General features: G+C 35.7%; 1 long non-coding RNA gene and 1 pseudogene across 1 annotated transcript; one reads left to right on the top strand and one right to left on the bottom strand.

Annotated features, from left to right (window-relative positions):
• The first annotated feature begins 48187 nt into the window (after positions 1–48187).
• Positions 48188–49265, top strand: LOC116121575. Its single transcript, XR_004126743.1, has 3 exons — positions 48188–48314; positions 48810–48897; positions 49163–49265. It is a non-coding gene; the product is annotated as an uncharacterized LOC116121575 (long non-coding RNA).
• A 6633-nt stretch (positions 49266–55898) lies between these two features.
• Positions 55899–57393, bottom strand: LOC116121576 (annotated as a pseudogene).
• Between the last annotated feature and the right edge of the window lie 14696 nt (positions 57394–72089).

The following is a 72089-nucleotide window of genomic DNA, read 5'->3' as shown; positions in this document are numbered from 1 at the left end:
AAATCACCAAGATGAGAGGATCTGGTCATACAACAAAAACCTCATAAAGAATTAGAATAAATGACAAAAAATGAAAACTAACTAGAAAATTAAAAAATAAATAAATAAAATGGCTAGAATCACGAAAACGCCAAAAACCATATTAAAACATTCGAATTTGGCCTCAAGAGGGCGGGGCTAGAATTTTTCTAGTGTTGCTCAAATTTGTTTTTCTTCGAAACGGGTACTCGCAGCACTTCTAACTTAACTAAAATTTTCCTTATGAATAGTATTACTATTCATCCATAATAGTATTACTGTTCACAGTTTTTTTTTTTTTTCTTGTCTACAAAATAAAAAAATAAAATAAATAACAAAAATGCAATATAAAATCACAAAAACACAAAACAAAAATCAACTAGAATCGCTCCCCGGCAACGGCGCCAAAATCTTGTGCTGTCGTAGGCACCCAAGATTAAAAACCTTCCTAACCTAACTACTGAACTGTAAAGAGGGTAAGCAAGGTCGATCCCACGAAGAGTGTCAGCCAAATTTTCGATTATGTGAAAAGGCTAGGGGGTTTTAAGTAAAAACAGAAAACAATTCTCAGGAAAAACAAAACAATTCAAATAAAAAATCAGTTAAATAACAAACTGGTCTCCACAACATCCACCATCGAATCTTACAACTGATCATTGATGCAAAAGTAAATCAATTCATAACTGAATATCACCTGTTGGAACTATTTTCCTATCTCTCCTTAATTGTAATTAATTAAAACAAGCGATCTTAAATCTTACCACTAAACAACCTTAGACAAGCGCTCAAGATTAATCTAGTGGCAGCCTTAAGAATTGAGAAATCGATGAAGCGAAACAACACAAACTCAAGCGGTTGTATTTAATTTAGTTGAGTGTTCTCCTAAGATTACAATTCCTGAAGCAGCAAATTATTAACCCTAATTGCTTCACAAGTTAGAGAGTCAAACAATTACGGATTTGATATCAAACTTAGCAGTAGATTGCAACAAATAATCCACTAGTAGGCCTCTTAGTAATTAAATGCATCAATCATGAAGATATGCACAGAATAACTGTAACAACTGCTGTAAACTAGTACAATGCATGCATAATATAATAGAAAATGGGCCCAAAACTTCTTTTTTTATATGTACTAAGTCTTTTATACACAAAGAGCATTATTTAAAAAATGCCATTTAAAAAGACAAAAACGGGGAAACAGTGTAGCATTGCTCCTCGCTTGCGACGCCCCTCCGACTGCATCATCACCTAGATCCTGCATCCACAAAGGAAAATAACGGGGTGACACAAATTAATGCTCAGTAAGTAAACCCTCTATCTATCTATCCCCGTAAGTATTTCTCTTAATTCTTTCCTCACACTTTCTTTCTATTGTTTTCTACTAAACGTCATGGCCTCATCTTACCGGAGGTACGGCCGGATGGTGTTCACACAGCGCCTCACACTCTCCATGACTGTTGGGTGGAGTTCACACAACACCAACCCGCTCTTAATGACTACCGAGTGGGGATCACAAAGCACCATCGGTTTTCCATAACTATCGGATGGAGATCACAGACACCTACCCGTTTCTCATGACTTTCGGGCGACGATCCAAAGCATCAACCCGTTTCTATAACTATCGTGACAATCACAAGCATCAACCCTTTCTAATAACTATCGGGTGACGATCACAAAGCATCAACCCTTTCTAATAACTAGCGGGTGACATCACAAGCATCAACCCTTTCTAATACTATCGAGTGACGATCACAAAGCATCAACCCTTCTAATAACCTTCTCATTCACTTTACTCTAACACTTCTCATTCTCTCTATCCTTAGAGTAGTAGCATTCACAAGTTCTCTACTCATAGAGCAAGTGCATCACAAAGTTTTCTACACTTTCCTAAGTCACTTCTCAATGCACAGTAATGCATATGGATGGTTCATCTCCACTAATGCACTTATGAAATGCCAACATGCAATGTTGCAAGAATTAAGGTTCACTACTCATACTCAAACCCCTATTAGGCATTTCATCAAACAACTCAAGTGCATATAAAACTCTACTATAACAATATTCTATGTCTTTCTCTAACCATCCAAAATGGGAGAAAACTCCCTCGATAGCCATAATTCCTGCCAAAGAATAACATTTCCAAAAGGATTTCTCAATATCCTTCAATTCCATCTCAAACTACCTTTCCAACCCACATCTCATTTCTCATATTGAAATGTATGAACAATCACAAAGCAATAATAATCTCCATTTGAGACTCAATAACATAGCATATACATGTATACAACATACATACATAATTGCTATTAAAACCCTAATCAAGAAATTCTCAAATCTCCACTTGGGTTTGGATTTACTTACCTTGATATGGAGAGATCTCACTAGCACACTTCCTTTCTCTTGGTTTGCTTGATTTTTCTTTACCCTTAGGATGCCTTAGATTGCTTTCCTACCCCAAATCACTCCAAAAGCCCTCTTAAAAACCTTGAACAAGTGAAAGAGAAATTGAGAGGAAGTAAGAAGGGAGAGTGGTGATGGAGAAGAAGAATGAAGGGTTTGCAATGACTTAATTCCTTTTAACACACTTTATGCACAAGCCTTCCCATTTTGCCCTTACTCTTCCTTAGGAACTCCATCTATATCCTTTGATTCCTTACAAACACACCCCCACATTAACATATTCTCCATGAAAAATCCTTTCAATTTACTCCCCACTTTTCCCACTAATTAGGGGTAGAATGGTCAAATTTCCCCTAGGGAAGAAAATATCTAAAACTTAACAAACAATTTAGTTGGCACGTCGCCGCGGCGAGGAAGCTTCTGTCGCCGCGGTGAAACTGTCCAGTAGCTTCCCCGTGGCTTCAACACCTCTTCGCCGCGGCGAAGATTCTTCTTCGCCCTGGCAAAGCCTAGAACACAAAACTTCCTTTATTTTAACCAATTTCGAGGCAACTGTTCAACATAACACTCAATCAAAGGTCAACCAAACAATAATACTAATAAACCAATTCCTTTAAGAGCAAAGGAAGAAACATTAGCTACGTACCTCAAATGGGGCGTTACAATAACATTCAATACTCAAACACAAAAATTGAACACTAAAATAAAATAGATTAGATCTCACAGTTGGTTGATTCCGAGGTCTCCGTTTCCTTCGACCAGGTTACAAAAAATCAGCCACTCATGGCCATAAATAAAAACTCCAAAAAGAAAGAAAATTCCAGAGAAGAGAAGAGAGAGGCATGGTGTGTGTCCTCAATCTGATCTCTCTCTCCTTTTAAACATATCCAATTCAAGTATTTGAATTCCACTAAATCTCTTAAAAAATATTCTACTATCCTAAAATAACATTTATCCTAATCTAATTAATTGGAAATAAAATAATGTCTTAATACAAAATAGGAAAATGGTGTGTCCAGCTGTAATTTTCGTGCAATAGGTCATCCTAAATCAAAATAGAATAATAATGAGTATATTTAGGCAGCAAATAAGTATAAAAGACTAGACATTAAGAGGGGTAAATATGACATTTTGCATTCTCACCAATAACCCAAACCCCATCCATTATTAAATCTTTGTAAATCTAAATATAAAATGTAAAAAAGAGATACACATACTTAGACGAACTGTCAGGAGGAGGAGGAGGGGGATCTTTAGCCGAGAAGATGTTAATGGTGAAGCAAGAAGAAAGTGTTAATGGCAGAGGAACAAGAAGATATAGAGGAATGAGGAAGAAGAAGATGTAGAGGAAGGAGGAAGAAGAAGAAGATGTAGACGAAGCTAAGAAGAAACAGCAACCAGGGTAGAGATGCGTTAATGGCGGGAGGAAGAATAAGGTTTTTGGGTTTGTTTGCAAGAATTTCGGGTTTTTGGGAATATAGTATAATTTTTAAAAGATTACATAATACTTCATTAATCCTAATTAAGCACCAATCAAGTTTAATTACCCTTAATCAATAATATGGCTATTTAGTTAACACTTTAAAACTTGATAGCCTTTTAATTAAATTCAAACTTTAGATGTCCTTTTAATAAACTCCCCCACCTTTTGGGGGTGAACCATGACGGATTTGAAGAGAAGTCTTTGGATAAAGTCATGGCCATTGGAGAGAGGAGTTGTGATTCATGTTGTGTGGGATTGTTTACGAGAAGAAGAAGAAACATAGGTTACCTGGGCAATGGAGATGGGGTACAATTGGTAAAACGAGAAGAAGATGAGGGAGGGTTTTGTGCTAACTGAGGGCCCTGACTACTTTCCAAACCCTGAATAATTTAGCGATAGACAATTCGTCACTTCCCAAGTTTGAGTGAAGATTCAAACCATCAATTTGAGGGAAGATGAATTTCGCACTTTAAAGATGAAACCGCAAGAACAGTTGGCACTTTGAAGAAATTTGAGTGAAGATTGCGAAAATCTTAATTGAGAGAAGAATATTTGAATTTTGAAGAAGACCACTTAATTGAGAGAAAGAAGACGAGTGATATCTTGGGGACAAAAATTTTGGGTTAGCTGGTATTTTGGGGACGAAAATTTTGGGAAATTTTGGGTTGGCGGCAAATGGGCCTTTTTTTCCCGGTTAATAATCGAGTATATGGTAACATTTCTAACGTGTTATTGTATTTTAGTTATGAAATGTAGCTCACTATCTCTATTCTTTTATTAACTTAGGTTTCTCAGTATTATATATATATATAATAGAAAATTCTGTCCCATTTGGGTTTATCCCTCGAATCCAACCCAACTCAGACCCAAATATTAGTAAACTAATAGCAAGTCCAATTATTAATTAGGTTTATCATGAAGGGGGCAGTCGCCCACTCACCAAGACCCCCGAATGCGTCTGCGTAGGGGACTTCAAGCCCATGAAAAGTATGAACCATATCCAACAATTGATAGATAATGAGTTATAAAAATATGAAGTGTTACTTATCAAAATTATATTCATAACATTTTCACAAGAAATGCTACCATAGATACGTACTAGTAACATATTTCCAAAAAGTGTTACTGTAGGTCAATTTTTTTTTTTTTTTTCTTTTTGTTTTGGGTTAAGCAAAGAGTGAAATGAAGAGAAAAGAGGAAAACAACGGCCCGTTAGAGCATGTTAGGATCCTCAAAGGTACCTGCCATGCCTTCCATTTTCAGTCGATCCTCATTCGCCACCTGCACTTAATTTTCAATTTTTTATCTAGGTTTCAATCAATTTTAGAGCAGGAGGTTGAGATTCACCAGCAAGCAAGTTTGGGTTTGGTTTTAAATGAAATAGAAAAGGAATTTGGTGTTTTTATATTTACCTAGAACTAATAATATTTCCTCCCTATTTAGTTTCCAAATTTCATCCCAAAAATTGCATTTTTCATAATCGAGAACAAAATCATATTTCGTCCCTAATAAGTTTCCAAATTTTGTACAATTAGAGACAACAAATTTCGTCCAAAAGAAAACAAGTTTTTAGCTACAAAATAATAAATTTCATCCCAAAATGATTTTCCTCCATATTATTTCATCTTTCCCTCCAAATGGCATTGTTGGCATGGGGTGCAAATTGAGTGCTAAGGTTTTTTTACCAAATTTACAATTTCATCCCCTAAAATGACAATTTTGGGATGAAAGTGAATTTGTCCCTGAATTAAACATTTGTTGTATTCCATATTTTGTCCCTAAAAATATATTTTTCACAATCTAGGACAAAATCATATTTCGTCCCTAATAAGTTTTCCAAATTTTGTACAATTAGAGACAAAAAAATTTTGTCCCAGAAGAAAAAGGTTTTTAGCTACAAAATTGTTTGTCCAAAAATAATAAATTTCATCCCTAAAAATGTATTTTTACAATCAAGGACAAAATCATATTTCTTCCCTACTAAGTTTCCTAATTTTGTACAATTAGAGACAAAGAAATTTGTCCTAGAAAAAGAAGGTTTTTAGCTACAAAATTTTTAGTCCAAAAATGATAAATTTCATCCTAGAATGATTTCCCTCCATATTATTTCATCCTTCCCTCCAAATGGCATTGTTGACGTAGGGTGGAAATTGAGTGTTAAGCATTTTGTGAGGAAATTACAATTTCATCCCTTAAAATGACCATTCTGGGACAAAACTGAATTCGTCCCTAAATTAAAAAAATTTTGTAGTCCTTTAACAATAAGTATTCATCCCTAAATTAAAATTTTTTTGTAGTTCTTTAACAATAAGTATTACACTCTCTTCTAATACTTGTTTTTTTTTTTTTTTAGGTGTGACCACTTAGGTTCATTGTAACCTAACCGTGGGCCCAATATCATAAACCGATATGTCTCATCATAACTATTTATTATCGAAACTCCCATCGATCATGGTAGGCATCTAGTAATGCTCCATAACCCCTAAGCTACAATGAAGTTAAACTCTAATGAACCTTTTTCCAATCAAACGTTTTGCGTAGTAAAATCCCTCTATTGTCTAATTCCGATTAAGTATAGGTTCATGGTATGTCAAAACCCTTAACTTAATCTCTAATCGAATCGTCAATCAATCAATAAAAAGTGTCATCAAGAAACTCTTTTCATATGACAGTTGTCATACTCTAGCCTGTAAAACCCCCCTCCAGTCAAGTATCCTCTGAATATCCCTCAATGAGAATCCCGAGGATACATGTCTGGAGAACGAGTTGTATTTAGAAAAAATCTGTGTAAGGATAATAATAATAATATCCAAAACATGCATATAAAATATCACGCAGGATCTAAACTTATAATTTACAAACTTTAAGAAATTACACAATCAAAACATATTTATAGGGTGGAAGCTTCCAAATGTATTTCACAAATATTTATCATTTAATTATTTACATCAAGATAAAAACATCGAGATGATAATAAATCATCTCCCCTCACGTGTAGTCCCGCTGTCTCTAGCATCCCTCGCTTCTAGTCTACCTGCAAAGCAATCAACAATGAAAGGGTGAGCGCTAATCGCTCAGTAAGGAATGATCCGTTTCATTCTAAATGTACTATTTGATCTTTATTTAAACATATCTGTTAACACATCACTTATCTTTTACATCTAGGGATACTTCCCCTTTTATTACTAATTCATATGCTTTTCATCATTTTATCCCATGGCTATATAAACATCAATGTGTACACACACATCACATATCATGACATAACATCTAAAATCATCTAACATGAGTATAAATCATCTCATGATGTAAATAACATCATAACTCATGTAATGCAACTAAATGCATATGAAACATTTAACGTCTAGCCGATCGGACCTTTCTTAGCATCTTAAGCACTTCATATCATCTAGCCTCAAATTTCATCTAGAGCTCATATCATCGGGAGGCGTGCTTACGCGTTATTTAGCATCTAAAGCATATATTCATCTTTCCTCAACCGGTATACGAGGATATGCTTACGCGTTTTCCATCATGTCTATATGCATCTCTATCATGTCTATTTGCATCTCTAACATCTTATGGCATGTAAATACATATTTTGGTGAGCTTAATACTTTTAATTCATCTATGGATTATCAATCCATTTACATTACCTCTTGCTCACATACATCATCTTAAAACATGTATTACATTGCATCTTCATGCCATTTCATAACATTAATCATGTATTAACATCATGACCATGTATATCTTTCAAATATCATCTAACTAATGGGTAAACATTAGTACATGGCATACTTACAATAATACATTAATAATCAATTCATAATCATAAGAATTGATTATGTTAAATCTTAAACTTTAATAACCAGTTTATGCTTCAGGCCATTTTCCATCCTTTTCTCAAACGAATTGGCTCTTGGCATAAACATAAAAGTTATAGGTCTGTGTCTTAGCTTTCTAATGCTTCAAGAATCATCTCATTTCGATTTTTATAACTCAAGTTATGGTCGAAATACTGAAGCAGGGTTAACAAAACCCCTAAGCCCACTAAATCCGAATTTTCATATTAACTATGCCACATCAATTCCTATTGACATTAACCAATAGGTTAACTTATGGATCAAATAAACCTCCCCTTAATAGTCTTTAACATCTTAAAGGAAGTGTAAAATCTCATTCCCATAATCATCCATTATTGCTATAACATTGTAAGCTAATGCAAACAACACATCAACACTTCTAATAGCAACCATTCAACACCATGTGGCCTCCAATACTACAATTTTTGCCACAATCAGTATCCACACTTCATTTTCTTCAATCAAACATAACAACTCATAAAACATAAATAGCAATAACTTCATGTATAATGAATTCAAGGCAATAAGTAGAATAAATGAGTTCAACTACACTTGCCATCAACTAATTCTATGCCTTAAAGCTTTAATTTAAGGTTTCATAAAAATCTACAAACCCTAGCATAAACCCTAAAGTCATGGGAGGTTCTTCCTTACCTTTTTAAAGACTTCCTCCAACAAATCCTTTGCCTTTGACTTCTTTTACACCTTAATCCTACATATATAACATTATACCTCAACATCTACTTCAAATCTTCAAATCACATCAAAACTAAAGTTTTTAATCCTTACCTTAAACCCTTCAAATTGAAGATCCAAGGCTCCTATCTTGTTCTCCTTGAAAAATTATGCAAAACTCCTTGAAAACCTAGAGAAAGAAAGCTTGTTTCATGGAAGATTTGAGAGAAAATGGAAGAAATGTTGAAGAAAGGCTCTCTCCTTTGGCTTGAACGAATTTCATCTCATTTATAGGAAAATATTTCATTTATTTTCCAAAATTATGCAATTGGCCCAATTATTTTAATTGTATAACTCATAAGTCCTTAATTCTTCATATAAGGGCATTTTGGTCATTTCACAATAGACATAATTATTACTTAATTAATGCCATTAAATGCAATGAAGCCTACTCATCCTTGACTTTTTCAATGCTTATCCATATTCAAAATAACCATTTTGTCCCTAAGCCTCTCTATGGATAATTGATTCATACCGTTCTAAATGAATTGACTATTTTGCCCTTAGTTAGATTTTATGCTTTTTAACATAAAATTAACATCTAAAGGACTATTTTGAGTTAGGAACATACCTTTGATATCTTGGGTATTACATAGCCAGAGATATCTTTTTTCCAATGTTTATTGACATTGGTTTGGGAACTCGAGACCAAACTATTTTGAGTCAACAGATCCATCTTGACCATCACTTGTCCTCGCACATGAACAACATATGACCAAACTGGCTTCTCTTGTGTTTATACACCATATGGACCATATGCATCATATGTCGAATCCAATTGTGACGTCTTAGGTCTAAGGATAAATAGTACACTAGTATGATCCTATGATTTATCATTAACCACATTCTAAATGTCCATGTGATTCATCGTAATTGGTCATATTCGATAAATAGTTCACTAACTGTTTGTTCATGCTAATGCCCTAATGACATAACTCTTATAATCACCCAAACTAATACCATCACATGATATTCAATGGAGAGATTCAGCATGCCTACTATGCAATGTTATTGCCCAATTAACATTACTTATGTAGGGAATGCTTCGATGATTTGATCTTCTAAATATCCGTATCATCCAGACATTTCACATGCATTATAAATAATATAAATGAAGTAGTAAACATGCATGTGAAATCAGAACTCTTTCTTCCATTCTTAAAAGAATATTTACAAGATATAATGTTGTGAAACTGACAAGATGATTGGTTCCTACGGCATACACTAACACTTTGCTCCTCTCAAATTGATTTAACCCCTCTTGCATTGCTTGAATCCAACATCATCAATAAGAGCTTCATCCACTTTCTTAAGTTCAACTTGAGACAAGAATGCTATGTATTGGCATGTATTCCTTATTGAAGCCCTTGTTCTCACTCCTGGAGTGGGATCTCCGATGATTTGTGTGTTTTTCACTTCATTTCTCACTCTTTGAAAAGAAATCTCCCTTCTTGTTTTTTGAGGTTCCATGAAGGTGCTACTTCATTTGCAACCTCTTCTTGACATTTTTCTTCTTTGTTCGGATTTGATAGAGATGCTTCATCACTAATCTCCGGTTCTTTCATCATCTCATCAATCTCCTCCTTATTATTATTTCCTACATTCTTAGAAGAAGATTCATCAAATAACACATGTGTAGATTCTTCAACTAAGAGAGTTCTTTTGTTAAAGTTTCTATATGCTTTTGAATTTGAAGAATAACCAAGGAAAATTGCTTCATTCGATTTGGCATCAAATTTTCCAAGGTTGTCCTTACCATTATTAAGCACAAAGCATTTACAACCAAAAGGATGAAAATATGCAACAATTGTAAGGGTCTAGAGGTTGAAACAACATTCTTGGATTTAAAACAAACATGAGTTTGTTTGCCTTTAGCACATGCGTCACATGTATGATCCTTTTTTAAAACAAGCTTAGGCAAACCATGCACTGAATCCTTTTAAGAAATCTTTGTAATGACATCTATGCTTGCATGACCTAGTGTTCTATGCCAAAGCCAACTATCTTCATCTTCTGTAGACACAAGGCGAAGATCTTTGGATGCAATGCTACACAAATCAACAATATAAACACTTGAATGTCTATAACCGATGAATGCAATACTATTTGTGCAAGAATTAACAACTTCACGACAAATGGATTGAAAAATAACTTTAAAGCCTTAGTCACTCAATTGACTAATGCTTAACAAGTTATGCTTTAATCCATCAACAAGCAATACATCATGAATAGTTCGAGACTTGTTGTCCATAGAACCAATGCCAATGATCTTTCCTTTTGAGAGGTGAACAAACTCTTGTCTCCTGTCATATATCTTAAGCATCCGCTATCAAGGAACCATTTGTTTGCTCCAAAGTTCACTGCTTCAAGACATACCTACACAATGAAAACATTCATGCTATTTTGGTACCCAAATGGTCTTGGGTCCATGAGAGTTAGTTCCAATTATTCCCTTAGGAATCCAAACCCTTTCTATCATTAAAGGTTTGCCTTTCCTAATAGGACATTTGTGTGTGCTATGACCAACATACTTGCAAAAACCACATTTTTTAGAGAATGCATTAATGGATGGTTCATGCGATTTGTCAAAAGTTTTTCATTTGAAAACATGTTATAACCTAAACCTTTTTTGTTAAAAGCACATCTTTGTGAAGCAAGCATTTCATCAAGTCTTTTGCTTCCTAAAGTGAATTTGCTCAAAATTTCTTTTGCGTTGTCAAGCTCATTTTTCAATTCAAGATTTTCTTTTCGCTAAACATCACAAATAATCTTACAATCATCATATTCTCTTTCTAAAACAATCTTATCACAAGAAACACAATCAATTTTACTTTTAGGCTCTTCAATATTATCCAAAAGTTGCTCATATTCAACTTTCATTTTGCATGCTTGGTTTTTCAACTTTCTATTCTTTAAAGACAATTTTTCTTCCATTAATGATTCAAATGCACATTGCAATTCATCAAAAGAATAGTGTTGAGAGTCTTTTACCTCAGATTCAGAGTCTTCTTTCGAATCATCTTCTTTGGTCATGAAAAAAAGGTTGGCTTGCTCTTCATTTGACTCATCCTCATCGCTTGAGTCATCACTTCTACTCCAAGTGGCGGTAAGAACCTTTTTCTAGTAGAAGTTGTCTTTCTTGTCCTTCTTCCATTTGGCTTAAGGACAATCTTGATGGATGTGACTGGACTTTTTACATCCATGGCAAATTATCTCAGATTTGCCCTTATCATCTTTATTTCTTGGTTTGAACCATTGGAATGGTTTTCCCTTGAATTTTTGTTCTTTCCAAGAAACTTTGTGAACCTCTTTGCTAAGAAGTTGATTTCATCTTCTTCCATAGGAGAATCATCACCTTCTTCTTTTTCATCCACGGTCTTGAAGGCAATCTCCCTCTTTGGCTTAGTCTCTTCCTCTTTTGGCTTTCTCTTCATCTCAAATGTCAATAAGCTACAAATGAGCTTATCCATTTTCATTTGGGTGAGATCTTTTGATTCTTCAATCACAGTCACCTTCATTGTCCAAATTTTTGGCAATGAATGAAGAATCTTCTTCACAAACTCAAGAGTTGCAAAACTCTTTCCAAGACCTTTGAGATCATTTATCAAGTTGGAGAATCTCTTGTACATGTCAGTGATGCTTTCTTCGATTTTCATCTCAAACAACTCATAGTTGTGGAATAGAATCTCAATCTTTGATTCCTTCACTTGACTTGTTCCTTCATGAGCGGTTTGAAGAATTTCCCATGCATCTTTGGCCGTTTCACATGCCGAAACTCTTCCAAACATTGTAGAATCAAGCGAGCAAAACAAAATGTTAAGTGCCTTGTCATTTAAGCTTAATTTCCTTTCATCTTCAGCCGTATAATGTTCTTCCTCTTTGGCAAGGCCCCTAGACTCATTCATAAGAACAACGTTCCCTTGCTCAACAACTTTCCACAAGTTGTAGTCCATGGATCTAATGTGGAGTCTCATTCTAATTCTTCATTGTGAGTAGTTTATACCACAAAACAATAGGGGTCTAGTGGTACAATGACCCTTACCAAACAATGGTGTAGACGACCTAGCCATGTAGATCGATTAACTATTGAAACCATTAGGCTTTCAACACAAGAGCCCAAGCTTTGATACCAATTGTTAGACCCTAAGTTATGGATGAAAGTTAGGCTAAGTATGCCTAAATATTGCGAGAGAAAAAGAAGTGGGGGGGGGGGGGGGGGGGGGGGGGGGGGGGGGGGGGGGGGGGGGTGTTAGAGTAGGTGCCCTAAATCCAATTGTGTAAATTGACTCTTTGTAATCATGTTTTATTATCAATAAAAGAAATTTATCTATACCATATGATCTAATTATATTCATATAAGAAAATGGTATATGTCTTCGGATAGTAGAACTGTGATGAGGGCATCGAGTATTTGAAATCTCGATAGTGAAAACCCTATATGGTGGCCATTCTAGAAACGTCCATGGCCCCAGTATTTTCCTGACTTAGGGCACAGATAAAACGGCAAGGCTACCATAGTGTTGGACGACCCTGTCAAAAAGTAGTGACAAATCTCACTTACCAAGGTTGTTTGGTGACAATCTGGTGCAGCACATAGGTGTTTGCTATAGGCAAGTTCACCAGACGGACCCACCAAAGGATTCCATATGGATGGTAACCCCAGTGTCTATAGAATAAATCCTCTAACATATGGTGGTGTATGTGATCCTTAGACTTGAGATCACTGACGCGCCTTGTGCACCGATTGACGTAATTTGACACTAGCCCAACGTAGTTCTATTCAGAGTTATCAATATAACAGTGATTGGCTACATCGAGAAGTGTATCAAGACTATAGTCGATCAACAGAGGATCATCACTCCTGGGTACAGGAGAAATTTCCTCACTGAATAATTTGATATATGGCAACGTCATTAAATCTGTGGCCACAGTGGGATTGAGTTATAGCTCAACCCAATCTATTTTGGTCGTTGGTCCAATAACCGAATTTTGAGATATCAAGGATATCCGAGGTTGAAACTACTTCTATGCCTCGGCCTTGATGAGATAATAGATGATGAAAGGATTGGATTGCACGGTAACCATATCATTGATAAGTAGCGGTTTCGCTGAATCTGAATCTAGCTGGTGGCCATTATGCCTGGCTAGAGGCCAATCTTGGTCTGTGTCTAGTGGGATGATTGATTGATTGTCAATCGCAATATGATTCACTATCGATATGATGAGAAGCCTTCGGGTCACACACATAGAAGACAGATTAAGAATAAAATTCATGAAAAGGGTATGTTTGTCATTTATGATGAAAGGACATGCAAGGGTAATCTATTCCAATATCCAATTGGAATAGATGGCTATTCCAATTTGGAATAGGGTTTTAGTGTGCACTATTTAAGTGCAACTAAAATTAAAATGAGAGAATTCATTCAATTAGAAAAACCTTAGCCACCCCTCTCTCCCTCTCCCAAAAACGTGTAGCCTTTTGTGAGCGAAATAATTTTTCTCCCAAAGAAAAATTCTGCATATTTTTGTTCTTAAAGTTGGTGATTTTACTAGCCAATAAAATCTACCAACGGCATTCGTCTTTTCTTGTGTGGATACCGTTTGTGTACTCCTAACTTGGAGTTGAAGCGAATCTAAATCCCTTGAAGGAGCCTCCAAACGCTGGTATGGTTTCCATTACATCTTGATAATTATTTTCATGTGTAAAATAATGTAAAACAAATATAAGGATCATGGGTTAGGTTTTGGATCTAAAATTTTAAATTCCATTGCGTGAATAGATCCATAAACCTACAAGGGGTATGTGAATTAATAAAAATATTTGTGGAATAAAACTTATCAATGAAAGTTAAAGCAAATTATGAGTTTATCAAGATAATGTTCAATGACTAAACTCAACAACTGTAGAATGATAAAGATATTACTATAAACAATATGCTTTGAAGAGAGCAATAAATGCATTCAACTTGTAAACAATAAGTATGAATAATGAGTGCAATAGCAAGTGCAATAAATGATGTTCAACGAACAACAATGTAATGTAATAAAGAGTTGAGAGAGAGAGAGAGAGAGAGAGAGAAATGCTCAGCAATTTATAGTGGTTTGGAGCTATATCCACAAGCCTTCTACATCCACTTCTTAAAAGCAACCTCCTTGAAGTTTCACTAGAATCGGATTTCACCCATGCAATAGTTTTCACAAGGATTTTTGCCTCACACACATAGATTTACAGGATTGCACCTAGTTTTACAAGATTTCACCACCAAGGAAAGTTTAAAGTTGTTTGTGACTGATTGCCCCTACCAAGTAGGCTTATACACACAATAAGAACAAATGATCTCTCAAAGGTTTACAAGATGAGTACAAGTAAGAGTATGGATTTGGATCTTAAGCTCTAGGGATTATATTAGGATGTTTTTCTTATCTCTTCTCTTCTAAATAACCTAGGATCTTTGAACTTTTATAACCCAAAAAGAATTAGCCTTTGCAACATTTAATGCAGTGCCGATAAAGTCTGTAGAATTCATAAGAACCTTCATTCCATAATCGTGAATGGTCAATCCTGACACAACGGTCATATTTTTCAGATCTAGGTTAACTGGAATGGTCATTCCACCACACCATATGATCATGCAAGACCACTACACGGTCATTCCACTCGCGGAATGATCACATCCAGATGTTCTTCCAAATCTTCTTAAATTTCTAGAGGAGTGAACGACCTCTTGGTATGATGTTGTGCAAAACTTCTTCAGATGCGAATGATCATTTCACCACAAGGAATAGTCGTTCCAATTTCAAACTTTGAGTTTTGAATTTGACCTTTGAGATTAAGTCAAGAGCACAAAGTGTTCTAAATTTGAATTATCTTGACTTTAGAACTTGGGCGCACAGTCGTGTAAGATGGTCGTGCAAGTGCAATCTGGTCGTGCGAGTGCCACTTCAAATTGACAGAGTGTCTAACAACCAAGAGGAATGATGCCATGGGATATTGCATGGTAGCTTTCTCGTAAGGAACAGTCGTACCTTGATCACACATGGTTGTACCTAAGCAGAAATTTGCTTATGCACTATTGAACCACCTGTTAGACTTGTTTTGGTTTGGTTATGACTTGAGTCATACCTTAGCATGTTATGGTTAGTGCTCAATCATCTTTGTGGATAGTTTTGGCACATTAAAACATATGAGAGGTCAACGATATACAAAGTAATAAAATATTTCATTCTTATATGTGTCTTATGATAGGTTATTCGCAAGTGTACGAAATCACGCAGGTAATAAAGCTCGAGTAAACGAGTGTCGAATCCTAAGAGAACTACCGACCAAGTACCAAACTAGTCTATTTTGTTGCTATTTGATAAAACCGAAATTTAAGAATGAATTTAATGAAAAAGAAAACAAACTAAAAACTAAACAAAAGCAGAATTTTATTAATACTTTGGTAAACAGATCAATATGACTAAACCTAGGGCACAGATTTCACACCAATTTAATCCTATGCATTGACAATTATTGCTAACCTTATTAAGCTTATTCTAAAGGCCAAACTCCCTGATATTCCACTAACTTTCTCTCGAACAATTAGCGACTTAACCCTTAAGCAACAACCCAAAATATCTCTAAGTTGGATTTAGGAGCTAAGAGATCATTAAGTTCTATGGAATTTACCATAGCCTCATAGATCGCGGTAACCTATCTCTAGTGTTTGCTCAATCTATGGTTTTATTACCTTAGAAAAATCAGGTTTCATCTCTCGATCTCAACCCAACCCATGATATCATTCAACTCTCGGATCCTTAAGAATTGAAAGCATTACACACAATAATAAAACTCAGAATTAACAACAATAAAGTCAACACATATTCATAAATTGGGCTACACCTTTAGCCGTAGAAAAAGAAATTTAGTTCATAATTTCAGTAATAAAAACAACCATTGTATTCAATAACATGGGTTTAAGAAAGAAAAATAGAAAAACTTCTCTAATTGGCGAATGAGAACTGCAAGAATTCCGATCTCCAAAAATAGTAGCCGTCATTTCTCCTTCTCTAATCTCCTAAAAACTACTTAAGGACCCTTATTTATAGTGCTAGGGTTTGGAGGTTACTTAGGAAAGAATTAAATGCCTTAACCCATTGAGATTCGGACTAGGAGAATGCAATAACCCAAACAGGCCCGTGACCCATCGCTGTGGCGATAAGAAACGGTAGTTGTGGTGATCGTTCTTTCTGTCCCACAAATCCGTGATATTCTGAATTTGTAAAGTCATCAACATGAACATTTTAGCTCTCTGAATAAGCTTTCCAATGCCACAAGAATCGTCAAATTTTGATTTCTACAGCTCAAGTTATGATCGAAACATCGAAGCATGCTCATCTTGAAGGATTTCCATATTTTACGTTGTATCTTCAACGCGTCACAACTTTCTCGTTTCAACTCCTATTCTTGCACCGTTTGTTTTTACTTGTCACGAATTCCATCAAAATCATTCTTTTTCCTTCAAATATCGGTTTGAACATAAAAATACCCAAAATACACCCGTGATCCCGTAAAAGGTATTTATGAAATAATTAATTCAAATTCCACAAATTAAACACATTTTTCCACAAATAATCCAATTAAATCACTAAAAAAATATATACTTTCAAGCTCTTATCATCTTAGTTCTCATAGTTCCCCATAAAGTAGAATGAATTACCTCAAGTAAATTTGATGATTTTCACTGTTTTGAAAAACTTTTGTTTTTAAATATTCCTTTGATATATGACCCACATATTTTAAAGTCATCTAGATTTACTTGTGGTAATAACCTTTTATGTGACATGACCTTAAATGTTAAATAAAAATTATGCAATGAATCAGACAGAAAAGAAGACTAAAAACAAGTTACTTTATTATTAATGTTAGTATGAAAACTCATAACAACTAGAGTTACCCAATTGACCTTGATTGAATTAAGTAGGATGTGTGTGTGATTATAAATAATCAGCAAATAAATAATTGAAGTCGATTAAATAAGAACACAAAAGACAATTTTTAAAGTGGTTCAACAAGTTCAATCAAGCCTACATCCACTATTATTTTATTGATGTGTTTATGTCTTTCTTTTTCCTTACAATTACACTATTCTCTCTCTAAATTTGTTAATCCCTTTCCCATGATTTTGAGGGGGTTTATTGTTAGAGTAGGTGCCCTAGAGCCAATCAATTATTGTAGAATTGACTTTTTGTAATAATGTTCATTGATCAATAAAATGCATTTTTATTCTATATCGTGTAAATCATATTTGTATGTATTGATATATGTCCTTAGAATGGTAGAACAGTGACGAGGGTATCAAGTGTTTCAAATCTTGATAGTGAGAACCTTATGAGCACATATGGTGGCCATTCTAAAATGTCCGTAGCCCTAGTATTATTTTTACCAAGGGCACAGATAATATAGTAAGGCCATCATAGTGTTGAACGACTATGTCGAAAGGCAGTGACAAATCTCACTTGTCAAGGTTGTTGGGTGACAACCTGGTGCAACACATGGGTACTTGTTGTAGGCAAGTTCACTAGATTGACCCACCAGAGGATTCCATATAGATGGTAACCCCAGTGTCTATGGAATAAATCCTCTAACGAATGGTGGTGCATGTGATCCTTAGACTTGAGATCACGGGAGCGCCTTGTGCACCAATTGGTGTAGCTTGACACTAGCCTAACGCAGTTCTATTCAGAGTTGTCAATATGGTGGTGATTGGTTGCATCGAGAAGTGTGTCAATACTATGGTGGATCAATAGAGGATTCATCACTCCTAGGGACAAGAGAAGTTATCTCACTGCGCAATTCAGTATATGACAATGACACTAAAACTGTGGCCATAGTGGGATTGAGTTGTTGCTCAATCAATTTATTATTCCGGTCATTGGTCCAGTAACTGAATACATACATATCAAGAGTAACTAAGGTTGACACAATTTATGTACCTCAGTCTTGATGAGATACCAAATGGTGAAAGGATTTGATTGCACGGTAACCATATCGTTGACAGGTAGCTACTTTGCTGAATCCGAATCATTAGGTGGCCATGATGCCTTGTTAGGGGCCAATCTTGGTCTATGTGTAGTGAGACGATTAATTGGTGTCAATCGTGATACTACACACTGCCGGTATAATGAGGAGCCTACGGGTTACACACATAGAAATAATTTAAGAATCAGTTTGTGCAAAGGGCGTTTTCATCTTTTAGGGCGAAAATGTATTTTGGTAATTTCATAGTGCAATTAAATTTGCTGAGGTTGTTGCCTATATTTAATTTGATGTTAAAATTAAATAAGTGAGATTATATTTAAATATATGTACACATATATTTAAATGAATTATTATTATTATTATTAAATGTTAATATATTTTAATAAATATATTAATTGATTTTAATTAAAATAATAATAATTAAAATAAAATATCATGATTGGGAGTGTTTGGACATAAGGGTTGTTTGGGTTAGGGCCCAAGCCTATTCTTCATTGGAATAGGGTTTCACATGCACTATGTAACTTCATGTGTTTTGTGATTTAAAAAGTGATTTTCATTTTTGTGATTATTCAATCATTGAAAGGAGGCAACCCTTTCTCCCATTTTCTCTTCACTCTCACACCACCCTTGGTTTAATGAATCAAAGTTTTCTTTGATTCAATTTTGGTTTTTGAAACTAAAGAGGATCTAGCAAATTCCTCTTTAGCTCTTTAGGTTAACTTCGTGTGGATTACTGCTGGTTTGATTCTATTTTGAATCGGTAGTGAACCCAGTCAGAGACAAGTTTGAAGGAGCTTCCAAACGTCCGTATGAACTCTAATCTTTATTTTGATTGTTCATATTACTTCCGATTTTTTATTTAACATATTGTCTGTAATATATGTACCCTGATCTTAGCTTAAAAAAGGAATCGATCGTTGTTTTGATTTTGTTTTCCAATGCCATGGGTTAGATTGTTTCCTTACAGTGGTATCAAAGCCTAGGGTACCAGATTTTACAGTTTAATCAATATTTGATAACATGTTGCTTTGTTAAATCTGTATGAATTTTTCCTTGAGAGCATGTTTTAAGAAATCAATGTACTTGATTAATTTAATTTGTTGATGATCTGTAAGATTGGTATATTGAGATCTGGATTTTTGTTGAGATCTGATGATTAGATTAATTGCAAAATCCGTTTGGCGTTTTGTTTGTTGCTGGTTGAACTAATCTATTACATATCAGTGCACACTCGCCGTGGTGATATAACCCATCACCGTGGCGATCGTTGTCTCGTATACTCTTTGATTGGAAATCGATGCTCCTTGTGGCGATAAAATCCATCGCCACGACAATCGTTCTTTAGTGCCATCGCTAATTGAATGTCAGTGCTCGCCGCAGCAATATAACCCATCGACATGACAGTCGTGGTGTAAAGAAGGCGCTGACGAAAATGAGAGCTCGTCGCAGCGATATAACACATTGCCACGACAATCGTCCATGGTACGCGTGCGTGACGATAACCAGTGCACGCCGTGGTGATAAAACCCATCGCCGTGGCAAGAGTACTTTCGAGTACACAGGGGCCAAAGTGAAAAGTTTCAAAAGTTTTGGACCAAATGTAGATCTACAAATTGTCTGAGGGTAATTGATAATTCACCCACCCAATTCCAAAATTGACTATTTTTTAATGTATGCAATGTACTTGTTTGAATATTGCATGGTGCTCGGTACATGAGCCTTAAGACCTATGGTGAATATTTTAAAATATTTTTTGGGTATGTATGGTTGTAATTTTAAAATAGGGCGTGCGTGTCCTACCTTTATTCCATTTCTCGATGTACATTCTCTTCTCATCTCATTCCCCTCGAATATAAATCGAGGTTTCTAAATTTATTGATGTAAAATTAGTTTGAGATTAATTTCATTATAAATTTAGTATGATGTTTTTGTAATGTACTTGAAGATGGAACAAGGACAAGGCAATCATACTTGAAGAATCAAGATATTTATTACAAGACCCCTAGGTGACTCGTTGATTCCTCTAGGCTCTAGGAAATCGGTTTTAGTTTGGCCATGTACCGGCACGTTTATATTTTGTTTAGAATGCGTGCTAAGGTTGAATGTTCAATAACATGCCAATAAATGTCATTCTAACAAAAATAATAATCTGGTGAGACATAAAATAAAAACCCTCAAATAAAGTATATTAAGTCATATGTATGCCTTCCATCACCATGGGTTTAATCAAACCACTGTTCATCGAAACCTTGTTCGCCAAAGCAAATGGTACACTTCTACCATTGTGAGGTTAAAGTTCATTGGAGTTTCCCTTAATAGTGATGGGTCGACTTAAAATGATAGTTTTGCTTGTTTGCCAAAGCGAAGGTTGATAAACACATTGTAGGCATAGTAGAGAAGTACACATGTTGTGTACGTGGCGACATGTAATGTCCACTCTACTGATACTGGGAATCATGTTAGGAAACGATCAAGTTATGGCAGCGGAAACAAAAACATAAACATCATGGATCATTCCTTAGAACCAAGATCAGGGTACAAATTTACAGTTTATATATTAAATTAGAATCTACAGAAAATCAATTTAAAGTTAAGAAACCATACCCACGTTTGGAGGCTCCTCCAACTTTATCACTGAATGGGTTTCGCTACCAATCCAAGGGTAGGATCGAACCAACGTTCACACGAAGATAACCCCAAGGAACTAAAGAGGGATTTGCTAGATCCTCTTTAGCCTTAAGAACCAAGAAGGAATCAAATAATATTTGATCCAAGCAAAAGAGGCAAACTGGCGTGGGAAGAAGAGAAAGGGGGCTGGAATATTTTAATCTTAATGATCGAATGAATTAATTATTTAATTCACAAAATGTTGCACTTATATAGTGCACACTTTGCCCTATTCCATTATGGAATAGACTTGGGCATCAACCCAAACACCCCTTGTATCCAAACAGCCCCAATTAGATATTTTATTTTTAATTATCATTATCTCAATTAAATTCAATTAATATATATATATATATATATATATAATATTAACATTTAACAATAATGATAATTTATTTAAATATATGCGAACACATATTTAAATGTAATCTCACTTATTTAATTTTATATCAAATTAAATAAAGGCTATGACCTCAGCAAATTTAATTGCACTGTGAGATTACCAAAATACCCTTTTTTGCCTAAAAAGATGAAAACGCCCTTCTTATAAAGTGGTTCTTAAATTATCTTCTATGTGTGTGACCCGTAGGCTCCTTATCATACTGGTAGTGTGTAGTATCATGATTAACACCAATTAATCATCTCACTACACACAGACCTAGATTAGCCCCTAGCAAGGCATCATGGCCACCCGATAGATTCGGATTTAGTGAAGCAGCAACCTATCAACGATATGGTTAACGTACAAGCCAATCCTTTCATCATTTGTTATCTCGACGAGACCGAGGGATAGAAATAGTGTCAATCTCGGTTACTCTCGATATTATATATTCAATTACTGGACCAATGACCTGAATTATAAACTGGATAGAGCAACAACTCAATCCTACTGTGGCTACAGTTTTAGTGTCATTGCCATTTACTGAATTGTACCGTGAGATAACTTCCCCCATACCCGAGAGTGATGAATCCTCTGTCGATCCACCATAGTCTTGATACACTCCTTGATGCAGCCAATCACTACCTATTGACAGCTCTGAATAAAACTGCGTTAGGCTAGTGTCAAACTACACCAATCGATGCACAAGGCGCTCCGGTGATCTCAAGTCTAAGGATCATATGCATCACCATTCGTTAGAGGATTTGTTCCATAGACACTTGGGTTACCATCCACATGGAATCCTCTGGTGGGTCAGTCCAGTGAACTTGCCTACAGCAAGCACCCATGTGTTGCACCAGGTTGTCACCAAACAACCTTGATAAGTGATGAAACACTTGATACCCTCGTCACGGTTCTACCATTTTATGGACATATATCAATACATACAATAATGATTTACACGATATAGAATAAAATGCCTTTTATTGATCAATGAACATTATTACAAAGAGTCAATTCTACAATAATTGATTGGCTTTAGGGCATCTACTTTAACAAATCACACTTGAGGATGATGGCTAAGTTGTTGGATTGTGTGATTGGCTTGTTGGCTTGTTTCACATTTGAGGTTGGTAGTAGAAGCTATCAACTGGTGTGGATTAAGTTTGTTGGCCTACCTAATAAACCCATTTTGGCTTGTTCACCAAAGCAAAGGTTTGAAATGGGCCAGATGGGATCTCAGTCCACTAGGAAAGCTAACGGGCTTTCTCGAGTTAATAGTGAAGGCTATTGACTTGAAGAAAATAGTACGAGCGTTGTTTAATAAAAGACCATATTAAACATTAATGAACATTATAATGACTTTTACTTTTCTACAATTGTAGATTCAGCAAAACGAGCATTATGAACCTGTGACCGATAATCGAGAAAGAATACAGGCTGGATGGATCCAATTTCTCAGACTGGTATCATAATCTTTGGATTATACTGAAATTCGAAAAGAGATTGTATATCCTTGATAAGCCATACATGGTTGAGCCTGGTCCTGATGCCACTTAGGAAGTAAAGGATACTTATCAAAAGTTCCTTAATGATGCTGATGGTGTTCAATGACTTATGTTAGCATCGATGACACCTGGGCTGCAAAAGTGCATGAGAGTATGGACGCTACTGCCATTATTTTGCACCTCAAGGAGCTTTTCGAAGGAAATGCTCAACATGAGAGGTACAAGGTGCCAAGTGAGCTGTTTGGGAGCCACATGACTGAGGGAGCCGAAGTTAGTCCTCATGTGCTCAAAATGATCGAGCACATAGAAAGGCTTAAGACTTTGGGTTTTGGGTTGGATGCAGAATTACAATTGGACTTAATTATGCAATCCTTACCTGATTCTTTTGCACCGTTCATAATGAACTTCAACATGAACACGATGGTGAAATCCCTGTCAGGGCTTCTAAACATGCTGAGGACTACAGAGTCCAAGCTTGTTTTGCTTGTTACTGCCAGTAAAGGAAAGGGTAGAGGCAAGGGAAAGGCCAAGGCCAAACCCAAGCATAAGCCCAAAAGACAGGATGCTCTTAAGCCTGAGAGTGGCGTTGGGAAGGGCGGGAAAATAATTTGCTTCTATTGTGGCAAGTCTGGCCACCGAAGAAAGCACTACAAGGCTTTCCTTACCAGCAAAAAGAAGTCAGAGGCTTCAACTTCAAGTATGTTCATGATTGAGATTAACTTCTCTTCGTCAACATCTTGGGTCATTGATACAAGATGTGGTACTCACATTTGCACTAATGTGCAAGGTAGATTGCTCGCCAAGGGAGAAGTGGACCTACGAGTTAGAAATGGAGCACATGTGGCTGCATTGGCTATAGGAACTTACTGTTTACCTTTGCCTTTGGGCTTGTTGTTGGAACTTCATAACTGTTATTACGTACCTTCTATTTCTAGAAATATTATTTTAGTATTAGTTTTGGATAATATAGGATATCATTTTGAGATTTTTAATGGATTGTTATCCTTTAGTTTGAATGGTATTCTATTTGGAATTGCAAGGTTATATAACGGGTTATATGTTCTTGATTTAAACAATAAGGATATTCTCAATGTTGAAACCAAGAGAGCTAAACATAGCGATTGTAATACTCTCTCTCTAGCTAGTATACTCGGAAATAACAGTAAAACTCACAAAATATATATAAGAAAATATACATGTAGATGAGTATAAAATAATGGGCCCATAACTAATTTTTCTTTAAATACAAATCTTTATAAAATATAATAAAGTCACAAAACATCAACTCGATAGTGTTGCCCAACCTTTCCGCTGCATGACGTTCCAAGTGACCGCATCTCACCTATTACCTGCAAAAACATTGAAAACAACGGGGTGAGCACTAATTGCTTAGTAAGTAAACCTGCTATGCTACTCTTCTTTCTCCGTTGCTTAAATTCTGAATTTCTTTCCTTACATCACACCTCTATATTTTTCTCTGTTCTTTCTCTATCCTATATTTTTCTCTGTTCTTTCTCTATCCTTTCTTTTTTTTTTTTTTTTTCTATTCTTTCTACTCTTTCTTTTCACTTATTTTCTTTCTTATTCTCTTCTTTATATTCTTTTCTTTCTTATTCTTTTCTTTCTTATTCTTTTCTTTCTTATTCTTTTCTTTTCTTTTCTTTCTTATTCTTTGCCGATCGGACTCAGTTGAGGCATGGATTCGAAACCCTGGCCGTGTGAGTGAGTACAGTCCTCATCTACATGCACTCTTACGAACTGTACAAATTCTTCTTCTTCTTAGGCCGCTCACTAAAGGCGGCGTGCATGTAGGAATATTCTTCTGGGTACAGTCTTCATCCACATGTACTCTTACAGACTGTACAAATTCTTCTTCTTCTTAGGCCACTCACTAAAGGCAGCGTACATGTGGGAATATTCTTCTTCTTGTCACTCACGGGTTCCCCATCGCAACAACCTTCTTTTCTTTTATCTTTTTACACTTCTTTAGATAAAATTTCAGATTTGAACTTCTTTAATATTCTCATTTCTTTCTATTTACTCTTTAACATTCTTTAGTGCTTTTTCACACTCTTATGAGTATGTATGTATGTAAATGGTTTCATGCTTATAATTCTTTCTAAATTCACATGTTTAGATGCAATAATGCAATATGGAATGCAAATAGGTCATTCTCTACCATCTACAAACTCATCTCAATATAACACATAATCAGACTAATACATGCACTTCTCTTTGACATTTCATCAAACAACTTATGTGCACAAAGCAACTCTAATTTGGCTACATTTCTATCTCTTTTCTAAGCCACCAAAAATTTGGTATAAAATTCTCCATATTTAATGCCAAACCTGTCCAAAATGTACACTCCAAAATTTCTACTCCAATTCTTCCATAATTCATCCGAACTCTCATCAAACATCAAGTACACAAACACTACTTCTCATAGATAAATTCTAACCATCATTCAATATCCATTCCATCAACAATTCTTCATATATAAGCATATACATGCATAAAAGAAATTCTCTACAATTCATCCAAACTCTCTTTCTCTCTGTTCTTTAATGTTCTCATATATGTGTATGTGCATGGAAATATGCTCATTCTTTGCTATTCTTTCTAAATGCAAATGCTCAAATATGAGAATGCATTATGGCATATAAAGATATCATTATGGAACTAGTATTCACTACCAACAACATTCCCATACTTGAAATCAACCATAGATTATTAGACTAAAAATAACTACTAAATTGGAGGTACTTTTGAGGTAGTCATTTTGCGCAGGTCATATTCAAAAAGTCATATCTCGAGTTATACACATCGGATTGCTATGATCTTGGTCTCATTTTAAAGCTTAGAGAAAGGGCTACAATTTTTATGTTAGGTCTCAACCCAGTTCGATGGGTAAGATGCTCAAAAATCACTCATAAGATCACGGATTTGATAGGGCAACCATGGTAACATGTTTTCTCTTAGGATTTTCATCAAACAATTCATATGCACATGCCACTACCATGTTGGCTACACTTCCAAAACTATCTAATTCAACCAAATTGTGAGCCAAAAACTCACTAAATTGAGTATCAAACCTGGCTGAATTTATCACTTCTCTACACTCCAAAAATCTCAACACAAAATCTTCCACAACTTCACCAAATCATCACATAACCATACACTAGTTCTCATGGCTAGAATTTATACATCAATAAACATAAAAAAAGGGCCCATAATTCTCTCATACCATCACATACAAACATGCAAAAAAATTCATTCAACAAAGTCTTGCTCAAATTAAGGTTCAAATTAGGTTTACTTACCTTGAATTTGAGCAACTCCAACACTATACTCTCTTTGGTAGAATTCCCTCCTTCTTAAACCCTAAGCATATACAACCATAAGAATTCAAAACTTTAAAATTTAATCTCACTTCTTGGTGCAAGAATCTTACCTTTGGATGCTTAGGATTGAAAATCTATCAAAAGTTAGCCAAAATCCTATGAATTTCCTTGGAAATTTAATGAAGAAATTTGAGAGAGTTTGGGTAGAGAATGGCTTGAATGGAGGGTAGAGTGGCTAGGGTTTCTCTTCTTCAACTCTTAATATCATAAAATAATATATATAGATTCTCATTTTACCCTTGCACTTTCTAAAAATTTCATCTATGTCCCTTAGTCAATTACAAGAATGCCCTCATTTTTATTATCTTCTCCATGTTATTCTATTTCTTTTCACTCCCCACTTTTTCAACTAATTATGAGTGAAAAGACCATTTTACCCCTAATGAAGGTTTAAAGAATTTTCTTCACACTTGTTCAAGATAACTTTAATAAAATTCAACTAAGGGTATTAGGGCATAAATAAAGCTATGTACCTTGATGTGGGTGTTACAGCGATCGAAACTAGACATACCTCTGGCATTGTAGATTGGGTCATGTTAACCAGACTCGCATTGCAAAACTTCAAAGAGATGGAGTTTTGGACCCTTTTGACTTCCAATCATTTGAGGTATGCAAATCATGCCTTTTAGGCAAGATGACCAAGTCTCCTTCCATAGGACAAGGTGAAAGGGCTACTGAATTGTTAGGCATCATCTATAGTGATGTATGTGGTCCACTTACAATTGAAGCCAGAGGTGGATATTCATACTTCATCACATTTATTGATGATTTCAGTAGATATGGTTATGTCTATCTTATGAGAAATAAATATGAAACCTTTGATAAATTCAAAGAATTCAAGAATGAAGTACAGAATATGTTGGGCAAAAATATTAAAGCTCTTTGGTCGGATCAAGGAGGTGATTACTTAAGCTCAGGGTTTTCTGAATACCTAAAGGAATGTGGGATAGTATCACAATTCACCCCTCCATATATACCCCAACACAATAGAGTGTCTGAAAGGAGGAATAAGACCTTACTTGATATGGATAGGTCCATGATGAGTTTTAGTGATCTACTTGCATCATTCTGGGGTTATGCCCTAGAGACTGAGACTCGCATACTGAATTGTGTGCTGTCAAAGTCTGTAGATAAGACTCCATATGAACTATGAAGTGGGCGAAAGCCCAACTTGTCTTATCTAAGGATTTGAGGTTGTGAAGCTTATGTCAAGAAATTGACTTCGAATAAGTTGGGCCCAAAATCCTATAAATGTATATTTGTGGGGTATTTGAAGGAGACCAAGGGATACTATTTCTACCATCTAGAAGAGCGTAAAATTTATGTTGCTCATACTGGTGTCTTCCTAGAAAATGATTTTTTTTCTAAGAAGTACTAGTGGGAGAAAAGTAGAACTCGATGAAGTTCTAGTACCACAAGATACATTAGACAAAGGATGGGAAGATGTGCCATAGGAGGTGGTTGAACATCGTGAGGAAATTACTCCACAATTTGTGGATCAAAGTGAACCACCTAAGGTAGCATAGGAGCTATACAGATCTGGGAGTGTATGTTGTGAGCCCAAGAGATACGGTTATCTCGTTACTCAACATGGTGACGTACTGGTCTACCAAGACAATGAACCCAGAACCTATGAAGACACTATATCGGATCCAGATTCTGTTAAATGGCTAGAAGCCATGAAATTTGAGATAGACTCCATGTACCAGAACCAAGTGTGGTCTCTAGTGGATCCACTTGAAGGGGTAAAACCCATAGGGTGTAAATGGTCTTCAAGAAGAAGACTGACATGGATGGCAAGGTGCATACATATAAGGCACGACTGGTTGCCAAAGTTTTCAAATAAATTCATGCTATTGACTATGAAGAAACCTTTTTGCCAGTTGCCATCATTAAATCCATCTGGATTATGCTTACGATTGTTGCATATCATGACTATGAGATTTGGCAAATGGATGTCAAAACAGCTTTCCTGAATGGAAACCTTGAAGTGGAAACCTTGAAAAGGATGTGTATATGACACAACCCGATGGTTTCGTTCTTGATAGACAAGCTGACAAGGTGTGCAAGTTGCAGAGGTCCATTTACGGACTCAAGCAAGCTTCAAGGAGTTAGAACATTCGTTTCGATGAAGCCATAAAAGAATTCACTTTCATCAAGAACGAAGATGAGCCATGTGTTTACAAGAAAGTGAGTGGGAGCATAGTGACATTCCTAGTGTTATATGTCGATAACATACTTCTGATCAGGAATGACATATCGAACTTACAATCGGTAAAGACTTGGCTGTACAAGTGCTTTTCCATGAAGGACTTAGCAGAAGCAGCCTACATCCTCGGAATAAAGATCTATCGTGATAGATCACGTACGTTGCTTGGCCTAAGTCAGAGTACATACATTGACAAGGTACTGAAAAGATTCAGTATAGAAGAATCCAAAAAAGGATTTCTTCCGATGCCAGATGGCATTTATCTTTCTAAGGATATGTGTCCTAGAACACAAGATGAGAGAGATACGATGAAGAGAATCCCATATGCATTAGCAATTGGATCCATCATGTATGCCATGCTATGTACTCAGATTGATGTCTCATGTGCTTTGAGCACTTGTAGCAAATATTAATCGGATCCAGGTGAGCATCACTAGATGGTTGTCAAGAACATTCTTAAGTACTTCAAGAAGACTAAGGATATGTTATTGATTTATGGAGGGGAAGATGAGCTTACTATACGAGGATACAGTGATGCTAGTTTCCAAACGGACAAAGATGATCATCGTTCGCAATCTAGGTATATATTTTGTCTCAATGGGGTTGTAGTGAGCTGGAAGAGCTCCAAGCAAAGCACTGTAGCAGATTCTACAATGGAGACTAAGTATATTGCATTATCCGATGTGGCCAAGGAGGCAGTCTGGATTAGGAAGTTCGTCATCGAACTTGGTGTGGTTTCCACGATTGTCGATCCAATAGATGTCTATTGTGATAACAATGGAGCAATAGCTCAAGCTAAAGAGCCACAGTCTCACCAGAAGTCCAGACACATACTCAGACGATTCCATCTCATCAGAAAAATTATTAAGAGGAAAGATGAGCAGATCAGTAAAGTACATACTAACGACAATCTCGTAGATCCACTGACAAAGCCTCTATCGCAACAGAAACATGAACAGCACTTGAGGTCATTTGGTATTAAATACATGAATGACTGGCTATAGTGCAAGTGGGAGATTGTTAGAGTAGGTGCCCTAGAGCCAATCAATTATTGTAGAATTAACTATTTGTAATAATGTTCATTGATCAATAAAAGGCATTTTTATTCTATATCGTGTAAATCATATTTGTATGTATTGATATATGTCCTTAGAATGGTAGAACTGTGACGAGGTTATCAAGTGTTTCAAATCTTGATAGTGAGAACCCTATGGTGGCTATTCAAAAACGTTCGTAGCCCTAGTATTATTTTGACAAAGGGCACATATAATACGGTAAGACTGTGATAGTGTTGAACGACGATGTCGAAAGGTAATGACAGATCTCACTTGTCAAGATTGTTGGGTGACAACCTGGTGCAACACATGGGTGCTTGCTGTAGGCAAGTTCACTAGATTGACCCACCAGAGGATTCCATATAGATGGTAACCCCAGTGTCTATGGAATAAATCCTCTAACGAATGGTGGTGTATGTGATCCTTAGACTTGAGATCACCGGAGTGCCTTGTACACTAATTGGTGTAGCTTGATACTAGCCTAATGTAGTTCTATTCAAAGTTGTTAATACGGTAGTGATTGGCTGCATCGAGGAGTGTATCAAGACTATGGTGGATCGATAGAGGATTCATCACTCTTGGGTATGGGAGAAGTTATCTCATGGCGCAATTCAGTAAATGGCAATGACACTAAAACTGTGGCCACAGTTGGATTGAGTTGTTGCTCAATCTAATTTATTATTCTGGTCATTGGTCTAGTAACTGAATACATACATATCAAGAGTAACTGAGGTTGACACTATTTCTGTACCTCAGTCTCGATGAGATAACAAATGATAAAAGGATTTGATTGCACAGTAAGCATATCGTTGACAAGTAGCTACTTCGCTGAATCCAAATCTATTGGGTGGCCATGATGCCTTGCTAGGGGGCCAATCTCGATCTGTGTGTAGTTAGATGATTAATTAGTGTTAATCGCGATACTACACACTGCCGGTATGATGAGGAGCCTACGGGTCACACACATAGAAGATAATTTAATAATTAGTATGTGCAAGGTTGTTGCCTATATTTAATTTGATGTTAAAATTAAATAAGTGAGATTATATTTAAATATATGTACACATATATTGTAATGAATTATTATTATTATTAAATGTTAATATATTTTAATAAATATATTAATTGATTTTAATTAAAATAAAATATCATGATTGTGAGTGTTTGGACATAAGGGATGTTTGGGTTGGAGCCCAAGCCTATTCCTCATTTGAATAGGGTTTCACATGCACTTATATAATGCATGTGTTTTGCGATTTAAAAAGTAATTTTCATTTTTGTGATTATTCAATCATTGAAAGGAGGTTGCTCTCTCTCCCATTTTCTCTTCACTCTCACGCCACCCTTGGTTTATTCAATCAAAGTTTTCTTTGATTCTATTTTGGTTCTTAAAGCTAAAGAGGATCTAGCAAATCCCTCTTTAGCTCTTCGGGTTATCTTCGTGTGGATTACTGCTGGTTCGATTCTATTTCGAATCGATAGCAAACCTAGTCAGAGATAAGTTTGAAGGAGCCTCCAAACGTGCGTATGAACTCTAATATTTATTCTGATCATTCATATTACTACAGATTTTTTATTTGACATATTATCTGTAATATTTGTACCCTGATCTTGGCTTAAAAAAGGAATCAATCGTTGTTTTGATTTTGTTTTCCGCTGCCATGGGTTAGATCATTTCCTTACATATATATTGTGGAATCGATAATGGTTACAGATGAGATTTCGGGGATTGTGGCCTGATTCTTCGGGGATAATCCCAAAATTGGAGGTGTTATTGCCAAACTGAAACTATAAGGAGTAATGCCGAGCTTTTCTCCTTGATTATAGGGGATAATGCTCGTTTATAAAGATAAGGCTTATCTATGATCTAGAAAATAACTACCAAACAGCTCACTTCAATCTGATCATTATCTCACAAGTTACTTCGAGCTACAACTCGTTCCACGCTATTGCTTGCTTCGAACTGGTCGCATATCTTCGCATAACATTTGCCCCCAATTTTTGAAATTCGTGTTGAGCTTCAAAAACTATGAGCTTTTCTAGATATGCTATCAATGTGTGAATTACTGCTAGACTAAACTTACATGTGAATTAGGCCCAATCAAGTATATATGAGTTGTAGGTACAAGCTTATACTTAGCAACCTTTCGATGACAAACTAGTGTGTTGAGATGAGCTTTCACTATGCACCAAGCATGCTTTATCCGACGAGTTGCCAAAAACTTTTTAGAGTTTGACGCTACTGGTTTCCATTGAAAAGTGCATACAGGGGCAAACACGTAATTTTAGTAGGGTCACATCCTTGCATTTAATGCGGTGCCAAATGAATAGTCACATCGATAAAAATGGTAGGCCGATGTCTCACTTGACAGGTTGGCATTTCGCTTTTTGAAACGAAGATTACTCTTCCTGTCTTTCTCGACACCACGTGGCAGAAATGGAGGGCCAAGATCACTGGTAAGAATGGATAGCCAGGATTTCTTGCAAAAATGGACGGCCAAGATTGCTTCCCACCCGAGTTAACTTGCTATAAAAGGAACCTAAACCCAGGCTTTGCAGTCTTCATGCAAACTTTGTTTTGAAACCGAAAATCTCTCAACTTCGAACACTGGCTTTCTCTTCTTTTGCACTTCGACTTTTTAGGTGATTTCTTTGGCATTCATTTGGCATTTTCCATCAAGTAAGTTCACTATTTTTCTTGTTTTTCTATTCTCGTTCCATTGTTGTGGTTGCTTTTGAGATGGGTTGAATGGAAAATCTGTCTTGCTAGTTTGATTATTTCCTTCACTTTAGTCGTATGTGCCAAAATCACGGCCAACCAAGCCCACCTTTCATAGTCTCAGATTTAGCGATTTTATTTTTTCAAATAATTTTTGGTATTGAATTAATGGTTTTCGGTTGGCTCCATTGTTATTTTGGAGTGAAGTTGCTTTGGGAGGTGGGTGGGGAATGTAGGTTTCATAGTGATTATGGTTGTTACATTGTGGGGTATAAGAGGCGGTGATGGTTTTGCTTATGAATGGGGGCTGTTGTGGTGGTAGGTGAATCGATTTGGGTGATTGTTTGATTTTGCGGTGGCTTTGGAGATGACAAGTGCCGCGTGAAGTCCAAACATCGGCTATCTATCTCTAGTTTCCGATTTTGTTTTGAAATTTATATGTGTGATGAATGGATTTGTGTGTCTTGAATCGGGGATTTTTGTTTGCGAAGAAGATGATAGTCTCTTGTATGATAGAACAAAAGAAAAAAAAATATGTGATGAATCTTCCTATTTTTGTTTGGGAAGTTTATAAAACTGAAAAGAAACAAAGAAAAAACAAAGGGGCCAGGTTTTTGTGAGTTAAATTGTTTATTAAATGGTACTTAAAATTTAATTTAATTTAATTTTTTTTTCAAATTCTTTGATTAGGGGTAGTTTATTATTTGCAACCCTATTTCTTATCCTATTTTCAAAGTAAGTGTTTGTTTTATTATTCAGAAAACACTATCTTCAAAATTTGATTCTGACAAATGTGGCCGTTGTCTGTCTATTTTGCAGTGCTTTCTTCTTTTCTTTCTTCACTTTTTTTTTTCTTTCTTTTTATTCTATCTTGACTCCTTCACCACCATTCCTCTCAATTCCCAAATCCCCCTTCAAACGATCTTCCACCTGAATCAGAAAAAAAACCCATCCTCTCAATTCCAAAATCTATCTCCAAACGATCTTCCACTGGAATCAGAAAAAAGAAAAACCAAAGATATTGTAGCTCTCCTTCCCTATGATCTCTGTAACACCTACTGAAAACTGTACAATGCATGCATAATAACAATAGAAAAGTTGGGCCCAAGTTTTCTTTTCATTACAATTCATGTGTCTTTTATACATAAAGAGTACTGTTTACAAAAAATGTATTTTAAAAGACAAAACAGGGGAAACAGTGTAGCTATTCCTCATTGCTTGCCGACGCCCCTCCGACCGCAACATCATCTAGAACCTGCATCCACAAAGGAAAATAACGGGGTGAGCACAAAATAATGCTCAGTAAGTAAAACTCTCTATCTGTCTGTCCCCGTATGAATAACTCTTAATTCTTTCCTTATGCTATCTCTGATTCTATTTCTGTTTCTAATAACATCATGGCCTCATCTTACCGGAGGTACGGCCGGATGGCGTTCACACAGCACCATCTCACTCTCTATGGCTATCGGGTGGAATTCACACAGTACCAACCCGTTCTTAGTGACTACCGAGTGAGGATCACAAAGCACCAACTCGGTTCTTTCTAACTATCGGGTGGAGATCACCTAGCGCCTACCCGTTCCTCATGAATTTTGGGTAACGATCACCAAGCATTTACCCGTCTCTAGTCACTATCGGGTGATGGTCACAAAGCATCAACCCGTTTCTACTAAATATCGGATGATGATCACAAAGCATCAACCTACTTATCTATCACTAACCGGGTAGCGGTCACAAAGCATCTACCCATCTCTACTACTCATCGGGTGACGATCACAAAGCATCGACCCATCACTCTAAGGGCTATTCGGATGATGATCACCAAGCATCAATCCGATTCCCATAACGGTCGGGTGATGATCACAAAGCATCATCCCAACTATACTACTCTTCTAATTCATTCTATTGTAGCATTTTTCAATGCTCTCTACTCTTAGAGTAATTTTACCCACTAAGCTCTCTACTCATAGGGTAATTGCATAAACCATTTCCTTACACTTTCTTAGATCACTTTTCCATGTACAACTAGTGCCTATGGATGGTTCATCTTCACCAATGCACTTATGAGATGCCAACATGCAATGTTGCAAGAATTAAGGTTCATTTCTCACACTCAAACCTCTATTAGGCATTTCATCAAACAACTCATGTGCACTACAAAACTCTATCATAGCCATGATTCTAAAACTTTTCTTAACCATCCAAAATGGGGAAAAACCCCTTCACAAAGTCACAAAACCTGCCATAGAAAACACTTCCAAAAAGGGAATACATAATACCCCTTAAATTCCATCTCAACTACCTTGCCAAACCAACAACCCATTTCTCAAATTTGCAAGGTATAAACAATCACAAAGCATAGAAATCTCTATTTAATCCTTCATACATGCTATATTACATGCACATCACATACATACATCATTTCTATCAAAACCCTAATCAAGAAAATTCATAAATCTCAACTTGGGTTGGGTTTTACTTACTTGTTAAGGAGAGACTTCACAAATTCTTCCTTTCACTTGTTTAGCTTGATATCTCCTCAAATCTTAACCAAAAGAATGAAAACCCTCAAACTTCAATATGGGTTAAAACTCCCAAATCACACAACTTAAGAAGAAATCCTTACCTTAGGAAGCCTTAGGTTGCTTTTCTACCCCAAAATCCTTCAAAAATCCCTTGGAAATCTTTGATCAAAAGAAAAGAGAAGTTGAGAGGAGAAGAATGGAGAGTCACGTTGAGAAGAAGAAAATGAGGGGTTTCTTTGATTCTAATTCCTTTTAATGAAATATTAACACACTCATTCCCATTTTGCCCTTGTTCTACTTTGGGAATTCCATCCATATCCTTTGATTCATTACAAACTCACCCCCATCTCAACCTATTCTCCATGAAAAATCCTTACAATTAACTCCCCACTTTTCCTGCTAATTAGGGGTAGAAAGGTCAAATTGTCCCTAAGAAAGAAAATATCTAAAACTCAATTAACCTTTTATTCGGCCCGTCGCCGCGGCGAAGAAACATCTGTCGCCGCGGCGAAACTTTCCAGGGAGTTCCCCTTGGTTTCAACACATCTTCGCCGCGGCGAAGCTTCTTCTTCGCCCCGGCGAAGAACGGCAGACTGAACTTCTTCTGTTTTCAACCAATTTTCAGGGCAAACATCAACACAACACTCAATCAAACAATTAATAACAAAACCAACTCGATTAAGGGCAAAAGAGGAAACAATAACAACGTACCTCAAGCGGGGCGTTACAATCTCTATCCCAAAAGTCGTCATATAACAAAAATCTTCCCCAACCACCACACATTGTTTGTCTTCTGCCACCACTCATCACCAAGAATCTCTCCAAACGATCTGCCACCTGAATCAGAAAAAAAAAACCCAAGATCTATATCCCAAAAGCAGTCATATAACAAAAATCTTCCCCAACCACCACATATTGTCTGTCTTCTGCCACCACTCATCATTGAGAATCTCTTCAAACGATCTGCCACTTGAATCAGAAAAAAAAAACCCAAGGTCTACCACCATCATCTCATGATCTTCAACTTCTAGCGTCGCATGATCTTGAAGGTCCACCGTCTCACGATCTTCAAGATCCACCACCATCGTTGCACGATCTTGAAGACCCACCATCGCATGATATTCAGCTCCACCATCACACAATCTTCAAGATACACCACCACCGTCGCACAATCTTCAAGATCCACCACCACCATCGCACGATCTTGAAGCTCCACCGTTGCTGAGTCTTCAAGATCCACCATCACCATCGCACGATCTTCAAGGTCCACCATCGTAAGGTCTTCAACAGCCACCACATCGTCAGCCACCCTCCTCCAACGCTATCTCCATAAGCGAGTTCCTTTGCTGGATTTAGGCACATATGTTTCAGTTACACATTTAAACTTGTTGGCACCAATATGTTTCGTTTTCTTTTTACATAGGTTGGCACCTAAAAATACAGCCAGCAGGATGATTTTTTAGCTGAAAAATTAAACATAAATGTACCTATCTTAAAGTGGGCAAAAACTGGTTAATTAGGTCCAATTGCACCAATCTGTTGCGTTTTCTTAAAAATACAAACAACAAATTGATGTAAATCTTGAAAGGGACTAACAACTTGTACAGGTAATGAAAAAAGGAAAACCAAAAAACAAAAAAGAAACTACCGGTAATGAAAAAAGAAAAAAGAAACTGAATAGTGTGTGGTGAGTGTTGTGTGGCGAGTTCATGGAGAAATTTTATGAGAAATTTTTTTTGGGATTATTCCACATATTTTTATGGGATTTTTCTAACTTATATATTTGTTTTATAGATTCGGCATCGTTATTTGATCGTAAGAACAAACTATGATCATATGAATAAATGTCAGTATAATTTGGCCTGCCGTCGTAGGATCGATTACTACTTTTAGCAGAAGAGGAAGTTTCGACGTTTTTCCAGACTTGGAGTTCGTCATACACCCTGTTGGTCAACGTTGCCCGTATCTTCCCCTACATTGATAGCTTCAAGTAGTGTTGGATCGAACAAGGTAACGATTTATCTGTGTTTAGTTTATGAGGTTTAAATGTGCATATGTGTGTTGGTAATTTGTTTGTTGATTAGTATGGTGTCCCAATCTTGGTTATCGTTCTCACCGTACTATTATTAGATGAGTGATACTGTGAACTGGTCCGCTAAGATGACCCATAAATTTCTGATCTTGTTGTCTGAGCGGGCAAAAACTTCCTACGGTACTTCAATAAAAGCAACAGAGTACTAGGAAATGTTGAATGACTTATCATCATTGGCTGGGAGGAGACTCAACGTGACATAACTAACCTCTAGGTATTTTCACCTGAGAAAAGTATATCAAGCATAGCGAAAATTGCTTCAACACACGGGCTTTGGTTGGGATCATGAGTCACAAACTCCAACGTGTCCCTTGCAGGTTTGGCAAGAATATGTCGAGGTAAATTTTACAATTTTTAATTCATATCAATCAACGACATCGTATTTTTTACGATTTTTTTTTTTTTTTTTTTGGGACTGACATACATTAATATATGTTTATTTTTCATTACCAGCAAAACCCACCGGCGCAGCAATTCTTCCACAAGGGACTTCCTGACAAGGAGCTGTATGAAGTCATATTTGAGAAGCAAATTGCCACAGGGAGATATGTGTACACATCTACGTCTCAACCAGTGGAGAACTTCACTTCTTCCAATCATGGATCGGTTGACATTGAGGATAGTGACTTCAAACTTGATCCAGATTAGACGATAGGGGAAAAACGGCCAAACACATTTGGTCATGGAAGATTGAGAAATAGGCAAAAGAGAAGTGGCCTAGAACCGACACTTGTGGATGTCATTGACAGGTTGACAGACGTGCTTGTGGAGAGCAGGTGCATGGGATCGAGGGCTAGCAATCGTAGTGGAGCTAGGGGGGACGAAGAGAACACCAGTGCTCCATTTGATCCTTTTTCCATGAGCCATTGTATTGACATCTTCACGGTCATGCAAGTACCCACAAAGTTTTACATGCCGGTTGTCAAGTACTTATATCAAAATCTAGGGTGGCGAGAGGTATTCGTAAAACTCCCACCCGAGGAAAAGGTTAATTGGATTTATAATGTAACACCCCACTTGAAATACGTAGCCATTGTTTATGGTATGGCCTAAAGGATTACTGAATTGCCCCTAAATGAGTTTGTATATTGTTCATGTTGTTTGGTTGGCCTTTGGTTGAGTTTATGTTTTGGGTTAGATTGAGTGTGTACCATGGAATTGATCAAGACTTAGCAAATTTTGGAGTTTCAGTCTTCGCCGGGGCGAGGGAGAAGCTTCGCCACGGCGACGTTGGTTCTGTGTTGGCGGTGTCGGTTCTGGAATGTTTCGCCGGGGCGACAGGACGGCAAAAGAGTTCCTTGAGTTTTCTAGAGAATTCTTCATAGGGGTAAAATGACCATTCTACCCCTAATTAGCAAGAAAAGTGGGGAGTAAAATGTAAGGAAATTTCATGGAGAATAGTGTAAAATGGGGGTGAGTTTGTAAAGAATTAAAGGATAAAGGTGGAAATTTCAAGAAAGAGTAAGGGCAAAATGGGAAAGAGTGGATATTATATGAGCTAATAAGGGTTGAGTTCTCTAAACCCATTCATTTTACCCATTTCCACCGCCTCTTCATCTCCCATTTTCTCTCAATTTCTCACTCAATTTTCTAAGGGATTTTTGAGAGTTTTGAGTTGGAATTTGACAAAGAAGTGATCCTAAGCAAGAAGAGGTAAGAATCCCTACTTTAGAGATGAGTTTTATTTATGTAAGGGTTAAATTCTTACTAAGTTTATGCTTAGGAAATAAGGGAAAGTTATGATCCAACAAGAGTAGAGAGCTTTAGTGGAGACTACTCAAGTATGAGGTAAGTAAATCCAACTCAAGCTAAAGTTTAAGAAATTCTTAAGTAGAGATTTATTTATGCATGTATATATGATGCTTATTGAGAAATTGAGTAGAGATGTATGCTTATTGGGTATTTATGTTATGTTTGTTGGATATTTCCTTTATGAGAAGTGTTTTTGATGTGTGATGAGAGAGTGAAATTGAGTTGAAGTTGGAGGAGTTGTGTATGAATATTTTTAGGGAGTGTTTTCCTTGGCAAGAATTATGACTATATAGAGAGTTTTCCTCCCATTTTGGATGGTTAAAAAGAGAAGTAGAGTTGTAATTATAGAGGAGTTTTTGTATGCACATGAGTTGTTTGATGAAATGCCTAAGTGAAAACATGTTACCAAACTGCCCTGTCACAGCCGTGACTTTCTAAGTGATTTTTGGGCATCTTAAGGATTGAAATGGGCTGAGACCAAAACATAGAAGTTATAGCCCTGTTTCTAAGCTTTGAAACGAGACCAAAACCGTAGCAATACGAGGTGTATAACGCAAGTTATGGCCTTTTTAGTGTGACCTGCACAGAATGACTGCTTTGATGCAATATTGCATTTGGCATTTCAAAAGTGCATTAATGAGTATGAACCATCCATATGCATTAATTGTGCATTGAGACGTAGCTTGAGAAAGAATAGAGAGTGTTGAGTATGAGCTACATTATGAGTACTAGCTGAAGAGTAGAGAATTTTGAGTAAAAGCTATACTATGAGTAATAGTTTGAGTGAGAAAGAGTAGAGAATGTTGAGAATAGCAACTTTTAAGAGTAAAGAGAATGAGAACACTCTGATAGTCAAGAGAAAGAGAGATTGAGCACTAGCGAATAAAAGAGAGAAAAGTGCTAAAGAAGAGAATAGAGTAAGTTGTGCGATGGGGAACCTGTGAGTGATGAGTAGAGTCACGAGAGTGGGTGCTTTGTGATCCCCAGCCGTGCCTCCGGTCAGATAAGGCCGTGACCGTCACGTAGAGTGGAACATGAGATTCCAGCCGTGCCTCCAGTAAGAAGGGGTCGTGACATTTGAGAGAGGTAGAGAGAAAGCATGTACACTCACATGGCCAAAGGTTCCGAATCCATGCATGACTAAATCCGATCGGTAGAGAAATGAGCGGAAGTTACGTAGAGTGGTAGCGCCCAGCCGTACCTCCGGTCAGATGAGGTCGTGACATTCCAATGAGTAAGAATGAGAAAGAACAGAAATAGAAAGAACAGAGATGAGAAAAGCTAAGAGTTAAGTTATATTATGAGTACTAGCTTGAGTATGAGTACTAGCGTGAGAAAGAGATGAGCAAACATGAGAAAGAATAAGAGAGAGATAAGAGCATAGAGTAGGTTATGCGATGGGGGAACCCGTGAGTACTAGGTAGAGTATTCCCGCATGTACGCCGCATTGAGAGAGCGGCATGAGTATGAGAAAGAGAAGTGGTGTAGCCCGTGAGAATACATGCGGATGAGGGCTATACCCGAGTACCTGAGAGAGAGATTATACAAACACGTGGCCAAGGGTTCCGAATCCAAGCATAACCAAGTCCGATCGGCTAGAATCAGTAGAAGTCACGTAGAGCGAGAGAAGTCCCGGCCGTGACTACGGTAAGACGGGGCCGTGACATTTAAAGAGCGAGTTAGTATAAATGAATTATGAGAAATGAGAATGAGATAATAGAGAGAATTAAAGAATGAGAAGGAATGAGAAAGCTTGAGAAAGAGTGAGTTGCGGGGACAGGTAGTAGAGGATTTACTTACTGAGCATTGTTGTGCTCACCTCGTTGTTCTTCTCTGTTTTGCAGGAAATAGGAGAAACGGTCGGATGGATGTCGAGGAGCGAAGAGTATTGGCACCACTGTCTATCAGTCATGATATTTCGTATTAATTAGAAAGTTTTTAAATACATAGTCTTTTGTATTTGTAAAGAATTATATTTTATGAGTAAAGAAAAATTTGAGCCCACTATCTTTCGTATGATATACATCTCTATATTTTATATAGTATGAACTATAAGAATAGTAGTTGAGAGCAAGTGTTACATATAACGACTTTTGCAATTTGTAGATGACCCTGCATGTCCTAATTGTTTGCCCACAGTTTTGTATGTGCCAGTGGGCACTGATCCTTTTATGGCTAAACCAAACTTTTTTTTTCAGCACCTTGATTTGAAAATGTCCCCAAATGTCTGCTATTGTATGAACTTATTCATTGTGCTATTGTTTTATGTGAGATAATATGTTTCATATGAGTTTGGGATTGTAATTAGCATTAAAAATTGACTGTTACATTTTGCTAAGTACTACAACAACTATTAAATGTTGATCAATGTTTTGCAAATGTGTAGGTTTAAATGGCGTCGTCTAGCTGTACAGGAAGAAAACGACGTACTGCAGATGACGACGTGGAAATACTGACAGATATCACCATTACACTGTGCGCTGTTGCCGCGTTAGAAACAGATGGGCATCAACTACGACATACATCCAAATTAACTAGTCATGACTACATGTTAGAAGTACTCAATGGTCATGATGACAGAATCTTTGACAAATGCTGCATGGACAAAGATTGTTTTACATACTTATGTTACATTTTGGCACAACGAGGGAAATTGCGACCAACCAGAAGGATGAGTATTGAAGAACAAGTTATGATATTTTTTACTATCATCGGTAAAAACGAGAGGATTTCCAACATTCGGGTGAGACGATCTCGAGATAAGTTGGCAAAGTTTACAAGGCGATATGTGAGTTGAAGACAGAGTTTATCAGGCCACCTGACTTCAGTGATGTTCTGCTGGAAATATCAACCAACCGAAAATATTACCGTTTCTTTAAGGTACTTCTTCATTATGTTTTATATTAGTGGATAGTTAAGTTCATTGTGTTATGTTGATAGTCGGTTAATATTACTAAAATTCAATTTTGATGATAGGATTGTGTTGGAGCCATTGATGGCACACATGTGTACGTTTCGTCACTGGGTGGGAAGGATCTACGCATGATTCAAGAGTTTTAAATTCAATTCTTGGTGATCCTAATTCTGGATTCCCACATCCTCCAGCAAGTATAAGTATTTTCTTGACGTATTATAGCGTATTGGCTCCACTTTTGAGGCCTTGGAATTCAAATAACATGTGTAATTTTATTACAAGAAAATACTATTTTGTTGAGGCGGGTTATCCAAATAGAGAGGGGTTCCTTGCCCCTCATAGGTGAGTGGCTTACCATATTTTTGATCATCGCTGTAACCGAAGGGGGCCACAAGAGTTGTTTAACTACAGACATGCATCACTCTGCAATGTTGTGGAGAGAACCTTTGGTGTTTTAAAAAGAAGGTTCCATATTCTCGATGGAATTAACAATTACCCGTTGGACAAACAAGGGAAGATTGTTATGGCATGTTATGTACTTCATAATTTTATCAGAATGTACAATATGGAGGACCCTATCTTCCAACAGTATACTGAAAATATGGATAATGAGCAAGTATATTTTGATGGCCAAAACGGGGCAGAAGATGACAGAAATGGAGAGGGATCGAGTCAACCGCATCAAGGTATTATAGACAACATGACGATCGTATGGGATAACATAACGACTGAACTGTGGGCAGCACATATGACCAGGTCGTAGTTGTTAATGGAGTATATGTGTACAAACGATTCTAAGGGTTGATAATTAGTAGCTTTGTCATATATGCATTAATGTGGTGTTTTTAAACAGTTGGATTAGTACTTAAAATTAATGAGTTTTTTTTTTTTTTTTTTAATATTTAGTGGTTACGAAATTACCAATCAAATGTTTAATATTATTAAAATGTAAATTGATAAGTTTTTAGGTTATAATAATATATTATTTTAACAAAATGCGCCAAAATATTATATTAATAAATTATTTATAAAAAATATATCAAACAAATATTTAACAATTTATTCAGCATAAATAACAAGGTCAAAATACTCTACCAAACACTCTATTATTCAAATCTTATTCTCGTAATAATAACCCAACCCAAATCTCTAATACTATTTCAAAAATCATATCCAAAATAACTAAACAAACGGACCCATGTTTTGAATTGTAATTAAAAGATATAACTGAGAGTCAATTGAGTATTTACCTTAAGCTTTAGTGGACACTTTTCTCATCTTAAGTTTGATAGTTTCTGAAATTAGGAGTGGAAAAATTGTTTCGTTAAAATATGATGGGAAAATGATTTCGGCCCTTAATAAATTTCATCTAACGGGAACACACGGTTACACATGGTGGGAAGCCATTGATTTATAATAGTAATGGCGTTGGTCAAGGGTCAGTCGGTCAATTAAATACGGTGATATGGTCGGCTGATTCCCTCGAAAACTTGCAAGTGACCATGTGGCTGTGGCTCTTACTCCTTCAAAAACCCACTTGAAGCTTTTAATTTCTCTATAAATAGAAATAAAGGAGAGAGAGAGAGAGAGAGAGAGAGAGAGAGAGAGAGAGAGAGAGAGAGAGAGAGAGAGAGAGAAAAGAAGCTTACACAATAACAATGAAGAAGATAATAGTTGCAGTGATGATTATTGTTTTCATCTCAGGGCCATCTCAAGAACATTTGTGACCATAGGCAAGAGTTACTTTAAGGGCCTTCTAATAATATAAGCATATATTAAAAAATTATTTCAAATTTATTTTTCTTGTCTTTTGAGATGCAAAATCACTAATTAAATTTGTATATTCAAGTTTGGAAACCAAATCTTTTTCAATTGATAATATAGCCAAATTACCTAATCTTTCTTGTGACATAGTTGAACGCAAATAAGATTTTATTAACTTTAATTTTGAAAAACTTCTTTCTGCTGAAGCTACAGTAGCATGAATAGTTAACAGTATTCTATAAGCTATCCATGCATTTGGAAAAGAATTCACTTTTTTTTTTTTTAAATCTAGTATCTCAAGTGGTGTTTTAATTTTCACGTTTATAATTTCTTTTAAAACTTTTAATTTTGAATATAAATCTAAACCATCAATATCAAAGAGCATGTCATGTTTTAAAAAGTTTTCAAGATTTAAACAATGTTTCTATGAATTATCATCATCAAGCAATTTGAACTTTTCTATATTATAAATGAAAACAAAATTATTACTATATATTTCAAATTGTTCAAACCTACTTTAAAGTGAGGAAATGGTATGATCAACTAAATATGTGAAATAATTTATTCTAAAAGATTCTTCAGTAGACAATTTCATCTCTTCATTTTCATTCTCATCAAATTGTTTTTTTTTTCTCTTTACTGTACTTTTTCATGAAATTTTGGTTCTATATTCATTTGCTCTGCAATCTCTTTAGCAGAAATCATAGAAGATGTAAACCCATTTTCTCTATATTTTTCGAAAAATGAAACAAGACCTTTCAACTAATCTATTGTAACAACAATGTCCATATTTTTAGATTGTAAATATTTACTAACCGTATTAACAACAAATAACATTTCATACCAAATATTCATGCCTAATAGAAATTCAAAATTTTCTATCTCATATGTTACTAAAGAAATAGCTTCACTTTTTGTTTTAGGATCTTCACCAGTTTCTAGTAATTGATATAAAGCATCTCTTATTTGTGGAGCTTGAAATTTTATTGCTTTAACACTTTCAACACAACATTCCCAATGTGTTTGTGATAATGGCTTAAGTGTCAAATTAGAAACATGATCTTACAAAATTTTCCATCGTTTTGTAGAAGAAGAAAATAATGAGTATATACGTTGTGTCACTCCAAAAAATGTAACAGCATTAGCACATGAATTAGCCATATCACAAATAACTAAATTAAGATTGTGACAACCACAAGGTGTATAAAATGCTCTAGAATTTATATCTAATAATCTTTTTTGCACACCTTGATGTTTACCTTTCATATTAGACCCATTATCATATCCTTGTCCTCTCACATTATTTACATCAAGTTCAAGATTTTTTAATATACTTGTAAGAACATTAAAAAGGCCTTGACTAGAAGTATCATCCACTTTTATAAAATATATAAAGTACTCTTCTATTTTTATTGGACTTATTGAAATATCTACACATCTTAATATAAGTGACATTTGTTCTTGATGACTTGTATCTGGGGTACAATCAAGTATAATTGAAAAATATTTTGATTCTTTGATTTTTTTAATAATGGTATTTCTTATTTCTAATGCTAAAATATTTATGCTAAAATATTTATCAACTCATTTTGTATATTATGACCAAGATAATGAGTATGAATTTCTCCATTTTGAATACGTCTAAGGTGTTCTTGCATTATTGGATCAAACCCAGCAATCATTTCAATTAAAATAAAAAAATTTCCATTATTTTCTTGGTAAATCTTCTCATTTGTACCACGAAATGCCAAATTATTTTTTGAAAGATTTTTTACAACCGCTATAATTCTTAATAGTACATTCTTCCAATGCTCTATCTCTTTATTTATTTTCTCTTGTAAATATTTATCAATTGTTTTGTTTTTAAGCAATCTCATCTCAACATCAACCCAAATGTTCATATTTATAGCATGTTAATTGCTTGTTTCGTGACTTTTAAGCTTGGCACTAAGATTTTTCCAATCTCCACACCCTTCATTTGCTAATTGAATTGTATTTGCTTTTAAACTAAATAATTTACAACAAAACCATAATACTTTATTTAATTCTTTTGAATATACTAACATTTTCTATCATGTTTTTCTCCATTTGGTAATTTTCGAATGTAATTAATTGTAGAAAAGCGTCTAGAATTTTCATCTCTTGGAAAATCTAAAACTTGTCTAATTGGACCTTTCTCAACTAATAAATCACATAAGTTTGTGTCTAAATTATTCCAGTGTACCGGATCATAAATATTTTTAATAGTTGTTTCATCTTTATCATTAATATATCTTTATCATTAATATTTTCATTTTTGTCGAATGAAATTTCTTCTTCTAAATTTTCATGATACTCTTCACTAGTATTTGATGAATTTGAATTGTTAACTTTAAAAATTTCTTCATAGTTTTCAATTGATTTTTCATTTAAATCTTTATTTGGTTTTTCTAGCATTTGGTGTTTTATATTAATATCAAGTGCATCTTTTTGGGATTGAATTAGTTCTTTTATTCCTTTTTTTTTCTTACGTTTTTCAAATCCAGATTCACACTTCCTAGTAGACATCTATAGTCAAAGAATAAATAATTTAGAACTCTTAATATTATTTTGCTAAAATAAAAATAATTTAAAAAATTAAGAAGGAACTTTAGCACCTGATTTATGCTTCTGATTTTGCTTTTTGCTGTGCTAATACTAAAAAATCTTATATTATTACCCTACATAAAAATAATAATGTAAATCACTTATTCACTTGATCAAATATAAAGTAAAATCAGTTGAGAATGCTAAGAGTAAAATAATTTAAAGCTCTTAATATTACCTTGCATAAAAATAATAATGTAAATCGCATTCACTTAATAAATTTACGTAATAGAGATGAGAAAGGAGAGACAAGAGAGTAAACTGAGTTGAGAATAATAAGAGTAAAGATGAGAAAACTTTAAGTGAAATGAGGTTTATATAAGAGATTGTCATTCAGATTTGGGGGAGAGAGGAGATGTGATTTGATATTTGAGAGTTAGAGAGTTGCGTGAAGCCGTTTCAATTTTCAACAGAAAAATGAGCCGCCAATTGTGTTTCAAGTTTAGAGATGGAGATGGGCATGACTGATTGGACATATGGTGGGATTGATGGAAATTGAGAAATTATAAATATATTAAAAAACTCTTAAAAAAATAATTTTGGATAGAGATAGGCATAGGCGAGTACATGGTGGGATGGATGAGAATTGAAAAATTATAAATATATTAAAAAATACTTTAAAAAATAATTTTAGGCCCCCTATTTTACCCACTTTTTTGGGGGCCCTAGGCAGGGGCGCCGGGCCTGTTTCATCTTTTCCCATTTTGAGACTGTCCAACCCTCCGCTGCGACGCTTGTTCCACTGCCTGTGTTAAAAAAGACTGTAAGTTTTAAGGCTTTTATTATCTATTTTTTTTGTAAAATTAAGATCTGAACTAAAACCTTTTCCCTTGTTGTTTGCAGCAAGGCTTATGCAGCGTTGTGACCGCAAGTGCCAGATTAAGTGCGATCCAGACTCATCCACGTAAGCTTTTATGTAATTTTAAATCAGTTAATGAAGTCCAATTTTGAGGGTGAGGTGAGTTAAAGAATCTTTTGTGTTGTGCAGTGTCAAAAACTGGAAGGCCATAAACTTTAGCTTGAGACTGAAATTCTTCAACTATGGAATTGGAAGCTGACAAGTGAAGAAGACATCATGCTGTATAATATTTGTGCTATGTGGAATATGTAACAAGTAATTTCTTAATTATGAGAAATTGTATTTAGCAATATTCTTGCTCAATATAATTCCAAATCTTAATCTCATTATGTCAGGATATTGATTTCTTTTTGTTAAGGGAATAATAATTTCCTCTCTTCTAATGTGATTTTTTGTCATTCTAAAAATACAGAGATAAAATAGAAAAAGAAAAAAAAAAAAGGTCAAATAAAGTCAAACTAAACACTGGAATTTGACTTCAAGCCTTAATCATGTTAAATAATCCATGTGTTGTTATTCTTTGTTATCACATCATTTACGTACTTAATTATATTTTGCCACAAACATTACTATTGCAACAGTAAGACTACATTGACCGACTGAAATACCGACTAACATATCCTGACTGACGTGTTAGTATACGTGGCATATGCCACACGTCAGATTCATGCCCAAAAACTTAAAAAAAAAAAAAATTAATTCCCTCCAAATCAAAAATCTCTCTCAAAAATTTCACACCTTCTCCTAAATCAAATTTCACTCATTCCCCTAAATCAAATCTCTCCCAAAATTGAAATTGCTCTCCCACCACCACTACCCTACCACTAGCACTGCAAGCTATCGTCTTACACCACCACCACCACCCCACCACCAGCACCGCGGGCTATCGTCTTTCACCACCACTTGTAGTAGTCATTTGGTCTGCCTCTTCCACCAACGCTCTATCCTTTACAAGACCCACACTTTTCGAGCCTCTACCACCACCGCTGTCTGTCCTCTAACACCACCACCACTCGCCGTAGTCCATAACGGAAAAATTACGGCAAATCCTAGAGATTACATTGCAGTCTTTACCTGAAACTGTTGCCAGCTTGAAGGAGAAAATTTCTGGGGAGATCCAACTTCCTGCAAACATACAGAAATTGAGTGGAAAAGCTGGTTTTCTTAAGGACAATATGTCACTGGCATATTTTCTTAAGGACAATATGTCACTGGCATATTATAATGTTGGAGCTGGAGAAACACTTGCCCTTTCTTTGAGAGAGTGTGGCGGTAGAAAGAGATAGTGGGTTCCTTAACAGGGGTTTTTATAAGGTTTTTGTTGGAACTTCCTTGTTACCGTAGAGTTTTACAATTTCCCTATAATTGACGGAGTTCTTTATCTACTTCTATGATGTTATTAGTTGGATGAAATATTGTATTTTCCTTTAGAGTAACTATTTGAGACCTCTTATTGGAGTCTTTGAAACTGATGATAAATTTGATATCTATACAGATCCAGCTTCTTGGCATGTCTCTCAGGTGCAATGAAAATTAAAGGAGTTCGTTTTGCTTAGGCAGAGCAAGTCATCTACTTATTCTACTATTTAATTGCTCTCTTTTGCATCTGAAGTCAATTCTCTTGAGAATCTATTATTGGCAGTCTTATTATTGTATACATTATCCATTATTAGGAGTGTTCTTGGTGTTGAAAATACTTGTACACGTTATTTCTTGAGTCTATTTTTAATTTTATAATTGCAAGTTTTGATCTGGAAAGTAGTGATTTAAAGGCCTTTTATTTATTTTTCTTTTCCTGCTAGAATTTAGGTATTGTTTTGTAGGAAGCATGGTAGCACCTGGATGTGATGAGTAGACGGTTATTTTAGTTTGTGACAAGAATCCAAACCTTCATATGGTGCGTCTTGTGTGGAGCTTATGGCTTAATAGAATTTTATTTTGCTTCCATGTTTTGCTTCAACCAAGTTAGAACATATTATTTTTAGTTGGAAGTTGAATGCACACCACCAATATTGAACTTTGAAATTATTTAGTCATGCTAAGATGAGGTTGAATCAACTTACTCTCGGCCTTCATATTGAGCAGATTGAATAGGTGTGCAGATTGAGAAAACTTGAAAGGCCATAGTGGAAATTGAGAAAACTTGTTTTGCCACTGTGCAGATTGAGCAGGTGTGCAGATTGCAGTTTGTTTCTGCAGTTCCAGGAGTCTTGGGCAGTATGTGCAGGGTGTTGTGTGCTGGAATTGAAGTAGTGATTGCATGGTGTGTGTTAGGAGCTACAACGATTGCTGCATTTTCTGCAGTTTCGGGGTGAAGTCATCAGTTTGGTTGTCGTGTTTTGTGTTACTTTCTGTTGCTCATGTTCCTTTTTGTGTAGTAATCCCTGGGCATGGCCAAGGTTCACGGTTCTAAAAGGCAGTCCCTTTTTAGGTTGTAATTCGTTTATTTTCTAATAAAATTATCAAGTTTACCCAATAAAAAAACTGCATCTTTAATGTTTACAATTAATTAAAGCAGATACACATGATTTCTACCATCACAGTGTGAAGAGGAAAAGTTGGCTTGCTTTGGCACCAAAAATTAAAAATAGAAAATTTTCCATAGAATGTATTACTGATCATGTGCAATACATAGAAACCATATGATTCACATAAAAGAAAAAGCGAAAATACACAGAAACCATATGATTCACATAAAAGAAAATAAAAATTCATGAAAGAATCATCACAGCTGATTTTTTTCTCCAGTTTCATCCTAAACAGCAAATTCCATCCTAAACCTTTCGAGTCCATCCTAACATCCTCAAGAATCTTTACAGCTGATTTTTTCAAATTCTACAGTTCTCAAATTCTGCACAAACTGGGGAAGACTACAGCTTCTCAAATTCTGCAGCTGAGTAGAAAATTGTCCAAGCTTCCCATCCAACAAACTAGAGAAAGACTGCAAGTTGATGGTTCCAGCAAGATTTTTTTTTTTTTTTTTTTTTTTTTTTTTTTTTTTTGGTAATCTGGAAATTTTATAAAAGAATAAAAAATTATGACAACCTAACAAGGGGACTCCCCTTTAAAACTAAATCCTTTGGATAGGCCCAAAGGATTAAGCAAAAAACAAAATGAGAGCAAACAAAAGGATATACACCCTTTTACAGTAAAAGCAAACAAAAAGATATACACCCTTATACAAAAAGGAGCAACCAAAAGCTATACATTTGTCTCTAGTATAAGCATCACTAAGTGGCAATTTGTACAATCTGCCAAGTCAAAATCAGTCCGAGAGAGCTCCAAAATATCAGCTTCTTGCTGCTGATTGCTTCTGCACAAGGTACATGTACAATTGGACTCTGTCCACCAGTCCTGCAAAATGTCTCCAAATCAATGAACTATGCATAAAAAAATGGCACATAAAAAAGACTATTAAGCAATCTAATTACTCCAGTTTTAAGTTTGAACACATAGTCAAACTGTATCCGAACGGTATCCAAATCAATGGAGCTGATGACCTTCAGCTGATGAAAATGAACATCTAGCCTCCTGATCTCTATGTTCTTCTGATACCTGTGCAAGATACAACAAGAACTCAACAATGTTAGTAGACTAGGAAATTTACACACACACATATAGTACATGTGATTCTAAAATAACAATCTTGAGCTCCATACATTTCCACGATTCACATACATGTTGAAACATCAACTTAAACAAAGAAACATAAATACAGTACATACCTGAGATACTTCGTTAAATCCAAGTATGAGATTAGCTCATAGCAATTTCCAACTTTCGTAATTTCTTATTTTTGGCTTTACGAACAATTTGTTCAACCTTCGACTGTTTTCTTTTGAATGGCGGATGGCCTTTGTTGCGAAGAACCCATGGAGTAAGAATATTACTGCTACCCTCTTTGGAAGTACCGCCAACATCTTCACAATTTGTTGTACTATTAGATGACTTGTTTAGTCCTTTATCAATCTCGCCAACACTTTGATGTGACATCAATTTGTTCTCCATATCATTGATCATTTGCATCACCATATTACAATCATCCTCATTACTTGATGCCAAATCTGCTACCTTAGTGAACGAATTACACAACTAATTAAATCGTTTTCCTTCAACATTGGTGCTCCAACTATTATAACTTATCTTAACCTTGGTATGCCATCTGATTATATTTTTCCTCCACCGCCTTAAAATGTACTTTTCTGGTACTTGGGAAATTTGCTTACGTGTCAACACTGTAATTGCATGTCGACACAAAATTCCTCTAAACTCAAACAATCGATAGTTGCAACGAATATCTCAAGATGCTTCATCAAAGAAAACAACAAAAGGATCACGACGGTGAGGCTCTCCAACCACAACATCTTCTTCTACTATAAATTCCGTGTAAGAATCAATCTCTTTGGAAGAACATAAATCACAATAGAGCTTACCAGCAACCTCTTGTTGAAACTCTTTAAATTTCCCAATGGTATATGCATCTTGAAATTGTTTCTCAATAGCATAAGTGCTTATGCAAGGGATCCATGATGTGAAAGATTTAAAATTAGCCTTCCTTTCTTTTTCCACTTTATCACGCAATACATTTTCATATTGTTCCACAAACTGTTTTAAAGTGGTTTTTGAATTAACATATCCATCAAAGAATGCATGCATGCTTTCACTACGTTGAGTAGTAGACATACTTGCCCAGAAAGTATCTTTTACAAAAGCCGGCGCCCAACTTCGTCTTTCATTATACAATCCAAGTAACCAATCATTATCGTGAAGGTTGTGTTTATCAATGAATCTATTCCAGCGTTCATCAAACACCTCACATGTCAATGAATCATACACGGCATTCTGCAAAGAAAACTTAATATGTTCATATTGGCTATAACCTCTTAACTTTTCAGGCAATTTCTTCATTATATGCCACAAACACCATCTATGTCGTATACTAGGGAACACAATCTCGATTGCATTTTGCATTGCCTTATCTTGATCAATGATTATTGCCTTAGGGGCACAATTCAGCATACATGCGAGCCAAGATTGAAAAAGCCATACAAATGTTTGTGTGTCCTCGTTGGAGACTAACCCACAACCTAACAATATTGAGTGGCCATGATGATTAACACCAATAAAACAAGCAAACGGCATATCATACTTATTGGTCAAATATGTCATGTCGAATGTTACAACGTCACCAAATTCTTTAAATGCGGCCCTACTTCTTGCATCCACCCATAAAACATTTTTTAATTTACCCTCTTCATCTAAATCCATGATGTAGAAGAAATTTGAATTCTCATTTTGCATTTTCAAAAAATATGCTTGGATTGCAGAAGCATCTCCAACACCAAGTCGGAGTCTCCTAACTTTTTCAATGTAGTTTCTACAATCTTTCTATAGGAAAGAAAATTCTCAGCACCACCTGTTTCAACTAACAAGGAATGAAAGTTTTTATTTGGCCTAATCCCAGCCCTATCATTCACTTCTAGCTTCCTTTTCACATACAGTTGTATTATGCGATTGCTCTTGAAAAATCTAGTTTTGGTAGGACTACTGAGTTCATGGTTATGATCAAAGACTACTGAACATATATGCTATTTTTTGTTAGAACGTACAGATGCACCAATCTGAGCCTTACAATTAGTTTTTGTCACGGGATGCATTTTAAAGGCATTTCTAGAGTTATTGCTTGACTTCCCACTATGAGAACAAGTCACTGTCGCAAATCTTACCTCTCCATTATCTCCTTTCTTTGAAGTTCTTATAATTACTTCAAAACCCATTTTATTCCCATAGTTTTTGTAGTGTTGGAAAAGCTTATCAAATGAATCAAAAGCCATTCCAGGCCTAGGCTTCCATTCCTCTTCTGCACTTCTTGTATCAACTGTTTCTTGTTTATTATTATCCTAATTTATTGATATAATAATAGCCAAAATTAGAATATAATGATACTTAAAAAAGGTAGAAATAATACCATAGAAAGATTAAAATCATATTACTGAATAAAAAGAAATTACAAGGAGATTACCTCAACGACGTTCAATTGAGAAAAAGAGCTCTCTGATTTCTTTTGACTACTCTCTTCCATCTTTTGTACTATGACATAAAAAAATTACCCTAAATAAAATACAAAAAAATAATTTCATGTTATATAATATGATTCAATAATTTAAATGAAAAATAATATTTTTAATTAAACAATTGTTGCACCAGAAAAACTATATATGACCCAATAAGTGTAACACATTTTCCCTAATTAGTATCAGACTAAAATTAAAACTTACCACCACTCAAACAAATAGCTAGCTCAGTTGGTTCCTTAAAACCACCACAAATGGCCCTCATAACAATACCTTTCTCCAATTTTCCTGCAAGAAGCAGCACACCATCATTCGTTGTGTGCGCACCATTGTAAAATTAAAACTTGATCAACCATTCTCTTGAGGTTTCTATCTCCATAATAGAGTCTCACATAAGGTCTTGAGGTTTACCCTAAATCTTGCTTCTACAGTCGAACAAATTGGACAACACATACGAAATAACAAGTCATGAGCAAAATCACAAAACAACCATAGATCAATGGTGCAATTGGCAATCCTACTCTATTGTCAAAAGCTGTTTTTTCAGAAGTAATAAATAATAGAGCCCAAGTTATACAAAAAACCAAGTGATAACATCACATGCAATACAACTTGTGCCCTCCTTAATATAAAAAATAACACTAACAATCCAAATATCATATACAGCAATTTCAATCATTGATTTTAATTGCATACCATTCAAGGGACATACATATAAAATAACCAAATAGAATCCATTGCTTCAAAACAATAACTTAATCACAATTCTACAGAAAAATTTCTTAATTTTTTTTGCATGAAAGATCAAATCTTTAAGGCCATGGCTACTAATCCAAGGTACTTGGTAATGGGGAAGAGATGGGTGACACATGTCTGATCCAAAAACTTGGAATTGATTTGAAGAGTGTGTATGGAGTACGACAATAGTTGTTTTCCTTACCTTCTTTCTTACACTTAATCCGATCAATAGTCGAAGGAAAGAGAAGGGCTTGCAGCAATTATCCCACATTCAACTTCATGAAAAGAAAGTGACATAGTTACTGGACAAGGAACTGATTGCCCATAAAGCCGTATCGAAATAGAAGGAGTTGCTCTCAAATCCCCTTTTTCTATTACAGTTAATCCATGAAGGGGACATGCATAATACGCCAACAAGAGGACAAAAGTTGCTATCAAATAGGCTCTTATCTTAGGACGAATGTGCGTAGCATTTAAGTCAAAAATCCCAAGGAAAGAATCAAAGAGGATTAGGAGACACAAAATTTCTTTTTAAAAATGTCTAGCAGATATCCCAGTTTGAGCCCGGGAGGATTTCTGAAATTTGAATTGATTTGAAGAGTGTTAAAATCGTTCCCAGGTAGATCATTCAAGTAAAACTGAAACTCCGGAGTTTGCAAATTTCTGACTTTTCACATTTGCTTTTAACAATTTCTATAACATTTTCCATTACTGTATATGTGTTTGGACCTGCAAAACAACCCAAATCATTCCCAAACCCAAATCGTTGCCATCTCCTTTGCTCATGTGAAGCACATCCTTTGTAATGGGTGCTTCAGGAACTCAACTGCGAAATGGCACAGGGAGGCAATAGCAAGTAAGGTCGGCGAAGTTGGAGTACGGTGGTGGTGTGTTTGTGGAGTGAGATTGAAACATGGAGTGCGTTCAGCTGTGCGGCAAAATTTGAGAAAAATGAATTTTGGGAGGCAATTTTAAATTTGGGCGTCTTCCAATCCTGCAAATCACTTTCAATTGATTTTTTTTTTTTTAGGTGTTGTGACATGGTAATAAGCTGACGTGGCAGATGAGATGGCATATACCATGTCATCTGCCACGTCAGTCAGGATGTATCAGTCGGGGCAATAGTTGGTAAAAATAGCATTACTGCTATTGCAAAGGCTTGGTCTCCTAGACTTGCTTTGGGGACTCCATCAACCAAGAAAACAATTGAAGACAAGCGTTTCATTAATACTTGTCTTCCTACTCCTCATCGATAATAACACACAAAACTCTTGTAAATGAGTTTACTCGTTTCCAATTTGGGTATCTCTACAATCACTATCGGAACAGTAGCTGATGCATGATATATGGTAAAAGCTTGACTGAAAGATATCCCTCATTCAAATATGGGGAAATCCCCAAATTCCATCAATAAACTTACCCCTACAATGAATGAAGCAACCACTAAACTGTTGAGATCTTGGGACAATATGTGCTCCACCTATATAAGACCAGAAGAGGATTTTTGACAACCAACATTACCAAAATCCCATGTCACTTTCTATTGCAAATACTTCACTTCCTAAGCAATGCAAGAAGCTTTTTCACTCTCCAAACTTCACTAAAAACGACAACCATTTCTCTTTTCCGAAGCTTCCTATCGGGACTTTACACTTCAAACAATTAAGCCCTAATTTTAAAACCAGCACAGTCAACTATAACAATGCTATGTTACAGAACATTTCTATTTCATTTGCAACATTCTAGATGAGAAAAACCTGAGCATTCTGAAGTGAAGGTATAGAGATATTCTCACATGTATTCAACATGAAGTTTATATAGATTGAAAGTATGCATAAACATCCTAAAAAGACATCTAAATTACGAAATGTTATGAATAATGGGGGTAAACCACCTCCTGAAAATCTTAGAAGCTAAGAAATACAACAATTATGACAGTATACAATACGAATTAAAGGAAGCTAAACAGTGTAAAACACAATGGATGAGCTTTTTCATTGTCTTCCTATACAATAAATACCCCATCTAGAAAAATGATGTACTGTTTCTATATTGCAATCAGAACACTATAAAGTACATATCTAACTAATAAATAACAATTGATATTAAAAAAAATAAGCAATGCAGAATTGAATATATACAATAAGAGTTTTCTTACTTTGATCAACTAATTTTGATATACAACCATTGTATTTCTTTGCCAACTACACATCAAGAACCAGCAACAGTTTCTGTAAAATTTCTCCGCACAGGGCGAGACAACTTCTTTGCATATGAGGAATTCCACTCCCCACCATCCTATGCATAATAATCCATGGGATAATCTCCGCCAAGAACTTCTTCTTTACAACATTTTTCATCCCCGTTTGCACTCCCATAACACAAATCATCTTTACCACAACCTGAATTCACTAACAAGCTTCTTTCCCACCATCCGGGGATAACCCCGAGTGCAATCTCAGCTTCAAAGACAGTCAAAAGCGGCTTTCCAAAGGCATCACCCCAATCAATAGACAATCTAGGACAAGCTATTTGAATCCAAGCATCCACAGAGTCTTCAAACAAGGCAACCGTCCCTGGACAAATCTCCGACATCAAAACGACAACGTAATCAAACCCTTTCTCACCCATCCTCTTCTGCAACTTCTCCAAAATCCTTGGATTCCCTTGCCTCCCCAATGTCCCCAAAACAATGCCCCAACTTTTCACCTCCTTTGCCTTTTCAATTGCCCGTTTTCTCGTCTGTCTCATACCCTTGTGATCATACTCCTCCAGAAACAACTTCCCCATATAAGGATCATATCTAAATGCTTTAATCCTTGGATTCGCTATCATAAACGCCTCCAGATGGAAGCGACCGTCTGAGATAAACACCACAATGCATTCCAAATCCAATTCCGATTCAGGAACTGAAACTTTAGGGGCAATACAACCTAGAACTTCACCAGCCGATAACGGTTTCGATTGCGGAATCATAACTGTAAATCCGTGTCTTTCTAGTTCTGATTTCGTAACCCTAATTGCCGACGCGAATTGTATTGTGCCTGCCAATATAATTTTAACGCCGTTAGGGTTATGGATGTTAAGTCTAACGGTGTCAATCATATGGTTGACGTCGATTTTGATCTCGACGAGCACGTAGAAGCAGGGCATTTTGGTATAATCAACGGGGACGAGGCAACTGTGGCCGTAGTGGATTAGAAGATCTGCGTTTAACGCAACAGCGGAGAGGTCATCAATGCAACCCACGTCGTAGGTGACATCACCGAGAATGAAGCAGTAGGTGACGTCAGCAAAGGAAGTGAAGATGTCGGAGAGAATAAGAGAGTACATTAGTAAACCTCCTGGAAGCTGAAGAGCCACGCGCTTCGCTGCTGTAGAACGGACACGCCACACACACTTGTGAATTTCAAAATTGTAGTTGTAGGGAGGAGTGCGATGGCGGCATTTAGGGATTGATCGTTGAGGATGGAGTTTGGGATTTGGTTCTTCACGAAACGTTTCGGGATTGATTTGGGTTTCGAAATGATTTCAACAGATTGGGATCGTTGTCGATTGGTGCTGTTGTCAGAGGGATCCATTGAGCAATGATGAGAAATTCAAATCAAATTATTGATGATTGTAGGCAAAGACAATTCTGTGTTATTCAAATAAAATTTTAGGGTTTTGCATTGAAGAGGAAGGGTTGTGTAGGGTTTTCAGGATGGTTAATTACATTATAATCCACCTCAAGATAGCATTACAAAGGGCAATTGACATTTTTACCCCTAAAACACGGCTAGTCAGCTACAAACCTACAAGAAAGGGTAGAGATGGCAATGGACTCGATATTTTCGGGTACCCGACCTGTCCCGTCCCGTCCCGTCCCAAAAAGGTTAGGCTTTACCCGATATTCGCGGGCTTAGGCTTGGGCCTAGGCCTGATTTTAAGGCCCGACCTCGGGTACAGGTCGGGTTTGGGTATGTCTTCAGGCCTGGCCCGACTCGACAATTTTAGTATTAATTATACTAAATTACTCTTATACTATATGTTTAATTACAAGATTATCCTACATATATATACTCATTTTTCCCAAAACCTACATGGATGGATGGATGTACTTTGTGGAAAGTTATTTATATATTGGGTGAGCATTCAAAAATAAATTAATATTTAAAAATTGTTTCTAGAATTAAAATTATAAAAAAATTAAAATTTATTAATATTTAAAAATTCACATTATAAAAATGGGCGGGCTTGGGTAGGGCCTAAGGTTACAAAAAGTCTGTCAGGCCGAGCTTGGGCTTTACCTGTCATACCCATGACGGGCTTGGGCTCGGGCCAAGGGGTACCCAGTCTCGGCCCGACCCATTGCCATCACTAAGAAAGGGATGTCTTTGATACATTTTTTGAAAACATTTTCTGAAAATATTTAGATTATTTTCTAACCCCCTACATTTGTTAATTTAGCTAAACACTCCCCAATTATAAAAGTATATAAATTAATAAAAACATCCCCACCCACCCAACTAATTGCCGGCAGCCGACCACCACCACTAGACAGTGGCCAAAAGTCACCGAAATGGCACATGATCAGCTGGATCTAGCTGGTCATGCGCAGATTTGGTTGGGCTAGAACAACCAGATCCAATTGGTCGTTCACCAATTCGATAATTTCTGGCCACCGTCCAACAGTGGTGGCCGACTGTCGACAATTAGTTGGGTGGGTGGGGGTTTTTTTGTTCATTTATAAACTTTTATTGAAAAAAGTAATTATTAAATGTTTTGAGTTGAATAGAATATGATTGAATTTTGAATTGAATAGTCAATATTAAAACAAATATGTATTTCATTGGATTGGATTGGATAATAGAATAGGATATGATAGAGTTTGAAAAGTGTACCAAATTGGGGGTTATTCATTAATATAGTTATTTAACATTTCTTTATTATAACTTAAATTGATTTACTTCATTGCACTCACAATGCTGATTCAAGAACTCAACTAGTTGAATGGCATGCGCGTTGCATAGGTAGCTTATGAAATTGGTTTTGACACTACGTTTGTTTAAATAATTGGATGTTTCAATTGGTTGATATCTACTATAGTTGTACATATATTGTATAGGTCGGAAATGATCCACTAAATCTCCTAATTATGTTAGTTACAAATTGCAGAATATACTGACATAATTTGGATATTACACAATATAACTAATATCCTAAGATTGACTAAAATAATAGATTAGAAAATATTTGTCCTAGTATTTAATTTAATGTTCATTTAATAATTAAAGTAATAAATAATAAGAAATTAAGAATAGTAAGTTCATATAAATATTACATGTCAATGTATACCCATTTAATCCAAATAAGTAATATTAAATCGAAATGTTATGTGAACCGGATAATTAATGTTGAACCAACAATCCCATTCTATTGATATCTACTATAGGTCGAAATTGATCCATTGAATCTCCTAATTATGTTAGTTACAAATTACAAAATATACTGACATAATTTGGATATTATACAATATAAATAGTATTATAAGATAGACTAAAATAATATATGTAATATTCCCTCTAACTAGTAATTATTTGAGAAATATATAACAAAATCCACTAAATAACTTTTGAAAACATATATACATATATGTATAGAATGAAAAATCCAAAAGCTCTAATTTTAATTCATATAAATATATACACAAAATAACTAATATACTTTAATAAGTACAAAATATTCTTGGACAATGCCGCCAAACTCGTCCACTTACTAACGTCCCACCCGACCGTAAATCATCTAGTACCTACAAAACAGTAAAATAATGGAGTGAGCACTAATTGCTCAGTAAGTAAACCAAACTGCACTACTGCTTTTCCTCCGTTACTCATATTCTGACTTTCCTTTTCTCACTTTATTTTTTCTATTATTCTTCATTCTTTTCTAGTATTCTGCATTCTTTTCTAATATTCTGTATTCTTTTCTAATATTCTGCATTCTTTTCTTGATATTCTGCTTTCTTTTCTTGATATTCTGCTTTCTTTTCTAATATTCTGCATTCTTTTCTAATATTCTAATTTGCTACTTACCGACGTGCAAGGACAATTAATAAAAACTATACATTGTCGAGCACATAAGAAATTCTAAATAACGCAAGTAGCATAATACATATGCAGAATAATAAACTTTTCTAAGAAATGAACTTTCTTTTCCTTTATGCTTTTTGTCTCTTATTCTGTTTCTGTTTCTTTTTTTTCTGTTTTCTATTTCTTATTCTATATCTCTTTCTTTTCTTTTCTGTTTTCTATTCTGGTTTGCCGATCGGACTAGGTTGAGGCATGGATTTGGAACCCTGGCCGTGTGAGTGTATTATGAAATTCTTTCTGGGTATAGTCTTGATCCACATGCACTGCTGACGGACTGTACTAATTCTATTCTGCTATTCTGAAGCCACTCACTGATGGCGGTGTGCATGTAGGAATTTTCTGCATCTCTGTCACTCACAGGTTCCCCGTCGCAACAACCTTCTAACATAACATTCTGTAGAAAGAGAATAGAAAGAGATTCTATACACATTTCTAAATAAATTTCCAAGCTATGGAAATTCTACAATTGCCTTCTTTAATACATAAGAAACTATGCATATTTGCATGTTAGCTTAAAAAGAATCTATAAGCCATTTTCTTTTCTTTCTTTCTCTCATTCTTTGCTAACATATTCTTTAATATAAATAAGATGCACAATATATGCATGATCAAGCCCATTCTTTGATACACAACTTGAGAATTCATTAAGGCATATTGATATGTCATGACATATTCTACCATTTTCTACTATCAACAATGCCATATTAAAGTAACACTTTAACTAATGTGTTATTTAAGAAGTAGTAAAGGTTCAAGTAACTTGAACCAAGCACTAAGGGCCATCTCTCTCATTGAACTAACATGAATAAGTGATATTCTAAATTTTTGGCATAACAAAATGCACTCTTAAATACTAAAATTTACACTTGGTTAAGCCCAACATAATCTTTCTACTGCAATTCTTGCCTTTTTCTAACCCTTTCTTCAATAGGGTTTAACCAACTCATACATACATTTTCTCTTTGGATTTTCATCAAACAACTCATATGCACATGCAAATACTTAGTTGGCTACATTTCCACGTCTCTCTAAATCCACCAAAACTTGAGCAAAAACTCACTAACTCTAGCTTTAAACATGGCCAGTTTCAACAATTCTCAACATTTCCAAAATTTCAACCATAATTCTTCCATAACTTCACCAAATCACCACATACTCACACACTACTTCTCATGGCTGGAAATTACACATCATTCAACATAAAAAATAGCCAATAATTCTCACATACAATCACATGCAAACATGGAAGAATCATTCTACACAAGTCTTGCTCAAATTAAGGCTAAAATTGGGTTTACTTACCTTGAATGTGTGATATAACCTCCCTTTGCTAAAAGTCTCTTTCTCTTGGAACTAGATCATATAAAAAAACCATAAGAATTTAAAACTTTAAAGGTTAATCACACACCTTGTGCTAGAATCTTACCTTTGGATGTTTTAGGATTGAAAATCTATAAAAATCTAAGCCAAATCCTATGAATTCTCTTTGAGATTTGGTGAAGAAATTTGAGAGAAAAAGGGGTGAGGGTGGCATGTATAAAGGCTGAAAATGGGTTAGGGTTTCTTCTAATGAAACCTTATATCCAATAATATATACATGTATTCCCATTTTGCCCTTGCACTTTCTATGAAATCTCATCTATATCCTTTACTCAATTACCAAAATACCCTCATTTCTATTATCTTCTTCACATACCTAAAGCTAGTGACATTTCTCACATGTCAAGGTTGTTAGGTGACAACCTAGTGTGACACATGGGTGCTTGTTAATGACAAGTTCACTGGACCGACCCATCGGAGGATTCCAAACAAGATGGTAACGCTAGTGTTTGTGGAATATATCCTCCAACGGATGTGGTGCATGTGATCCCTCGACTTGAGATCACCAGAGCACCGTGTGTAATTATTGATGTAATTTGACACTAGCCTAACATAATCCTATTTAAGTTTATCAGTACGATAGTCGTTAGTTACATCGAGAAGTACATTATGACTATAGTGGATCAGCAAATGATTCACCACTCCTAGTTACAAGAAGAATTATCTAGTTGAGATATTTGGGAAGGCACTATGACTGCAAAATCTATGGCCACAGTGGAATCGAGTCGATACTTGAATCTAATTTATATGGTCGTTGATTCAACAACCGAATATAAACATATCAAGGTACATTCATTAAAGTTGAAACAAATTTTGTACTTCAAACCTTGGTGAGATAAATTATGATGAAAGGATTGGAATTGCATGGTAACCATATTGTTGAAAGGTAGCTACTGCGCTAAATCTTTATTTGTTGGGAAATCATGATATCTTATTAGAGGCCAATCTTGATTGGTGTATGAAACACTAATTAGTTGATGCTTAATTATAAATCCGGTCACTGTCAACATAATAAAGAGCCTACAAGCCACACACATGAAAGGCAGTTTTATTGAGAATAAAAATGAAAGAGTAATTTCGTCTTTTAGATGAACAGGGTATTTTGGTAATTTTTTAGTGCGATTAAATTTGCTGAAGGTTGTTGCCAACATTCAATATTTATATTGAAGTTAATTTAGCAAAGTTGTAATTATATTAATATTAATATGGATTAAATATATGGAATAAATATATTTAATATATTTAAATATCCCATTAATTAAATATATGGAAAAATAAATTTCATATTTTTTTATCAGGAATATATATTTAATTGGGACATATATTATTGCAAAATAAGAAAGTATATTTAATTGGGAAATACCCTATTGCAAAATAGGAAGATATATTTAATTAGGAAATATCCTATTGAAAAATAGGAAGATATATTTAATTGGGAAATATCCCATTCCAAAATAAGGAATAGAAATATTCCTGTTCTTAATGGGTGTGTTTGAATCGGGGTAATATAAGATAATGGGGTTAATCTTTGTTTGTTTTGCAAGATTTTGTTGTTCGGTTTGCAAGTAATAAAATATTACATGTATCTTTTATTGTAAATAGTGTTTACTATTGGTAATGTAGAGGGTAATCTGATACCCTCCCCCAAAGCTATTATTAAAAGATTATCAGGTAATCAGATTTTTATACCTATTTTGCCTTTAATTAAATATCATTTCGGACACAATTGCCCTCAAATGTCTACCAAATAACCAGTACCCAGCTCCCATACATTTGATAATTTAGCTAAATCACCCCAGCCACAAAAAAGTTTAAAAGTTAACAAAACACCCCCAGCCACTCAAGACCACCACCAATTATCAGCCACCACTGCCGGCCGCTAGGGAAATGGCCAGATCTGGCCATTTCTGTGGTCGTGAAATGGCTTTTGTTGGTGCACGGCCAGCCATATACGGCTAGTTATGTGCCATTTTGTCGATTGTTGGCAGTGGTGGCTGGCTGTCGGCAATGGCTTGGGGTGGGTGGGGGTGATTTTACTACAAATTAAAGTTATATATGGCTAGGGTGTTTTAGCAAAATTTCAAATGTAGGGGGTTAAAATAAATGATTCAAAAAATAATATTTTATTAATATTTAAAAAGGAAGGCAATTTAATAATCTATATAACATACCCGCCCATTTATCCTCCCAACCAAACATATTACTCACCAGTTTATTCAAACCAACCAAACTTATTTCCTAAACATTCTTAGTAATCTTTAAGGTGATCTATCTTTCCATTAATATAACAACCCGCTATAATAAAACATTATATGATCCAAACGCACCCAATGGGGAATACTTTATTCCCCACTATATAAGAAAATGAATGGGAGAATTAATATTAAGTTCATTATTTTTTCTTCCAAGCAAAAACCCTAGGCACCTATTAGCTTTTGAGAGAGAGCGTGTTCCCTCTTCTTGCACCCGAGGATTCTAGTGAACTTCCTTGCATGTGGATTAGCCTCCCTGCCTTTGTGTGGACTTCTCATGAGCGATTCCATCTTGAATTGACTAGTGAAAAGTAAATCAAATAAACCTGAAGGAGCCTCCAAACGTAGGTAATAACAACAAACCTTGTATGGGTTGTTTTATTTTATAAATGGATTGCATATATCAATCTTGATAGTGGGATTAACGGGTTAATTGAATAAAATTTTTGTTTATATTCCGCGTATTATTCAACCAAAACCTACAGTGGTATCAAGGCTTGGATTGATATATATTTTCTATTATTAACATGTTGAATGATTTGATAGAAAATTGCATGTTAGAGTTTTTGTTTCCATTGTTTAAATTGAAATTGATTAAATTTGGTTTGATTAGGGTTACGAAAACTTTGAAAACATGGCTGTTGTAGGGCTACGCGTTTCGGCATGCAACCATTGTCTCAAGGTTGTGTCTGTGCCTAGGCTACACACGTAGCCTACCTGCCTTTGTCGTGTGCTTGCCGTGCGCGGCCTGTCCTTTGCTGGCCCTCGGCCATGCATTTAAACGCATGGCTGGCCAAGGCCCTTGGCTATGCATTTAAATGCATGGCTGGCCAGGGCCCTTAACCGTGTGTTTAAATGGACGACTGGCCATTATGGGCTGCACGGCTCGCCATTGTGGGTTGCACATTGCTGCTACTTGAGGCGCCTATCCCAGGAGCATGTATGTCCTCTATCGTACGTAAATGGGTGTGACGCTGTTTCGGGCCATGCACAACTGCGCGCGACACTGGCCATGGCCGTGTGCATTTACATACAGCCTATTATTGGTCATGCACACTCGTGCATGACCCTTAACTATGGCCTATCGCAGGCCATGCCCTCTTGCGCATGGCTTGCCCATGATAAGCCAAGGCTGCGCATTCACATACGCGGCTGCTCGAGTGTTTTTTATTGCACGATAGCACACGCATCTTAGTGGGAGAAGCTTGTTTTGTGCTTATAGGGATGCTACTGATCGTTGTTGGAAACACCCCGATCAATGAGTTGTTTCCGCGAGCTTTCATGTGGAAATTGAAAGGTAAAGGGTCTTTCTTGATATTGCAAGAGAAAGATGTTTTGGGAATTACAAGGTGTCGTTTTGAACTTTTTGCTAAGCCATAAAATAGAGCAGTTGCTACTGATCTAAACTGTTTAGTTTGTTTTTAAATTTGATAGGGACTAAACTACAAATTTTGCAAGGTAGTGGCCAAAGTGAAATTATGCAGAACTAAAAGGGGTACATAATAGTTTACCTAGTAAATTTAAAATTAATTTTTTAAATGGTATGTCATATTTGATTGGTGTCTAAATATGCATGGTGTTTGGTACTTTGGCCATCGACCTTAGGTTTATTATTTATTATGGAATGAATACTTGTAATTTTTTTATAATTATTAAATAGGGCCTATGTGTCCTGTCTATCTCTTTACTCTCAATGTATTCTTTTCTCCTCTAAATCCCCTCGAATGTAACTCGAGGTTTCTTTTTATTCAATGTAATTTAGAATATGGTTATATCATTGTTGTAAAGAAGATGGAGTGAAGGCATGAAGTGAGTCCCGCAGACTTCAATGAAATTTTGTAATAAATTGCATGAACCTAGGTTGACCTACCAATTCCTCAAAGCTCAGAGAATTTGGTTTTAATTGACCATGTATTGACACATTTATTTTTATCTTAGAAAGCATGCTAAGGTTGAATGTTTTAACATGCCGGACTATAACATGCTAAAAAGATAATAAAATTGATGAGACAATAAAATCAGGAACCCTCGATTAAGATAGTAAGTCACAAATAACCATAAGCCTTCCATCACTATGGGATTAATCAAACCACTGTTCGTTGTGGCCTTGTTCACCCTTGCGAAAGGTACACTTCTACTAGTGGGAGGTTAATTATTCAATGGAGTTTTTCCTTAATAGTGATGGGTTCGACTTAACTAGGTGTATTTTTGCTTGTTCACCTCCGTGAAGGTTGAAAAATACACAAGAGGCATAGTAGAGTAGTGCAATTAAAGATTCATAAAAGGACATGTAGTGTCCAACTCACTGATCTGAATGTTACACTTGAGACAATGGTTGATGCCAATGGATTGTGTAATGGATTTGTTGGCTTGATTTACATTTGAGTTTAATAGTTAGTGCTATTATATGATGTAGATTAAAGTTTGTTGACCTACCTAATCATCCTATTTTAACTTGTTCATGTTAGTGTTTTAATTGAAGAACAACGCAACGGAAAACAAAAATTTACCGATTAAACACTATAAACCTCAAAATCCAAATATGAGTATGATGATGTTCATATGCTATAAATCAAATAAGAGCCATGAATGATTTAGAACCTTAACCACGTTTGGAGGCTCCACCTCTTTTTCAGGATCCAGATGAAAAATGCTCACGATCCAAGTGTAGGAACCACCGGTATCCACACAAAGGCAAGATTCAACACAAGAGATTTACTAGATCTTTATGTGAGGTCTAAAGAAGAGTGAGATTAGGGTTGAGAGAAAAACTCTTTCAATGAACCTATGCTCTCCATGACCAAAAGAGTAGAAATAAGAGGATATTTGATTTTTAGGGAAAAATGCCCTTTTATAGGGTTGCCCTAAAACTCCCTTAAAGGCTTATTTACTATAATGCCCTTCCACTAATTAAATAATTAGTGTCCATGATTCCGAAACAAAATTATACACAGGTATTGAGTCGTTATTATTTTTATCCTTTAATAAAATTCTTCCAATATTTAAAACATATATACACCGATATATATTTTTAAATATTGCCGGTTTATTTATTTACAATATATATACGACAATATACGTATTTAAATAAATAACCAATCTTACATATTAAATCCAATACGGGATTGGATCCAGGCAACAACCTTTCTAGCAAATTTAATTGCTCCGTAATATTTACAAAAATACCCCTGCATCAACAAATGATGAAAATGCCTCTTACATATTATCTTCTCTAGAATGCCTTTTATGTGCGTGACCCGAAGGCTCCTCATCATGTATGCTAATTGTGTGTAATATCGCGATCAACAACCAATCAATTGTCTCATTACACACAAACCAATATTGGCCCCTAGTAAGGCATTAAGGCCACCCAACAGATTTGGATTCAAACTAATTTGCTACCTGTCAATAGTATGGTTACCGTGCAATCAAGTGAGGAATCCTTTGTCGATCCACCATAGTCGTGATGTACTGCTTGATGTAATCAATCACTCCCGTACTGATAACCCTATCAAGATTACATTTGGTAAGTGTCAAACCACACCAATAAATACACACAACGCTTTGGTAATCCCAAGTCTAAGGACCACATGCACCACTATCTGTTAAAAGATGTATTCCATGGATATTGGTGTTACCATCTATATGGAATCCTTTGATGGGTCAGTCCGGTGAACTCATGAATAACAAGCACCCATGTGCCACACCAAGTTGTCACCAAACAATCTTGACATCTGAGATCAATCACTACCTTCCAATAGGGTCATTCAATGCTATGATAGTTTTACCATATTATCTATGCCCTAGGTAAGGATAATACTATGGCTATAGACGTTTCTACAATGGCCACCATAAGTGATCATAGGGATCTCACAATCAAGACTTATCACTACTTGATTCCCTCGTCACGGTTCAACCATTCTAAGGGCATTTATTAATACATACACATGAAATATGCTTTACATAATATAATCAATGCCTTTCACAAATTGAATATTCATGATCCATGGAGTCAACATACAACAATATGATTGGCTTAGGAGCACCTACTCTAACAATCTCCCACTTGCACCCATAGCTAATCATTTATGTATTTAATACCAAATGACACCAAATGCGTATCATGATTCTTTTGCGACAAAGCTTTAGTAAGTGGATCCAAGATGTTATCGTTGACAAGTACTTTGCTTATTTACACATCTCCCTTCTTAACAATTTCCTTAATAAGGTGAAAAATGTCGAAGAATGTGTTTGGCTCTCTGATGAGACCATGGTTCCTTGGCCTGAGCAATGGCCCTATTGTTATCACAGAATATTTGTACTGGATGAACAATGCTTGGAACCACTCCAAGTTCAGTAATGAACTTCTTGATCCAAACCGCCTCTTTGGCAACTTCCAATAGCGCAATGTCCTCTGATTCCATAGTCCAGTCAATAATAGTACTTTGTTTTGAGCTTTTCTAGCTCACTACAACTCCATTGAGACAAATGAAAAAACCTGATTATGATAAAAAATCATCCTTGTCAATTTGGAAATTGGCATCACTGTATCCTCTTGTAGTGAGTTCCTTTTCTTCTCTATAAGCCAAGAACATATCCTTGTGATGGTAATTAAATATTTGATTAATCTATTATGGAATATATTAATTCAAATTCCATAATAGATTAGGGTTTTTAGATTCGCACTATTTAAGTTCAACTAAAATAAAAATCAAATAATAGTAATATTCTAAAAACTCTAGCTATCCACTTTCTCTCTTTGTCTTTGTCTCTCACTCTCCCAAGCCGTGGTCACCCATTGTTGTGGATGAGAATCCTTGAACCTTACGGTTTTGGCTAGCACTTCAAATCTCTAGGTGATCATTGTCTTATCTGCGTATGGCTACCGAGAGTTCACTCTCGTCTCAGAGTGGAAGCGATTCACATCAAAGAAGGATCCTCCAAATGTTGGTTTGAAATTTGGAATAGTTTTTGTTTATATCAGTTTTTATGCTTATAACGTAAAAATTGTGTATAAGGATCTAATGCTTATGGTTGTTGTTTAAGGATCTTTTAATTTCCGCTACGTAAAACCACATACAGAAACTAACATAATCAACTGGGACAACATACTTTACTCTGCCTTTCCCCTAAGGTAAAGGGCCAATCAGGTCAATGCCCCAGACGACAAATGGCCACGGGCTGGTTAGAGTGGTCAACTCTTAGGGAGGAGCTTGCAGGATATCTATGAATCTCTGGTACTTGTCACATTTCCTAGTGAAAATGGTTACGTCTTCGTACATGGTTGGCCAGTAGTACCCCTGGCGGAGTACCTTATAGGCTAAAGATTGGCCTCTCGCGTGGATTCCATAATTTTCGTTGTGGATGTAACGCCCAACATGGAGGTACATGATTTGAATTATGTTTTATAGCCCTTAGTTAATTTTTATTAAAGTTATTTTAAGAGAATATGAAGAAAATGCCTTAAACTTGTATTAAGGGTAAAATGGTATTTTCACTCAAAATTAGTTGAAAAAGTGGGGAGTGAAAAGAGGTAGAATTTCATAAAGAATGCAATAAAAATGAGGGCATTATGGTAATTGACTACGGGACAAGGATGGAATTTTCAAAAAAGTGTAAGGGCAAAATGGGAAAGTGAGTTTATAAAATAAGATGATAAGGGTTTGTAACCCTTATTTCCTTCATTCCACCGCCACACTACTCCCCCATTTTCTCTCAAATTTTCATTCAATCCTCCAAGGATTTTGAGGGCTTTTGAGTGATTTTTAATAGGGTTTTGATTCAAGACTTCAAAAGGTAAGAATTCATGCTCTTTATCTATGATTTATTTGTGTAAAAGTTGGGTTCTTATGAAGTTTATGCTTAGGGTTAGAAGAAGTTTTGAATCCAACAAGAGTAGAGAGCTTAGTAGAGAAGACTCAAGCATAAGGTAAGTAAATTCCACTCAAAATCCAACTCAAGTTAAAGTTTAAGAATTCAAGTGAGTAGAGATTTCTTTTAAGTATGCATATGTTATGGTTATTGAGAAATTGAGATGAGATTGATGATGAATTATGCTTGTTGTTAGATATATTTGAATATGAGAAGTGTATGTGATGGTTTGATGATGAGTTGATGGATTTATGCATGAGTTCAATGTTGATTTTATGGAGAGATTTCCACCATGAGAAGGGTGGATTGTGTTGATAAAATTTGATAGAAGTATGGATAGCTTTAGAAGAATTTGAGAGGAATATTTGAAGTGTGTTTTCTTTGTAGGATGTGTGATGATTTAAAGGAGTTGAACTCCAATTTTGGATGGTTTAGAAAGAAGTAGAATTATAGTTAAAATAGAGTTTATGTATGCACACATATTGTTTGATGAAATGCCTAAGTGAAAACTGCCCTATCACAGCCGTGACCTTCTGAGTGATTTTTGGGCATCTTATAGATTGAACTGGTTTGAGACCAAACATAAAAGTTGTAGCCCTGTCTCTAAGCTTTAAAATGAGACCCAAATTGTAGCAATCTGATGTGTATAACTCAAGTTATGCCCCCTTGAGTGTGACCTGTGCAGAATGACTATCTTGATGCAACATTGCATTTGTGCATTTCATAAGTGCCTTAAGTAAGAAATTTTAAGCATGAACCATCCTTATACATTAATTGTGCATTGATAAGTAGCTTGAGAAAGAGTAGAAAACTTTGTGAATGAACTACTCTAAGAGTAGAGAGAATGAGAAAAACACAAAAAGTGGGTTGGTGCTTTGTGAACTCCACCCGGCAGTCACGAAGAGTCGGTTGGTGCTTTGTGAACTTCACCCGGCCATGCCTCCAGTAAGATGAGGCCGTGACATTCAAGTGAGAAAGAATAAAGAGAGAATGAGTAGAGTCACGAAGAGCGGATTGGTACTTTGTGAACTCCACCCAGTTGTGCCTTCGGTAAGATGAGGCCGTGAGTTACAATAGAAAATTAATAAAAGAGAGCTGTGTGAAAGAGAAACAGAAAGAGAAATAAATGAGACGAGAAGTGTGTAAGGAAAGAATTAAGAAAAAGAGTTACGGGGACAGACGAGTAGAGGATTTACTTATTGAGCATTATTTTTGTGCTCACCCCGTTGTTTTTCTTTGTGTTTACAGGATCTAGGTGAGAACACGGTCGAATTGGCATCGGAAAGCGAGGAGCAATAGCTACACTGTCCACTGTTTTTGATAACTTTTTTGTAAAATGATATCTTATTTGGTAATAAGAATGTTTATATGTACTAAAAAAAAATTTTGGGCCCATCTATTTTTGTTGATATAAATGTATTTTTACTTTATGTATTTCTATGAGCATCCTGTCCTTTGGGCTTGGGCTTGGGATTGGCTTTGGCCTTTCCCTTGCCCTTACCCTTTTCTTTACTGGCAACCATTAAAATAGGCTTGGACTTTTTCATGTCCTACTTCTTAGTCTTCAGCATATTCAGAAGCTCTGACAAGGATTTCACCATCGTGTTAAAATTGAAGTTCATAATGAACAATGAAAAAGAATCAAGTAGTGACTGCAGAATTAAATCCACTTGTAGGTCTACATCCATAGCAAACCCCAAAGTCTCAAGCCTTTCTATGTACACAATCACCTTGAGCACATGAGGACCAACTTGGGCTCCCTCAGCCATACAACTCCTAAACAATGTACTCAACACCTTATACCTCTCATGTCGAGCATTTCCTTCGAAAAGCTCCTTGAGGTAAGGAATCATGGCAGTAACGTCCATATTCTCATGCTGCTTTTGCAGCTCAGGTGATGAGAATGCAAAATGACATATTTACCCCCCCCCCCCCCTAATGTCTAGTATTTTATACTTATTTGTTGCCTAAATGTACTAATTATTATTCTATTTTGATTTAGGATGCAAATGGAGGCGTTAAATGCAAAACGGAACTAATTAGGTGAATTCAGACAGTTTTGACATCGCTTAGTAATCTGGGCATAACTCTCTTATCCGAGCTCCAATTGAGATGATTCAAATGTTGTGGAACCCTAAGAAAGAGATCTATAATTTATGTTTTGAGTTTGGAGAGATACTTGTTGCATCAAGGTTGTAATCGGGTTTGAAGTTCACGCACCTGCATTGCCGACGTTTTGGAACATTCTGCCTTGTCATGCAATAAATAGTCAGATTTTTACAAGAAGTTTTAAAGACCTGTTGCACACAAATTACAGCTAGAAAACACCACTTTCCTATTTTATTTTAGGACTTTATTATTTTATTTCCAATTAATCAGATTAGGATAAATGTTACTTTAGGATATTAGAATATTTTGAGGAGTTGAGTAGAATTAGAATTCGAATTTAGATATTTTGAAACAGAGATCACACACACCTCTCCCTCTCATCTTCTTAAACTTTTCCTTTGAATTTTCGTGATGGCCATGAGTGGCTAATTTTTATAACTTGGTCGAAGGAAACAAGACCTCGGAATCAATAAACTGTGAGATCAATCTAGTTTTTTTCTTTAAGTGTTCAATTTATGTTTGAGTATTGGATGT

The sequence above is a fragment of the Pistacia vera genome, unplaced genomic scaffold (assembly GCF_008641045.1).
Source record: "Pistacia vera cultivar Batoury unplaced genomic scaffold, PisVer_v2 Contig995, whole genome shotgun sequence".
NCBI classification, from domain to species: Eukaryota; Viridiplantae; Streptophyta; class Magnoliopsida; order Sapindales; family Anacardiaceae; genus Pistacia; species Pistacia vera.
The sequence above is the reverse complement of the archived record's forward strand: the minus strand, read 5'-3'. Positions and strand labels throughout refer to the sequence as shown.